Source organism: Pieris brassicae, chromosome 14, assembly GCF_905147105.1.
Source record: "Pieris brassicae chromosome 14, ilPieBrab1.1, whole genome shotgun sequence".
Taxonomy (NCBI): domain Eukaryota; kingdom Metazoa; phylum Arthropoda; class Insecta; order Lepidoptera; family Pieridae; genus Pieris; species Pieris brassicae.
The window spans coordinates 3,054,441-3,126,529 of NC_059678.1; the positions used below are offsets into that span (position 1 = coordinate 3,054,441).

At 35.7% G+C, this 72,089-nt stretch overlaps 3 protein-coding genes across 5 annotated transcripts in view; all 3 read right to left on the bottom strand.

Moving 5' to 3' along the window:
• Positions 1–1,386: 1,386 nt before the first annotated feature.
• Positions 1,387–43,901, bottom strand: LOC123717999 (ATP-citrate synthase). 2 transcript variants are annotated; one of them, XM_045674335.1, is made up of 24 exons: positions 43,759–43,901; positions 26,181–26,287; positions 25,453–25,558; positions 24,632–24,817; positions 24,279–24,392; positions 23,237–23,316; positions 22,508–22,766; positions 22,061–22,273; positions 21,310–21,467; positions 20,531–20,693; positions 20,289–20,456; positions 18,028–18,151; positions 14,344–14,441; positions 13,483–13,581; positions 12,558–12,673; positions 11,870–12,010; positions 9,511–9,650; positions 8,649–8,797; positions 7,721–7,810; positions 6,107–6,249; positions 5,727–5,889; positions 5,031–5,164; positions 3,425–3,631; positions 1,387–1,652 (listed from the first exon to the last, which is right to left on the bottom strand). In XM_045674335.1, the coding sequence occupies exons 2-24, from the start codon at positions 26,228–26,230 to the stop codon at positions 1,490–1,492; spliced, it is 3,264 nt and encodes a 1,087-aa protein (XP_045530291.1). In that variant the 5' UTR covers positions 26,231–26,287; positions 43,759–43,901; the 3' UTR covers positions 1,387–1,489. The 2 variants fall into 2 exon arrangements, with proteins under 2 accessions (XP_045530291.1, XP_045530289.1); XM_045674333.1 differs by lacking the exon at positions 43,759–43,901 and adding an exon at positions 35,777–35,879.
• Positions 43,902–47,016: 3,115 nt separating this feature from the next.
• Positions 47,017–60,739, bottom strand: LOC123718006. The gene is made up of 10 exons (XM_045674343.1): positions 60,534–60,739; positions 58,000–58,059; positions 57,067–57,132; positions 55,372–55,491; positions 53,518–53,586; positions 51,673–51,813; positions 51,295–51,410; positions 49,411–49,592; positions 47,931–48,114; positions 47,017–47,237 (listed from the first exon to the last, which is right to left on the bottom strand). Exons 1-10 carry the CDS (start codon positions 60,549–60,551, stop codon positions 47,102–47,104), a joined length of 1,092 nt encoding a protein of 363 aa, XP_045530299.1. The 5' UTR covers positions 60,552–60,739; the 3' UTR covers positions 47,017–47,101.
• A 418-nt stretch (positions 60,740–61,157) lies between these two features.
• The window catches only part of LOC123718002 (phenoloxidase-activating factor 2-like), a 16,095-nt gene continuing 5,163 nt past the window's right edge, over positions 61,158–72,089 (bottom strand). The window contains exons 2-9 of one of the 2 annotated variants that reach the window (XM_045674339.1): positions 69,868–70,030; positions 69,332–69,455; positions 68,933–69,038; positions 67,344–67,453; positions 65,098–65,327; positions 62,975–63,159; positions 62,092–62,256; positions 61,158–61,351 (exon numbers count right to left, since the gene is read on the bottom strand). In XM_045674339.1, the coding sequence (XP_045530295.1) occupies positions 61,190–61,351; positions 62,092–62,256; positions 62,975–63,159; positions 65,098–65,327; positions 67,344–67,453; positions 68,933–69,038; positions 69,332–69,455; positions 69,868–70,030 (1,245 nt within the window). In that variant the 3' untranslated portion in view covers positions 61,158–61,189. Of the gene's footprint in view, positions 61,352–62,091; positions 62,257–62,974; positions 63,160–65,097; positions 65,349–67,343; positions 67,454–68,932; positions 69,039–69,331; positions 69,456–69,867; positions 70,031–72,089 lie in introns of both variants that reach the window. The other variant, XM_045674338.1, reaches the window with a different exon arrangement.

Sequence of the window (72,089 nt, forward strand, 5' to 3'; positions counted from 1 at the left end):
TTAAATATTATGTCAAATTTCCACTTCAAACATTTGAAATATTACAAATTAAAAGAGTACATCTTCCATCTGTTTCAAAACTTCCTCAAAACGAGAAATGTCACTGTCAAACCTATGCTTTAAACGCAGGGAATGTTTCAGGCCTTGTGTGAAACGTCGAGGTTTTATCAAAAGTCTCATGACAAGGAATGCTTAAGAGTTTTACAAAATACAACAGATGGCGCTGTTGGGAAAAATAGATTGGAAAACTTGAAACACAGAAACAGAATAGAATGACAGAACAAGGATTTCAAGCGCCATTTTTGTACCGACAACAGTCGAACTGTCCAGCTATAAAAAAATGACGTCATTATTACCAAAATATTATTTAAATAATGATAGCGCCTCTCACGTTGTATTTGATTTATGAAATAACAAATGGTTAACTGTCCAACATTTACACAACTGTGGATAAATTTGTGACAAACTATAATCACCACAGCATCTACATTAATATGAAGGTAAAATTTGAAGTTTTTGTAAATTAATTAACAGTTAGTCAAAATATAGATAAAGAAAAAAATATGAATGATCGAAAACAATTTCCTATTTTCAATTCGAAGTTTACTTAACTAAATTTAAAAAATATATTGTTTATATCCTTCGTATTTTACTTACATTAACAATGAGTATAGAACATTATCTGTGACATTTTTAAATTATTTCTGTGACAGTTGGCTTGCCATGTCATATATCTGTCACCATAAAATTGTAAATACCGTTAGCTTGTATTTTTTCTTGCAAGATTGTGAACCTTGACAGTTATTCGAAAGATTGTAATCTATCGAAGTGAAACCGTCAAATTACAATCTTAAAATTGACAAATTGTAATCGACTCGAGCGTTCAATATATGAGCATTCGAGCGAATGCTAAAAATAACTGGAAACAATTTTTTATCAATATACGTTTGTATCTTGTCAATTATTCATGTCAATTATTGTATCTAATTCAAAATAAACACGTTGTATAAAAAAATCAAACTGATGCCAACAATATTTTATTTATATTTGTGCAAATTTATAAAATTAACAATTATTTTATATAAAGTTTATTATTTGCACGTGTGAAACGGAACGTACCTTCGCGCTGATTGGTTGAACGACATATGCCCTGCGTCACCCTATTTGTTTGTTCTACTGTCTACTACAAAGCCGACCAATCAAAGACAGCCTACAGACAGTTGACAATTTTTAATATTGTAATTTGACAGTTTCACTTCGATAGATTACAATCTTCCGAATAATACGTTAAATTGTAAGCAGTTGAGGTTGACAATTTTACGGTGACATATCAAACAAAACCCAATAATAATTGTACCTATTAAAATATCTGAATTAAAAAAATAGTTACAAAAAATATCGCGTAACGACAATGAGAGAATTTGTGACCAAAATTTCGACAACGTATATTTATTTTCACAGACCTGTATTTTACTAAAGAAAGACACATTTAGTTAAGTGGGGACATGTAAGTGATGTCGTCCCACGGGTGCCTGTACAGCGGCTGCTTCATCCTCTTCTGGTCGAGATAATGGCCAATGTGTCCGATCGTTCTGCCGAGGACGAACAACGCGTTGATTGAACCCATTTGTATGTAATTGTTACCTTCCTCCCTGGAAAGAAAAGAAAATTCATTTAGGGTAAAATCTATCGCGAGCGTGTTGCAATCTAATTGCGTGTTGTTTCTACGAGAATGTAACTGCTTGCTCCTATTTCACCATGCCTCGTGCTTATGTCATGTGAAACATGGTGTCGATGTCGATGTCGTCTCCTTGCAAACATTATAAAATGAAAAAGTTGGCGATTAAAAGTGGCGGAGAGTTTATTGCCAGTTCTTCTCGTCCGTACACCCTTGATTTAAGAACTGTCAGTAAATGTTAAATTGGAAGCATTTAGTATATTTCTTTATTTACGTTCATAACTTTCTGCTTTTAATAAGTTTGAATAAAACATTAAATTTGAGTTTGCCCTATGATTGGGGGGTCGATAGCTGACCATGCGTTGTGCTCGCAAACGGGAGCTACGATTTGCCCTCTCATCCCGAATTGACTCCTGGGTTTGGCCAAATTATTCGAGCGTACCCCGAAACAAGGGTTTTAAAGAAAACACTTTATTAACGGATTGCAGCTATGTATTATTATAAACTTATAATTATTTTACATAATTTTCCGACGTTTCGCGTGCTTTACGGCGTGCGTGGTCACGGTAGCTGAAGACAAAAGGTGTTAAATGTCAAAAAGTATCACAGCTGTAGAGAAAGTTGTGTTATCTGTATTTATTTCCCTGGAGTTGATATCGAAATTTAAAATTATGTAAATAATTATTAGTTTATAATAATAAATAGCTTCAATCCGTTGAAAAAGTGTTTTCTTTAAATGTGTAAAAGTTATGTTGATAAAAGACAATACCAAAGTATTCTTAGTCTAGTACTGAATATGCAAAAAAAAAATCATAAACAGTTCCGCGTTATAAGGTCCTCCCATATCGAGCGTGTATGACTCCATATAACGCGCTATGTACAAATGTTTCACGTTTAACTTTCCTAGTTAAAGTGGATTTAAATCGATTAAGAAACTGAACGAAATAAATTCGTACAATAATAAATGTCACAGATCAGAAATATAACGTGTAAAATCCCCGCGCTATATGGGGGAAAAACCGTGTTATACAAGCGAATGAAATCGCGTTATACGATGTTATAAGGTGGATTTACGTTTCACGAGTGTACAAGAAATTATGTGATATTATGTTGTGTACCTATATATATATATATATATACACTAGCGGAACCGACAAAGGTTCAAGCGATTAGGATATTAAACAAAGTACACGACTGCAGCGCCATCTGCCGGGCTGATATGTGAATCTAAACCATGCAGGGCTCCACCGAAACACACGAAAATCCATTCAAATAGGTCCAGCCGTTTAAGAGAAGTTCAGTGACTTATATATCGACTCATAGTCGAATATATATAATACATAAAGATGTATAATATCTTAAGAAAATTCAAAAGTACTGATTTAAGCGTTTAAATTGGAATCCAATGTCTGGATTATCCATTTCAATAGAATACTATATGCATTAATAAAATAAATAATACACACTTTTGAGGTCTGGGCCTCAGATTTTTCCTCAGATCGGCGGCCCTTGCCTGACACACGCCGTCGTTTGTGTCTAAGGCAAGACGGTTTCCTCACGATGTTTTCTTTCACCGTTCGAGCTAATGTTAAATGCGCACATAGAAAGAAAATTCATTGGTGCACAGCCGGGGATCGAACCTACGGCCTCAGGTACGAGGGTCTCACACTGAAGCCCTAGTCCACTTTACAATATAGATTATAATTCCCACAATTTTTACCACAATTTATCTGTTATAATACTCACTGAGTGAAAAGCTGACAGTGCCTGAACATATCAACCATGGCTGCAGCGATGATCCCGTCCACGTTGAGGATCAAATTGGGCTTCTTCCGAGTGGTGATGGCCTCCACGTCCAACGCGTACCGCGTGACGGGCCAGGCTGGCCAGCGTGACGTCACGTACGCCTTGAGTTCGCGCACGCGAGAGTCAGGGTTGTTGATGGATTTAACCCTGGATTTAAAAGGAACCAACCAAGTTAACAAAACGTACGAGGCCTTTCCAACAACAACAAATGGGCCGCGTTTGTGATGGGTCATAGGACTCACTTGGAATGGCCCAGAGAGGACGTCCAGCAGAAGCCCGAGAAGATGGAGTGAAAGGGATAACGGGAAATGATTGGAAAGTGTTGACGAGGGGGGAAATTTAGAAGCCTTCACTCCGCCGAAGGTCGTGTGATGTCAGACATAATGTAATCCTGACTTTGCATTCCTTTAATGTATCTCATTTGCTACTTTGAATGGTCCAGTGAATAGGCTATTTCGCTCTAACAACGTAATCACTAACATTGATATATTTTACAACAATCTACCGAACTTATCGTAACTTTGTTTATCTTGCTAGACGAGCTTTAAGTTTTCATTTGGTTTAGTTATTATTTTATTATCATTTAGTTATTGTTTTATTATCATTTTGTTATTTTTTTATTATCATTTAGTTATTTTTTTATTATCATTTAGATGTTACTTTATTACCATTTAGTAATTATTTAGTTATTATTTTATTACCATTTAGTTATTTTTTTATTATAATTTAGTAACTTTTTACTATCATTTACTTATTATTTTATTACCATTTAGTTATTTTTTAATTATCATTCAGTTATTTTTTATTACCACTTAGTTATTATTTTATTACCATTTAGTTATTATTTTATTATCATTTAGATGTTATTTTATTACCCTTTAGTAATTATTTTATTATTTAGTTATTATTTTTTATTATAGTTATTGTTTTGTTATCATTTAGTTGTTACTTTATTATTTATTTATTATTTTATCATAATTTAGTTATTATATTATTATCATTTAGTTCTTGTCATTAGAGGCTTTCAGAGCCTAATTTACGAGCTGAAGATTCTTCGAAATATCTTTGGTCCTGTTTGGAACGACGTTGTTTGGCGTATTCGCTACAATGAGGAACTTTATAACATCCTAGTCGACGCCAACATCGTCCAATTCATACAGTGCAACAGGCTATAATTGTTGGGACATGTGCACCGAATAGCGAACGACAGAACCCCAAGGTCCTCACAGCCCGGCAAGAGTAAACCCGGTAGACCGTGGCTGCGTTGGTGGGATGAAGTTGTGAAGGACCTCGAAACAATAGGGGTTCGCAATTGGAAAGGGGAAGCTCTGGATAGCGATGGCGAAGTGTATTTGAGGAGGCTAACCCACAAGGGGCTGTAAAACCATTGATGATGATTAGAGGCTTTTACTTTTGGCACTCAACTCTAATTTGTTTCCAAACTCGGGTTGCCTGGAAGAAATCGCTTTTCATATGACCGCCCGTTGCCAATTAACCTTTTTTTGTATAATTAAAATGTTTGGTAATAAATAAAATGTTAAAATACCTATGGCCAATGCCCATGATGAGCTCCCCCTTCGCCCTCTTCTCGTTGACGAACTCCTGCGGATGCTGACCGCGGTCGTAGGCCGAGCAGAAGTCAATCGCGGCACGGTCCAAAGCCCCACCGAAGCGGTCTCCCTAAAATATAATAAAAAAAAGTGTTCGTGTAAAAGTGTGATCTACTTTAGGCAACTTTACAGAAATTGGTTAAATAAAGTTAAATTAGATAAAGCTTAACAAAAGGCTTTTATTGTCATAGACACGAATACGAATAATACAATTATTTCATTTTACCTTATTACTACTAAGATTTATTTTTGTTATTAATAACTTCGAATCAACGGTGGTAGGGACAAGACAAAGATGGCGCGTAACGGAAAAATGTGATACGTAACCGAAAAATGTGACGGTATTTTTTTTCCATCGCCGATAAAGTTTCACTTCAAATAAAATTGTGTTAGACTAGCGTACTGTCCTAGCTGGATAATACATGATAATAATCTAGTTGGATAATTAGACATGATATTTTTGCATCTGGATTTTATTGTATCCCATTTTTTTAATATACGTTATAAAATCTTTGCTGAGACACCAGTCATAAACATTTTAGTAAATCAACAAACAAGACAGACAAACAGGCATTCAAAAACTCAATTTGACAACTGACATTTGACAAATGACATTTCAACATATTACTTACAATTGTCAAAAGTCCAGAGACAATGGACGATATCAAGTCCTTTCCGGCCCTCGCTGTGACCATAGTGTTATGGGCCCCAGAGACTGCGGGGCCATGGTCCGCTGTCACAATCAACACGAGCTCGAAGAACTTGCAAGCCCACTCCGGAAGCTCTCTTTGGAACCTGAAATTATTTAGTATTGTCTTTTGCTAACATAGCTTTTACATATTGAAAGAAAACACTTTTTTACCGGATTGAAGCTATGTATGATTATAAACTTATAATAATTTTTTAAAAAATCCGACGTTTCGCGTGCTTTACAGCGTGCATGGTCATTATTTAACTATAAATATGGACGACATTTCGATATCCAGTAAAAGCCTGTCAACTTAACACTCACCACAACAAACTGATAGTTCCACCAACACCAAGCTGCCTCTCCAGGACCTGACTGATGGGCACACCGCAGTAGTTCAGCTCCTGGCCTCTCTCGTCACAAATCGTGCTTATAAAGGCCGCCGGTTTCCGGATGATACCAAGTTTCTGTAACATACATTTATTTTACACACAATAAATAAATAAAAAATGATCGCTTTCTTTCTGTACCAGGAAAACATATTTCCGAAGAATTTCCGAAATAAAAATGATTGTATAAAATAACAATAATATAGAAATAATAATTCACGAATTTTCGAATCCCCCATAAACGCTTGTTATTTTGGTTATTTAATATTTATATCTGGTCCCTTGAGTTAAATTATGGAGAGTTGTATATCCATTTAAGAAAAAAGTGTCGAAGAACAATAGTTCTTGTCCGTTCGACGCCAAGGGCGTTTAAGAACTGGCTGTATTTTTACAGCTTTTTTAAAGTTCATATGTGTACATTTTGTTACCTATATGAATACACATGACACACAATCGAAAATTTAATCGATATTGACAAACGGTTTGAGAAATAATGGTTCAAATAATCAACGCTATTAATTCAGAAATAATTAATTGTAATGATAATCTATGATATAAAAATGAATCGCAAAATGTGTTGGTAAGCGCTTAACTCTACAACGCCTGGACCAATTGTACCAATTCTTTTTTTTAAATATTCGTTGAAGTCTAAGAATGGATTGCTATTCAATAAAGTTCAAATTAAATTACAAGCACTCACTCAAACAAATTGCGTTAAAAAGGATTTAATTTTTGAATTATTAATTTAATATCCCTATCGGAGCAAAATTATTTGAATACATACTAATAGGAAAATATATCAATGAGGCACACAATTTTTAAATATTTGTCACTTTTAGGTTCCCACTATCCCTTTAGATTATTTTCCAATCAGGTTTGAACCCTAAGTTCGCCTCTTAGTTTGAAGCCCAGTCGGGGTTTTTTAGTGGGTCACAGAAGAGTGGCCAAAGTTCGTGGAAGCGAAGATACTTTGGTCACCCGAGCTGAACCTCACACATCGGCCTATAATCAGGGTGATGGCATAACCATCACTCTCATGAGAATTTTTTGCGCCGACTATAAAATTGGTAGGAACAAAAAACTGCCACATTTCAAATCTTTTTGACAGAACGAAGTCTGTGGGGTCCGCTAGTTATTAATAAAAACACACTATTGTTAGACAAAACTAGACCACTAATTAATCGCCGAGACTATAATCATTTTTTTTTATCAACGTGTTTTTCTCGTTCCACAAAGCGGTGATGCCTGATAGAACTAGTGACTTAAGCGTTGTGTTGTGGAACGCAAAGCGTCGAGAGATGGAGAGGATGGAATAAAGATATACAAAGCGACTCTTTTTTTTATCAAAAAGAAAGTTATTTACACAAAACAATTGAAAAAAAAATTCATACTAGAGCATAATTAATTATAATTTGCACACAAGTATCTTAAAGAGAATCACAAAAGTTCCAAGCCATTATTAGTTACATAGCGAGTCAAACTTAGCAATTCGATTAATGATAAAATTGATTATAATAATGATATTTTTCATTAGCTAACGATTACTCACCCTCGCCCAGTCATAGTCCATTGGTACTTTGGGAGGTTCCACTTCTTCCTTCTTGATGATTTTACCTTCTTTAACCAGATTCAAGTAAACCTATAAACAGAAAAAAATGAAATGCGTAAAAATTTGAAGACACAAAAGAGGAAAGAGTGAACTCGAAGTTGACTAGTTTCCTGAAATGGAAATGGGGCAGCCCATATTGCAAGGAGAACAGATAAAAGATGGACCGCCGAAGCCAACAGTTGGAGTGAATCTCCAGGAAAAAGAACCGTGGGAAGACCTCCAAAGCGATGGGCTGACGTTAGTTAAGTTTTCTAGTGAGATATGGATGGAGGAAGCAATCCAAATGGAAAGTTCAGGAGGAGGATTTTACCCAAAAGGGGTACTGCAGAACACAAAGTATCGGAAATATCACTAAATAAGAAAATTAAAGACACTCCCCCCCCCCCCCCCCCTCCCTCCTATAGTGCTTACGTAATACTTGAACTGCACCTTATACAATTTTATCAACTGTCAAATTTATTAAAACTTCCTTACTGATAAAAAAACCCAACCTTATCGCTAACAAGCTATATCTAACAGGCAACCCTAGTTAGGAAAGAACTAAACAGAATTGTCAAGATTGTCTGTAAAGCGTTGTAAACCGCTTTAACAAAGAGTGGAAGAGAAATAGATCCGGCGCAAGCGTACTATGACCGTCACGGGACAATGCGCGTAACGGGACAATGAGCGTAACAGGACAATCAGTCATGCGTTTTGAGGGCACCCTGGATGGTTCAGATTTACAAATCAGCCCGGCAGATGGCGCTGCAGCTGGTTTTTCCGTATGTTTTATTTTTCGTTTTGTTTCATATTATAATCGCTTGAAACATGCAGAACAACGTCTGTCGGGTCCGCTAGTAAAATTATATAATCAATGAACTGCCAATACCTTGTTCACAGCATCACCGAGGGTATCAAACGATCCCGGTACAGTGACTCCATACTTCTGTAGCGACGCATTCTTCGCAACTGCCTTTTCCAACGCGGAACCAGCGAGCGAACCCGCGTGCCCAAACTGCACCTCCGATGTGAACATGTCTGAAAAAATATACCACCTTAGCCTTTTTCTTACCCCCCCCCCCCTTCAACATACATAAATATTAGGAAACTTAAATGATAGGTTTTAGGAAGAAATTATTAAACCAGTTACTAAATTTACAAAACAAATAAATGTATGAATAGTCAATATCCCCCCACATTATCAACATAATTACCCCCCCCCCCCCCTTGGGTTCCGGGGACGTCGGGAAACACTGGTATATTAAAGTTGAAATTAGGATGTCATTTGAGAGAGTTCTAGGCATTTCCATGTCCTGTTTATCCATGACTCTAAATACAAAAAATCCAGCAGTTCATCACCTCAAAGGCTAATCACACAGGTAACACAACGACGTCTATACAATGAAACAGACCAAATTTGGAGGTTTGGCGTCTCGTCTCGAAATTAGGGGCAATTACGGGCCCCCATCCTTTAATAAATATCTTTTGTCACACAGACCTATGTGGAATCAGCACAGAGGAATCAGCCACCCACGTAATCCTGGAATGCGTGGCTGTGGCTAACCAGAGTACAGAAGCCCACAGAGCAGTGATGTCGCTCTGTGAAGCCAATTGCCGATGACTTCCGTACGTCTGGAAGGAGGCTGGCTTAGTTTGATTCTACACACCTGAGGGTCTAAGTCCATTTGTCTCCAATGAGACAAATGTGGTTACGGGATTGGGAACCTAGATTTTAATTTTCATGGCAATACCTGAACAGGTTCCAATACACCAGGCGACCATGGGTTTGGTGATCAGTCCGTCGCGGATGGCACGACACACGTGGTACTCTTCGACTCCGCCCACTTCACCCAGGAGAACTAGCATTTTGACATTCGGATCCGCTTCGAATCTGAAATATATTAGTTATTCACTCCACTAGGATATAGTAATATAAGTGTTCGGCGAACAAATCAATTTTTTCAACCGGATTAAAGCTATTTGTATTAATATAAACTTATAATTAATTACATAATTTAAAATTTTCCGACGTTTCACGTGCTTTACAGCGATACCAAGTCCGGGAAAATAAATACAGATAACACAACTTTCTCTGCAGCTGTGATACTTTTGGCATTCAATACCTTTTGTCTTCAGTCACCGTGACCACGCACGCTGCTTTAATCCGATTAAAAAATTGTATACTTTCAATGTGTAAAAGCTATTGTTAACCAAAGACAATACTAAAGCCTATGTCGCCTGCTAAGGCTAGCCTACGCAAGAGTTTATTGCTTGTACCTAGGTAACACTGAAAATGTTTAGAAAATGAAAAACGTCTTCATGTAAAAAGTTGCCAATACTTTTATTGTTATTCGAAGTAATCTCCGTTCCTCTCTATACATCGTCGCATTAGATGGAACCACTGAGAAAAGCAGTGGGCCCATTCTTCCTTAGGGTCTCTTCTATGGCATTTTCGTACGCTTTCGCCGCATCTTAAGGGCTCGTAAAGAGAATACCTCGAATTTTATCTTTAGTTCTTGAGTATAAATGAAAGTCACAGGGCGCCAGGTCATTGCCTCATTATCTCGACACCTGCCATAGTCAAATATTAACCAGTCCATGTGAAGGTGTTTCTGGTCGGCGGTTAAAGTATAGGGAATCAATTTGGTCCTAACGCCTAAATTTTCGTGTAATATTTTTTCAACTTGACTCATACCAATGCCTCGGCTTGCCCGTATCTGCTGATAAATCACTCTCTTATCTTCCTCTATCATGCGTCGCACAGCACTGATGTTATCATCAGTAGTCGCTGTTAAAGGATCCTCACGCGGATCATCATTGACATCTCAAGTTAATAAAGTTATTGCTCAAGTTGATAAAGTTTATATATCAAGTTAATAAAGCTCCGTACTGTACAGTGTGATTGCTACGTCTACGCTTAAACTCGTTAAACCAATTGTAAATAATGGCACGAGATGGCTGGATCGATGGGATGGATGGCTGTGAAGCCCTCATTAAGAAATGCTAATCGCAGCCTATCATAGCTTTGTTGTTCAGTAAGCCAACAACGAAAGTCATAATAAATCATTGACCGAAAATTTTCTCGCGTTAGGTTCATTTTCACGTGTAACAACACGAGTTTTAGATTTGCCGCCAATTCACAAAAACAAATGACATCTGTATGCAATATACTACATCAGGTTACCAAAGAGTTCTAAATTTGAAATTCAAAAAAGTTTTCATTAGCAATGTTTCTAACTGGCCAGTTTCAGTGTTACCCACGTATTTTCCAAGATTCGGCCCCCACAGCTTTGTTAGCATAAATCACTACGTTTTTTTAATCGTACGTGTGAAAATGACACGAGAACGTAAGAGACGCGGACGTCCTCACAATCGATAAGCCCGCAATATCGCAGCACACAACTCACGAGGGGGCTCTTTGTATTAAAGTCATAAAGTCAGAAGAATAAAATTGTGGACCTTCATCGAAATTTAGAACACCTTGAAAGTCGTTTTTTATATAGGTTTTCCGTTTGACACGTCTTACTTAGGACTTAGTGTTGGCCTACTATCTGCATAAAGCCTTGCGGGGGTTAGTGAGCAAACCAAGTGCTCTCCAAGACCTCGGGTGCACTTGGATTGAAGTACATAGGGAATATGTGTGAAGGCCAAGGACCCCAAGGCCCAGAACATGTCTGTTGCGGATCCCCGTTAAGAAAGACGTTGCTACTGAATGCTGTCTGTGACTATCGCCATCTACATATGTTCGCAGAGAGTGTGTGTGTCTTAGACGTAATAAACTAACGAAACACACAATACTAATAAATATAAAAAAACGAATTTTTATTGTGTAATGTGTTATTGGCTTAGTACTTGTAGGCCGTTCAAGTACTACGTAAGCAGTTTTACTGCGATTTAACCCCCCCCCCCCCCCTCATCCTCTTGTTAGCAAAAGTAAGCAAAGCTCCCAAAAATAATTGTCCCAAACCAAACCCCCAAACCCCCCCCCCCCGTGCTTACGTCATACTTGAACTATCCCAGTATTCCAAGTTACGTCCGTTCGCAAAATCACCATATCCTATTCGAAGAAAAACTGCAATCATTTTTTGAAATCGATAAAGAAATATGTACCTCAACAAATGATCAATAAAAGTGGTCCCCGGGTATCTGTCTCCACCAATGGCCACGCCCTCACAGACGCCGTCAGCGTGCTTTGACAGTATGTTGTTTAGTTCGTTACTCATACCGCCTGAACGGGAAACGTAGGCGACACTGGAAAGATAATATTATATTTATATAAAAATAGTGTTTCCGAATCGTTTGTAAAAGCCTTGTGTGTCTTACACCACTTTTGGGTCTAAGGTATGCCTTTCCTCACACTGTGTGTATGTTAAATGCGCACATAGAAAACTACATTGGTTAACAACCGGGGTTCGAACTTACGACCTCGGGAATGAGAGTCACGCACGAGAGAGACTGCTTTAAATTTGCCAAATATATTGTGTTTTCTTAATCATTAGAAAGAGGGTAGTCTGATTGTGTTTTTAAATAATTAAGAGGGCAATTGAAGAACGTTAAATACCCTTTTTTAGAATAATAAAGTAGAGGGTAGTCTAACCAAAAGAATAAGAATAATGTAAAGAAAATAGTGTTTTTTTGCCAATTAAAAAGCGGGTAGTCACAACATTACAGTTTTTTTTTATAATGAAGACGGTTGTCTAAAAAAATAAGTGTTTTTAAAAATAATTAAAAAGAGTACAGTCTCACAAAATTTAAGTAATTTTTAATTAATTAAAAAGAGGGTACTGTCACAACTTACCTTCCAGGCCTATACAGCTTGCTCTCAATAATATTGTCGATCATACCAGCTGTGTTGCCAATTTTGAAGCATCCAGGTTTGATGCCGCCCACTGTCGCCGGACCAATAATATTTACCTTAACAAAACGAACCAATCATTTTGGGAATTTTATTTATTTACTTATCCTAATGGAAGACATGGAATAAATAGGATATGACCATCTTTCACCTCCCATGTAGTGTTCATCAGAGGTTTCTGTGCAAGATTTTTTTTTGGAAATGGAATCTCGCTGTTGGCCTTAAGGGCCTTTTGTCAGCTCACATCGAGCTGTAGGGGAATCTTTTTTTACACAGAATGGCTAATGCATTGGCGTCTCTTGCGAGACTTAGACCTCGGCTTGGGCCGTTGCGGGGTGGTCAAATGAACGGCAGGACGGAAGCAGGAAGTATTCGCCTTTCCTGGTGAAGGCGGTTTTTTTGCCCTAATTGTTTTTATTATTGGAGGCTTGTCAATTGTCATTGTAACGCGGTTTTGTAGGAACTACTCGAGGTAGTTTTAGTGGGTATTTTTCACCCAGTCTCTGAATACACACCACCACATACCCCTGCAATTTGTGAAGACATTTCCACCTCGGATATAGAAGTGTTCGTTTAAGCTGGTGACATTTCCTGCTGTCGGTCACCACCACTATCCGGAACCAGCTTTTTTTTAGAACTACCCTCTGAAGTAATTTATTTATTCCAAAGCGTACCAATGCTTAAAAAGCCGGCAACACCTTCGCGAGCATTGACAGTGTCCATGGACGGCAGTATCACCTTACATCTGGTGAGCCTCCTATTCTATAAATCCTTGTATAAAGCTTGGAGACAAAGTTTCCTATCAGTTTTTCTGCCCCCCTGATTCGGGAACTGGTAGAAGTTACTCCAGCTTGTGAAGACAGCTTACCCCTCTAGCATCGGCGAGTTTGATGATCTTCCTCGTCATATTCTCTGGAATACCTTCAGCAATTATGACGATTGTGGTGATTTGTGGATGTTGCATCGCCTGGAAATTCATTACTTACATGATTAATTGTCTAGGCGATGGTGTCCCTAAGAACGATTTCTAGGACCCTAGAAATTCGTGATTTTGAAAAAAATAAAATAAATTTAAAAAAAATCTGTTTATTCATTATAATATGTAAGAGATTTGGGAAACCTGTTATTGTAGCTCAGCTCTTCCAGGACAGATGCGGAGCGGGGATTCAATTACGCGTTATTGTTAATATTATTTTCGACTTTCCAGTACTTTACACCACATAATGGTAATTTAGGTATATAGAGTCACTGGGGTTAGTCACAAAATGTTTTACTATTGGATACAGAAAACGAGGCGTTTCAAGAATCTCCAAAAATTGCGTGACGTAATACTTGAAGGCTTCATAAGCCAGCGGTGACTGGTCGTAGTTGAATTCGTGTATGCGGTGATGTTAGTTATTTTTGTGTGTTGCATGTTGTTACCACGAGAATGTAAGTGCGTGCTCCTATTTCACCATGTCTCCTGCTGATGTCATGTCGAACATGGTGTAATGGTTGCAGCTCCCAACAAACGTTGTGTAATACAAAAAAAAGAGAGGCGGAGAGTTTATTGCCAGTTCTTCTCTTCCGTTCTACGTCCTTGATTTGAGGACTGGCAGTAAATGTAAAATTAGTTAATTTCTGTTTTGACGTTCATAAGTGTACATTGTGTTACCTATATGAATAAATGATTTGCCTTTGACATTGGTTTCAGTGAAAATAGGATTTAAAAAAAAATTGAAGAAATTACCTGCATAGTACTGTCGAATGCCGAACGCAACGATGCAAAGTTCACCAAAACAGTTGCTTCTTGATGTTTCCTCATGGCCACGTCCATATCACAGAATACTGAAAAAAAATTACCAAAATTTTATACATATTTTCAATCCTGGTCACACCTTTTCCAAGTTACGAAACGTCAATATTCAAATTTGCTGTCCATAATTTAGTTGAAGCAGGTTCAGTCAAAATGCCTTAACAGTAGTGTATGTAGGAAGTCGAAAAAGTTCTATAAAAATTTGTCGACATGAACTGTCACTGTCAAATATGCCAAACATCAAACAGACATTGACAGCTCTCTACAGTTATATATTTTAAAAAGCGTCGTGTTGATGTTTGGCGTGAATTAATTTTGGTGGCGGTTATACGTTACATGTAACGTCCCTAGATTTAAAGACGAACTCCCTAAAGCGTCGAAATCTTTGGCTTTGGTTGGTTTAGCTTGACTTCCATTCGACACACTCTACATAGCATTAACACTCTCAATAACGACAACAAATGAGTAATAAACTACTTTCTAAGCTTCTCCCAGCCCTCAGTAAACTGGACTGTCCGCATCATGCACACGAACTTTCTAAGAAATTGAAGACTGTTGTTGACCATGACTAATTAGTGGGAGTCATGCAGTTCTGTCTATTTAACGACAACAATTGAGTAATAAACTACTTTCTAAGCTTCTCCCAGCCCTCAGTAAACTGGACTTTCGGCATCATGCACACGAACTTTCTAAGAAATTGAAGACTGTTGTTGACCATGACTAATAAGTGGGAGTCATGCAGTTCTGTCTATTTAACGACAACAATTGAGTAATAAACTACTTTCTAAGCTTCTCCCAGCCCTCAGTAAACTGGACTGTCGGCATCATGCACACGAACTTTCTAAGAAATTGAAGACTGTTGTTGACCATGACTAATTAGTGGGAGTCATGCAGTTCTGTCTATTTAACGACAACAATTGAGTAATAAACTACTTTCTAAGCTTCTCCCAGCCCTCAGTAAACTGGACTGTCCGCATCATGCACACGAACTTTCTAAGAAATTGAAGACTGTTGTTGACCATGACTAATAAGTGGGAGTCATGCAGTTCTGTCTATTTAACGACAACAATTGAGTAATAAACTACTTTCTAAGCTTCTCCCAGCCCTCAGTAAACTGGACTGTCGGCATCATGCACACGAACTTTCTAAGAAATTGAAGACTGTTGTTGACCATGACTAATAAGTGGGAGTCATGCAGTTCTGTCTATTTAACGACAACAATTGAGTAATAAACTACTTTCTAAGCTTCTCCCAGCCCTCAGTAAACTGGACTGTCGGCATCATGCACACGAACTTTCTAAGAAATTGAAGACTGTTGTTGACCATGACTAATTAGTGGGAGTCATGCAGTTCTGTCTATTTAACGACAACAATTGAGTAATAAACTACTTTCTAAGCTTCTCCCAGCCCTCAGTAAACTGGACTGTCCGCATCATGCACACGAACTTTCTAAGAAATTGAAGACTGTTGTTGACCATGACTAATAAGTGGGAGTCATGCAGTTCTGTCTATTTAACGACAACAATTGAGTAATAAACTACTTTCTAAGCTTCTCCCAGCCCTCAGTAAACTGGACTGTCGGCATCATGCACACGAACTTTCTAAGAAATTGAAGACTGTTGTTGACCATGACTAATTAGTGGGAGTCATGCAGTTCTGTCTATTTAACGACAACAATTGAGTAATAAACTACTTTCTAAGCTTCTCCCAGCCCTCAGTAAACTGGACTGTCGGCATCATGCACACGAACTTTCTAAGAAATTAAAGACTGTTGTTGACCATGACTAATAAGTGGGAGTCATGCAGTTCTGTCTATTTAACGACAACAATTGAGTAATAAAATACTTTCTAAGCTTCTCCCAGCCCTCAGTAAACTGGACTGTCGGCATCATGCACACGAACTTTCTAAGAAATTAAAGACTGTTGTTGACCATGACTAATAAGTGGGAGTCATGCAGTTCTGTCTATTTAACGACAACAATTGAGTAATAAAATACTTTCTAAGCTTCTCCCAGCCCTCAGTAAACTGGACTGTCGGCATCATGCACACGAACTTTCTAAGAAATTGAAGACTGTTGTTGACCATGACTAATTAGTGGGAGTCATGCAGTTCTGTCTATTTAACGACAACAATTGAGTAATAAAATACTTTCTAAGCTTCTCCCAGCCCTCAGTAAACTGGACTGTCGGCATCATGCACACGAACTTTCTAAGAAATTAAAGACTGTTGTTGACCATGACTAATAAGTGGGAGTCATGCAGTTCTGTCTATTTAACGACAACAATTGAGTAATAAAATACTTTCTAAGCTTCTCCCAGCCCTCAGTAAACTGGACTGTCGGCATCATGCACACGAACTTTCTAAGAAATTAAAGACTGTTGTTGACCATGACTAATAAGTGGGAGTCATGCAGTTCTGTCTATTTAACGACAACAATTGAGTAATAAAATACTTTCTAAGCTTCTCCCAGCCCTCAGTAAACTGGACTGTCGGCATCATGCACACGAACTTTCTAAGAAATTAAAGACTGTTGTTGACCATGACTAATAAGTGGGAGTCATGCAGTTCTGTCTATTTAACGACAACAATTGAGTAATAAAATACTTTCTAAGCTTCTCCCAGCCCTCAGTAAACTGGACTGTCGGCATCATGCACACGAACTTTCTAAGAAATTGAAGACTGTTGTTGACCATGACTAATTAGTGGGAGTCATGCAGTTCTGTCTATTTAACGACAACAATTGAGTAATAAACTACTTTCTAAGCTTCTCCCAGCCCTCAGTAAACTGGACTGTCGGCATCATGCACACGAACTTTCTAAGAAATTGAAGACTGTTGTTGACCATGACTAATAAGTGGGAGTCATGCAGTTCTGTCTATTTAACGACAACAATTGAGTAATAAACTACTTTCTAAGCTTCTCCCAGCCCTCAGTAAACTGGACTGTCGGCATCATGCACACGAACTTTCTAAGAAATTGAAGACTGTTGTTGACCATGACTAATTAGTGGGAGTCATGCAGTTCTGTCTATTTAACGACAACAATTGAGTAATAAACTACTTTCTAAGCTTCTCCCAGCCCTCAGTAAACTGGACTGTCGGCATCATGCACACGAACTTTCTAAGAAATTGAAGACTGTTGTTGACCATGACTAATTAGTGGGAGTCATGCAGTTCTCTCTATTTAACGACAACTCTCTATTACGCCATAAACTGCACAGTCCTCTCAGTGTCGTTACATAGAGTATATGAAGTCTTCTATAGAGCTGTCAAGAAAACACTTTTTAAACGGATTGAAGCTATGTATTATTATTATAACATAATATTAAATTTCGATATCAACTCCGGGGAAATAAATACAGATAACACAACTTTCTCTACAGCTGTGATACTTTTTGACATTTAACACCTTTTGTCTTCAGCCACCGTGACCACGCACGCCGTAAAGCACGCGAAACGTCGGAAAAAAATAATTATAAGTCTATAATAATAATACATAGCTTTAATCCGTTCAAAAAGTGTTTTTCGTAATGTGTAAAAGCTATGTTAACAAAAGACAATACTAGAGCTGTGAAGGCAAAACGTCTCGACTCTGAGGCTCGTATGTTTATGACTTACCTGGTATGAACACCTCCTTGTTACCAAAATAGTATTTTTGCTTATGGTCAGCCGTGAAGGGGTACACAATGGCCACGACGGACGGCTCCGAGCGTCGAGATATGTAGTCAAAGTCTAACATTCCCTGTAAAATTGAAATTATTCAGTTAAAATCCTGTACGTTGATACGACGAACAAACATTGCGTGACAACGTTCAACCAATCACGTTTTGCGCTCCAGAACTGAGATATTTGTTGTGTCAGTAAGGAATAAATGTACGGAACGAAATATTATGACACTGTCTGGTCAATTTATTCTTGACTTTATATATATATATATATATATATATATAATGTGTGCGTGTACTAGTGTACACACGTAAGTGAAACTTTATGATTTCATTTTTCTAAAAATGATCTACTATATGCATCTTAACAGAAATTGGTTAAACAAAGTTAAATTAGATATAGTTTAACTCAAGGCTTTTATTATCATAGACATGAATACAAATAATACAATTATTTCATTTTACCTTATCACTACTAAGATTATTACAGAATTAATTGTAATAGAATTATTACTATCATTGTTATCGTTATTATTTTTTTGTTATTAATGTCTTCGAATCAACCGTGGACAAGAAAAAGATGGCGCGTAACAGAAAAATGTGACGGTAAATAGTTTTCCAACGCCGATAAAGAAGTTTCACTGTACAATGTTAACTTGTACCAGTATGATACCGAAACAAAACAAGTGCGTATACGAGTAAAGTTATTTTGAGTTTGATGTACGTTCCGTTGCACGCTTTAGACGATTTCACATCACCAAAAATCATTTACTTTTATAATAGTCATAATATTTTAGTTAAATTTTGACGATACATAAGATTTATATAAAGAAATAAATCATTATTATATATTACATTTAAAATTGCATCAATATTTAAAAAAATCTATAGGAAATTATCTTAATTTAAAATTTGCTAAAGTCTTGAATGTAAGAATCCTCACACCAACATCGGCATATCTATTTATTAAAGTTTATCTATCTCTCTATATATAAAATTTTCGTGTCACAATGTTCGTTCCCTTACTCCTTAGCCCGATACCGTATATACATTGTTACAAAGACGGGTCGACTGCAATGTTTCTAGATTTTTCCACTACCCAGAGAACTTTTCAGCAGGCTGTAATATGATTTCTGACCGTTTCAGGAGAGGGTCAATCACATATTAGAAAATTGTAATTTCCATAATGTTACCCTAGTTTTCAGGAAGCTGAAACATTTTTTCAATCAGTTTCAGAACATGTGTAGTAGAGTGGTGCAGTTTTCAAGAGACCCGTTTTCAGGCCTAGTTATACCCCTTTGATGAAGGAATATTCTAGATCAAACTTTCTAGGTATGAGACAAGGACGAAATGATACGAGAGAGAGAGAGAGATCAGAACTTTCTCGAAACAAGACTGAGCACTCTAGAACGCCGTACGACAAGGACGGAACAATGTGCGAAAGAGACAAAGAGTGCGGACGTTCTAGAATTGTGCAATCGCTACTCAGTAGCAAGCCCGCCTAGAAAGTTCTCGAATATTGTTTAGAATTATTCCCAGGGATATATAAGCGAGCCGAAATTCGACCAGTTACTTTAGTTTCGAATGCGATATCAATAGATAAACACCGTTAATTAGTGATTGTTTTTGTGTGCTATAAGTGCATTTCTGCAATTAATTTTTCAAGAAATAAACCCTTGAAGAAATCTACGGGATTTTCTATCCGATCCCCTAGCTCGTAACAATATGTATACTAGCTGACCGGGCAAATGTTGATTTGTCATGTAAGTAATTTGTAGTGCATAAAAAAATAATTGGTGATTGAAGAGTGAAAATTTAGGGTTGTATGTTTTTCTTAATGCCAAAATATATTTTTTTTTTTGGGAGGGACACCCCATATCATTTACGGGTATGAAATATAGATAGTAGCCAATTCTCAGACTTACTGAATATGCATAATTTCATAACAATCGGTCGAGCCGTTTCGAAGGAGTATGGGAACGAACATTGTGACACGAGAATTTTATATATAGAGATGTATCTTCAGAATAAAAAACCTTTAGATAGTTTCTGATCCCGGATTCGAATCCTAGGTAAAATGCCATTTAGATTTTTCTTAGAAATAAATATAACAATGTAAAGGCGGTGTTTGAACACCCCCGATATTTGGATACACAAATGATGGATGGGTCCGTCGGATATCTATCTAACACTCGAAAAATAGAAATCACATACCTGTATAGCTCTATTCTGCATGCCCCAAACGATGGCCTTAGTACGATCGCTGAAGAGGGGCCTAGCGGTGGAGACTTGCTGTCCAAGGTCCATCCTGGTTGGGGCTTGGGAGCAAACTAGATCCAACAACGAGTTCGTCAATTCTGGCAACTCGATTTTTGGTGCCGGCTGGAAAAAGATCATTTTAAAAATCAATACAAAAATTATTTTACTGCGCACGCGCATCTTAGATTTTCACTTACAGCTGGTTGAGGTTTGGGCAGTTGCTTGGGCGCGTAATCCAACTGGTGGTCAGGCGGTATCGGCGCTTGGCCCAAGGCCAAACCGACGATGGACGTCATGTTCGCTTCCGGTCCAAACACGTACATTGGTATACGGAGACGATGTCCTACTTCACGCATTTGGCTGAAAATAATTTTTTAAATAATAATAATGTAATTTTATATAAAAATTTAATAAAAAAATTACGTCATTGAGATTTTATAAACAAATTATTAAAATTTTAAAGACAAATTATTAAAATTTTATAGAAAAATTATTAAATTTTTTAAGACAATTTATTAAAATTTTATAGATGATTTATTAAAATGTTAAAGACAATTTACTAAAATGTTAAAGACAAATTATTAAAATTTTAAAGACAAGTAACTAAAATGTTAAATACAAATTATTAAAATTTTAAAGACAAATTATTAAAATTTTATAGAAAAATTATTAAAATTTTTAAGACAATTTATTAACATTTTATAGATGATTTATTAAAATGTTAAAGACAAATTACTAAAATGTTAAAGACAAATTATTAAAATTTTAAAGACAAGTAACTAAAATGTTAAATACAAATTATTAAAATTTTAAAGACAAATTATTACCGTTCACCGTACGAGCGTGATTTTAAATATTTCCTTTCGTAAATGTTTAAACCTTTATCTGTCATGTTTTTAATCTTTGTATATATTTTTAGTATAATTGTTTTGTTATATATTATTTTAACTGTAAACAATATTTATTAAGTTCATACCGAAGTCCCTCCTGATAATTGGGACCGCCCCGTCTTACGAATAATGTGACATTGTATTGTATTAACGCGTCCTTGTACGTCTCTATAGCTGTGATGATTCCACGGAATGTGTCAGCCACATTCGTGAAGTTCGCGATTCCACCTCCAATTATCAAAACCTGTAAAAATGGATAGCTTTAGGCGATGATATATTGTCTATGTTCTCTCTGTGTTGTCTATGGTTTATTATTAAAAATTAAAAATCAATTTCGCTACAATCTTTTTAAGTTTAAGGTTCAGATTTCTATATGTTTCATTATTTGTTATTCTAATAGGCAAGTATGTCAGCCTTCTGTGCCTGACACACCTTCGCCTCTGTGTCTAAGGCAAGCAGGTTTACTCACGATGTTTTCCTTCACCGTTCGAGTGAATGTTAAATGCGCACATATACGATGACATAGTTGTAAATATGTCTTCATCTGTCAAATCCTAATACTGTTGATACGAAATATATGTATCGTATACTTCAAGAATAACAAAAACTAAACATTTGTTTACAAGCATGCTACGTCACTCGTGTGACGCCATCTTGCAGAGCGTTTCTTGCGGGTTCTAGAAATTATGAATGTTTATTACTTTTATGAATTTACTCGTTTGCTGAGATTGTGTAGCCTATTAGATAATTTCTATTTATTGTATTATTCGTGTGTACTAGTATAGTCGAGTAGTTAGTACGTATTCAGGTATACGCGTACGCGTACTAGGTGCGTACCTTGCCGTTCGGATGCTTGTCCCTGCACATCAAGCTGAATATTGTCTTCGCGTAGTCAGCGGTTTGACTCTCGGTGGGTGCACCTGAATATTCACCATAATTTGCCAACTCGGCAGCACCACCCAAGGCGCACACTGTGTCCGTGTAGACCACGGAAGCCCCACCACCGGCCACCATAGTCCATATACGACCGGATTTGTTGAGGACAGTTAGCTGAAATTGCATAACATACATAAAATTAGTCCTAATATTTTGCATTAACCTATATATATATATATACACATATATGTCTCTAGAAATGCGTATACAGCATATGTTTAAAACTTACAAAAAGATCGCATTTCTATTCTGGTCTAACGTACATATCCCAACGCATACGCTGTTAAACTGCGGGTTTTAACCGCAGGTAAAATACCTTTGAAAATATCGAATATAACAGCAAGCTACCTTCAAACTGGCCCCACTCTTGGCATCCAAGTCGGCTATATGGGCCTCCTCCGGGTAAGCATCCCTTCCAAAAGGCGGTGGGAAGGTAACTTCACCCCAATTCTTAGCGCACTGGAAGTCAGCGGTCTGGTCCAGCTTGGCAGCCAAGTCCAGCAGATATATACGCTCATTTGTCACCACTATCGGGTTGATCTCCATGTATGTGAAGCATAGATCCACGAACACTCGGTAGAGCGATAAAATAAATGTCGTAAGTATCCTGAAAGATCCATACAAGTCAGTACAGCACTGGTACTCTGTAAACTCCCGTATTACATTAGTGGTACCACAGTCACAGTGACCAGAAACCCTTCCTCACGAATCATTCTAGATACCGAGGTCGTAGGTTCAATCCCCGGTTCGCACCAATGGACTTTCTATGTGGGCAACGCTCGAACGGCGAAGGTAATTGTGGGGAAATCGGCTAGATCCAAAAAAAGATAGGCAAAGAATGCTGATCACCTACTTGCCCATCAGAAATGATGATAGAAACATGAGGAACAGACCTAAAAACTCTGATTCTGGTTCTTAGAACACCAGAACGCCCAGGTTGGTTCGTGCAGATGGGATTCGGAAAAATCCGCTGGATTTGTGGTTTCGCACGACAATGACCTTGTGACAGCTCAAGGTTTGTCAGTAAATTTTGGAGGTTTCTGGAATCTAGATTTTCTATATGTTCGTATGTCTTACCGCCTAACAGTCGGTGATTTGACGTTCTTCATGAGAACGCTGTCAATCTCTTCACCAGTCGGGAACGTGTCAACGGGGACCTAAAATATTATGAAACGATTATTAATTTCTGATACAACGATACTTTTTTTCTCGCTTTAAATAATGTGAACGCGCATCATGTTTAATCTAGTTCGTTGCGAGGCACGGACTATCTATGCCCGGGGAATCCCCGCGATTTATTCACTTTGTTGTCTTTGTCCGCGTATTACATTTTGCGGGTAGTATGTTTTCGATACCAAATAAAATAAAATACAGAATTACAAAAATCTTATTAATGTTAATTTTAATTATGGACAGTTATTTAATTTATTTTAATTAATTATTACTCTTGATTCTTCATTTTAATCACTTAATATTTAATCTTATTCAACGTTTGAGACTTTATATTTTATTTTATTTTACCAAGCATTGGTATCGTATCGATGCACCAATAATTATAAGCATTCACAAATCTTCTCACAATAACATAGTTATTTGATTGTTTTATTATTTGTCACTCAATGCCAGAGGGCTCGCGAGTGCGTTGCCGGCCTATTAAGAATTGTTACCTTCTTGAAGTACAATTATTTCATTTTACATATTTAAGATTATTACAGAATTTCATTAATTGTATTTCATAGAATTATTACTATCATCGATATCGTTATTATATATTTTTGTTATTAATGGCTTCGAATCTCTTCGAATCAACCGCGGTAGGGACAAGAAAAAGATGGCGCGTAACGGAAAAATGTGACGCGTAACCGAAAAATGTGACGGTATTTTTTTTAGAACGATAAAGAAGTTTCAGTTTAAAAAAATGATGTGCACAAGTTAGTGCAATTAAGCTGCTCCCCTGATGAGCCATCAGCTAAAGAAAGTGGAATGGGCCATTGGGAAGCGATTCCAATCCAAGGCTCACTATGGACTTCTTCTGTCACATCAAGGGATCATAAGACATTAAGCCAGGGGAAACTATCAAATCTGCAAAAGAATAAAACTATGAAGCACTTAAACTTACTTCAAGTCTTATAGCCACTGCATCAACGTCTCCAACATCCACTCCACCCTGATGGTGGAACATGATGGTGTCAGATCTACGGCCAGATTGGATGCACAGGTACATCTCTTCGCTCTGAAAATACAAATATTTTTTTGGAGATTTTTCAGATACATCTTCATCTGCCCTAAATAGTTTTTGAGAATTTTCGCCGTACACATTTTTCTGTCAGTTATAGTTTTTCTTGCTGACATACGGAAGTCATACTTAACATTACAAAATGATTCGAGACTTCAATAGAAGATTTATGGAACAGTGTCTCCAAAAATCCAATTGAAGTAGTGGTCTCTGAGAAGTACTCTTTGGAAACTTACCGGATCATGTTTGACGAATGGTTCAACGACAAACCGTCGAAGTTTACCCACAGCAGCCCCAATTTTCTGCTCCTTGCCGCAATGCTCGCTGATCCATTTCCGAATCTCTGCGGCATTCTTGTTAACACCAACTAGTCCCAATTTACCACGACGCTTGATCAACTGATCTGGCTTCACCACGAGTTGCTGGAAATATAGATGTTATGCTTATTGTCAAGTAGAAAAACAGAAACTACAATATGTTTAAAAACTATACTGATAAGATTTAATAATGGTAGATTATTTGAAGAACTGATGCAGATGGATGCATTTGGAACCGAAGCAAACACTTATAATAACTAAGTTACATAAAAAATGTTTATAAAGGTAAAATGATTAACAAAAAAATGAGAAAAAATCTAATTAAAAAGGTACAATTATTAAAATATCAAATTACAAAGGTAAAACTATTAAAAATCAAATGACAAAGGTAAAACTATTCAAAAACCAAATGACAAATGTAAAACTATTAAAATATACAATTATGTATGTCAAATAAAAACACACAATGTCTCATAATATAAAAAAAACATTACATAGCTAAAACATGAGACACAAAAACTATCCATTTAGTGACGGAATTCGGCGACTTGAGCCTAATCGAGTTTGCCGCCATCGAACGGACACTATATAATTACTGTATTAAAAATACAGATAATAAATGATGTAATGTTTAATTATGAAACTTTAAAACACTTCTATATGCTTAATAAAGAAATGTATATATTTCTTGATACAGATGATGCTGGACTAAATCTAGTACAGACAATCTTAAAACCTACCTCTTTGCTGAGCCACGGATTCTTTCCAAGTTCATCCTCCCAAATCGTGCCTTTTTCGAAGACAGCGTACCGACATGGCACCAACGCTGTGCCGGTGGGTATATGCCTGAAAATTTGCAAATACCCTCTTAATTCTATTTATTCACTTAAATTATTTACTACCCTCAATTTAAGTTAAATTAATGAAGGGCTCTTACTAGTGGGATGTAACCTACAAATGTAACTACTACACGTAATTTTATAAATTTTCCCGATATGTCATATATGTATGCCTTGGTGTTAAATTCAATTAGATTTAACTCTAACTACCCCCTCACCTAAATTTCATCAAAATGAGCTTGAATGATTTTCCTTTAAACAATTTCAACTACCCTCAATTTTCTGAAAATTTCTAAATAAGCAGAAATCTTTACGAATAGGTTAAGAATGGTTTTTCCGATATAATTGAATTAAAAACCGATTCAACACTTGAATGATATCCAATTTCTGATATATATATAAAGTTTATTCAATAACATTACTTCGTTTGACAATTCGTATAAACAGTCTTTAATAGTTAAACATATTTTCAATTTTTACTGAACAAAAATGGCCTCTATCGAGTTATATATTTCTACTATGTACAGAATAAGAGTTAGACGTGTCAAATAAGCTAGTAGTCATAATTTAAAAAAAGTGTACTTAATCACAAACATAACTGTATATTACTCGTTTAAGCCCGTTTTTACCTGTTAATCAGGTCCTTTCCCTGAGCTTCGTAAATGGCCTTCGAAGACATCGTATTACAAAAACTTATTCAAAATAGATGATGCGTCATATGGTCGATGGAGTCGTTCTGAAACAAGAATACATATATGTTACTAGCGGATCCGACAGACGTTGTCATGTACATACAAAAAAAAATCTCGACTCCAGTTGAACACACAAAAAATTACATCAAAATCTGTCCAGCCGTTTTGGAGTTCAATTACGAAGATATTTATTATATCTGGATGGCTTAGATTTGTGAACCCAGGGCCAGCGACACGCGTATAAAATCGTTGAAAACACGTACAGTAGGTATATATATATATATAAAGATATTTCCACACAAAAACACTTGACCGTATTAGGCCTTGGAGTGACCTCAGGCATCATACAACATATTAAATAAAAACGAGCTCCCCACCATGAAAAGGCAACGGGATCAGGCACAGAAGACCGATGATCTATGACAGAAAAGTTCAAAGAAACAGATACTTATAATCTTATGACCAAGCGTGACCATTTATAAACCTTGAATGACATATTCTTAGAAAAATCTCTCGTGATAATCTCTTTAATTAATTAAAACTTTAAATTAAATTTTAATTACGATTATGATAGACTTAGATAGAACGGAGAACTAATTTTTTTAATGAAACTATTTTCTATAATACTCCATAAGTCAAAAAAATTAAAATTATTTATAAACTGTGGCCATAAACTGTTTCTATTCTGTAATATGTGTTTGTTTCTCAATTCTAAATTCAAAATAATGTTTAGTTCTAAATTCAAAAATTCACATTGTAGTCTTTCGGAAATGTTCGTTTGACTGGCCATCCACAAAAAAATAAGCTGTTAGCTAAACAACTGCTTATTCAAATATTCACAAGCCATTCGCGTGTTCATATGAACTTGAATTGAGGTGTGATTTTTTTCTAAATTAAAATAATCAAATACTGATTGAGTACTTATGCCGTTGGCGACAAAAACGTTGAATTTTTAAACTTAATTTAAATGACCACGAGCAGACCTCATGTCCTAAGCATAATATAAAACAATTATTTTTAAACCTTATTGCTAATACACATTATCTATACACGAGATCATAAAAATACTATTTTTATTTTCAAATAATCACCTTGGCTTATCTGGGCCTTTACAACGTAATACATTTCGATTTTTAAACTCAATTCCAAATTTAAATTAAACTTCTACCGCGTGTTAAATTCAACGACAAAAATTCGATAAAGTTAATTTTAAATCAGATAATGACACGTCATTGGGGCGTGTTGTCTTAATAATCCTAATTGCAACAAAAAAAACTTGAAATTCAAACCAAATTCCAATAATCAAACTATTCATTTAAAGTTGAAAACAAAAATTCGAAATTTAAATAATCAAACAATTCGCGCATTCGTTTAATATGTTGACAACAAAAAATTCGAAATTCGAACTAAATTCCAAATTCAAATAATCACAAGCCACTCGCGTGGTCATCTCGCCTCTGATTGGTCGAGCGCCATGGTGTGGCATCGCACGAGAGCCGCGTCAGCTCAACTTGTTTTTAATACCGTTGTACCGCGCTCATCGCATAGAATACTATTACGACTAATAATATTAAGTATGAATATTTTTCCACAGTAACGCGTAGTTTAGGTTCGATTCGTGGCGAAACAACAAATTCGGGTGGATTAACAGTTAGTCAATACATTTTGCACATAAACTTCAAGGTCAAAAGGACAAGGACATCGCGTTCATGTTTATTACTTCCATTATAATTCCGCGACTTTCAAACATTGCTCAGAAAAGAAGTGTTTTGGATCACTTATATTATTCCAGTTAGCTATTTAACTATGTATATCTTTAGTGTGTAATAATTATTTTACAATAGAGAAAGAAGAAGATTGATTAATTTATTTATAGATTTAATCGATTTTAATAGGATCAGCTTTAAGAAATATTCAATTTTTTAAGTTATAGGACGTAAAAGAACTCGGCTCATATAATGTTAAGTGATACCGATGCCAGTGGACACTGACATTGCCGAGCCTTCTCGCAGGTGATCAATATATTTATTGATTGATTTTTATGGGGCAGAAGACAATGGGCAAACATGATCAAGCTGGTCACTTGGAACAAAGGTGACGGTCCGTGGGCCGTTGTTGTTGCCGACTTTGCAGAATCTCTTCTTTGAGGCCCTAAGTCGTATCGGTACGGAAATGACAATGACAGCTGGTTCCACAGAGTTGTGTAACCTAACATTAGTTAAGAATTAAGATAATATATATATTATCTTGTGCAAAAGGTCGACTACAATTATATTCTTTATAGGTGGCAGAAGTGTTACTTAGATGGAAAACCCCTTCAATAAGTCAAGTTAGTTTATGAAGTTATACTTCTTTTGGCGCGTTTGGGAAAAGTGATGAGAGTAAATATTTACGATGCGCGCGCACAACGTTACAGAAAACCGACACCCTAAAGTTAGCTATGGACAATATTTTAATTTTTTTATTTTATACTTCTTTTGGCGCGTTTGGGAAAAGTGATGAGACCAATCTTTACGATGCGCGCGCACAACGTTACAAAAAACCGACACCCTAAAGTTAGCTATAGACAACATTTTTTTTTTTTATTTTATACTTCTTTTGGCGCGTTTGGGAAAAGTGATGAGAGCAAATCTTTACGATGCGCGCGCACAACGTTACAAAAAACCGACACCCTAAACTTAGCTATAGACAACATTTTTTATTTTATTTTATACTTCTTTTGGCGCGTTTGGGAAAAGTGATGAGAGCAAATCTTTACGATGCGCGCGCACAACGTTACAAAAAACCGACACCCTAAACTTAGCTATAGACAACATTTTTTATTTTATTTTATACTTCTTTTGGCGCGTTTGGGAAAAGTGATGAGAGCAAATCTTTACGATGCGCGCGCACAACGTTACAAAAAACCGACACCCTAAAGTTAGCTATGGACAATATTTTAATTTTTTTATTTTATACTTCTTTTGGCGCGTTTGGGAAAAGTGATGAGACCAATCTTTACGATGCGCGCGCACAACGTTAGAAAAAACCGACACCCTAAAGTTAGCTATAGACAACATTTAATTTTTTTTATTTTATACTTCTTTTGGCGCGTTTGGGAAAAGTGATGAGAGCAAATCTTTACGATGCGCGCGCACAACGTTACAAAAAACCGACACCCTAAAGTTAGCTATAGACAACATTTAAATTTTTTTATTTTATACTTCTTTTGGCGCGTTTGGGAAAAGTGATGAGAGCAAATCTTTACGATGCGCGCGCACAACGTTACAAAAAACCGACACCCTAAACTTAGCTATAGACAACATTTTTTTTTATTTTATACTTCTTTTGGCGAGTTTGGGAAAAGTGATGAGAATATATTTTACCGGCACAAAAAACTGACACCCTGAAGTTTATGTCATATTATTAAAACGTAGAGTAAAATTTTTTAAAAGCTTTTTATCTTTAGGCCAAGAGTTACTTACGCCACACAGATTCTGTTAACGAATATTTGAACAAAACAAGCGGCCTTTGCGGCAAAGTTAAACATACCAATTTAATTTCTTATTTATAGCAAAAACGTGTTAGACACATTATAAAAATTAATATTATTTCAATATAAGATTGTCATATGAAGATTATTACAGTACTAATATCGTTAAGCAACATTAACCAATTTTATTATAGTATTGTCTTTTGTTAACATTGAAAGAAAACAATTTCAATAGAGAAGCCGTCTACAATTATCAAACACCTGGGATCCAATAATATCCCAATTCAAACCCCAAGACAAACAATCTGCGAAAATAGGACACCGTGAGTAATTTCTGCAAAACCCCTTCATCTTTTAGTCGATATCAACTCGGGGGAAATAAATACAGATAACACAACTTTCTCTACAGCTGTGATACTTTTGACATTCAACACCTTTTATCTTCAGCCACCGTGATCACGCACGCCGTAAAGCACGCGAAACGTCGAAAAATTTTAAATTATGTAAATAATTATAAGTTTATAATAATACATAGCTTCAATCAACAAACAAACAAATACATACTAAGATTTTTTTTACAACAGGCAGAGCAAACGACACCTCTATCACCTGATATGTGATACCGTGGCCAGTCAATGTCAGAGGGCTGTGCGTTGCCGACCTTTTAGGAATCAGTACACTCTTGAAGGTCACTAGGTCATAATTCGGAACTATCTCGACGGGCAGCTAAAACCACATAGCGGTAGTGCGCGGCTTAATGCCATAGAAAACGGTCAGTTAAGAACGACGAACGCCTCAACGTTGGATGCTGAAACCCATATTAGAACATAGAAAATAATATATTAATGTGTACAAACGTAAGTAAAATTTCTTTATGACCTTATTTTTCGAAAAATGATCTACTTTAGGCAACTTTACAGAAATTGGTTAAATTAGATAAAGTTTAACAAAAGGCTTTTACTATCATAGACATGAATATAATTAATACAATTATTTCATTTTACCTTATTTATAAGAAGATTATTACAGAATTTCATTAAGTGTAATTGATTTATTACTATCATTGTTATCGTTTTTAATATATTTTTGCTATTAATGGCTTCGAATCTCTTCGAATCAACCGTGGTAGGGACAAGAAAAAGATGGCGCGTAACGGAAAAATGTGACGGTATTTTTTTTACAACGCTGTTAAAGTTTCACTTCAACTAGTATATATGTTCAGCATGAAGTTAATTTATAGAACACCTATATCTCCCCTGTCTCAAGCAACATCCGCGATCCCTGTCTTGTTCCAGAGCCACAGAAACCCAGAAAATAACCCTCAAAACAGCAGTATACGTTTCAAGATCACAGTGAATAGGAAGCGATCAAACGCTATGTAGGTCACAAATGGACAAGTGAAAGGTACGCTATGAGGTCACATTGTCACCGCACCAGCCTTGGAGCTAATTAATTGTATTTTTATCAACAGGTGTCCTGCATGAGAAACAAATTTCATAGTCAATTTCTGGAAGTCCAACAACTGCTGATGATGTGTGGTCACAAAAGGGAAACATTTTCATTGATGCTTCTAGCCTATGTTAATTCCTCTTCAATCGGCACCTCATGTCCGAGCGTCATGGGCTGCATCTGAAGCGGACAGTATGTTTCCACCTTTCTCTGTCCAGCGCCTCTTATAACAGTTTTGAGGACGAAGAGTCATTCACTTGGGGGACGTTATACGTAGGCAGATTTAAACAACAAGTAAGCAAAGCTCTCAAAAATAATAGGACATAAAATAGGAAATAATTATTGTTGACGTAATCACCAAATAAGAAAATCAAAGACCAAGTATATACAGACTCAGACACAAAAATTGTTCACGGAAAATTCTCTGTTTTGTTCTCGAAGGTGACTAGTACCCAGAAAGAGAAGGTGACTAGTACCCAGAAAGAGAAGGTGACTAGTACCCAGAAAGAGAAAGTGACTAGTTTCCTGAAATGGAAATAGGGCGGGCAAGGAGCAAAGATAAAAGATGGACCGCCGAAGCCACCATTTGGAGCGGATCCCCAGGGAAAAAAACCGTGGGAAGACCCCCAAAGCGATGGGCTGACGTTAGTCAAGGTTTCTGGTGATAAATGGATGGAGGAAGCAATCCAAATGGAAAGTTTAGGAGGAGGATTTTACCCAAAAGGGTTTACTGTACCAATACTGCAGAACACTAAGAAACGGAAATAACAATAACGTAGAAAAGAGCTTGAACTGTGGGGCTGGATCAAAGTCTTCTGGTATGCAGAACAGTTGGGTTTCAACCCACTAAACCTCAGCCCTCACAGGCCTTTAAGATGGACCCCTCAGGGTTCGGCAAGGCATTCAATCCATGTGACCCGCTTTTATCCTGCTCCAGAGCTAGGCCCCAATACGCAATCAAGCAAACCAGCCCTGCAATTGTGCGCTGGATGAAAATGCACTAGAAACCAAAAATGATACCGATTTTTTATCGACGCGACAGACAAATCGCCTGACATTTTTATTGAAATTTCATTCCCAATTCACTCTATTAACCTATGTGTACACGATATGTCTAATTTAAAATTTAAAACAGCAAATAACTATGACGTCGGTACTATTATAATTATCATACATTTTCGTCATTAATTCATTCGCAACATACATTTGAAATTGGCGTTTTGTACTGGAGGCATCTCTCGTTGTAACGCACAGATAAAAGAGAAATCTTGCTCAGATTTTACTGACGCCAAAACACCAGCTGCCAAGAAGCAGTATACACAGGTGTACTTCTATTTTGACTGATTATAACTCGGAACACCTTGATCTTGATCAAGACATCGGAAAGCCGTGAAAGATCCATTCCCATATATCAGCGTTTCCCATCTTTTTTTGGGCATTACCTTTCTAAAATCCTTTCCTTTCATACGTAACTTTTAATATTAAAAATGGAATCTTTCACTTGAGAAACTTAAACGAAAGGTTTGAGAACGAAATCAATCAACAACAGACGAAACGAAACACGGTAAAAAGTTTAAAGTCTTTCACCCCATAGGGTGTGGGTCCCGAGTTGAGAAACACTCTAAGGGTCAGAAATGAATATCAAAAATATTGGATTTGGACATACATCGAGTAATAGTCATCAAAACTTTCACAAATTACACGCCAGTTTAAATTTTGAACTTTTCTCCCAGAATCTCTATTTTAATGGACTTGTGACGGTTTCAAGAGCAGTTCCTGACCTTGACTTCAGCATCTGACTCTTACCTGGCGTAGGTTCGATTTCCGTCTGTGCACCAACTTTCTTTCTACGTACACATTTCAACATTTGCTCGAACGGTGCAGGAAAACATCGTAAGAAAACCGGCTTGCCATAAGGCAATTTTTGGGTATAAACCCAAAAATGTCGACGGCGTGTGTCAGGCACAGGAGGCGGATCACCTACTTGCCTATGACCATAAAACAGATCTCTTACAGACCTACAGAAATCTGGTAGGTGAGGTGAAGTATTATTACGGAATTTAGAAAAACAATGGATGGTCCTCATCTCCCCATCTACACTGAAATTTTTAATTAAATTTATAATGTAATTACGATAATAAATGATATTATAGTTATGCAATAGATTTGTTCATGTCAATTCGTAATTATAGTAAAAAATATTAATAATGGTTAAACGTTATAATTATGGAAAATTTGCCTTTTAAATGACCTCTAAAACTGGAAATTCCTTGGAGAAATAAATCCGTAGTTATATTTATAGTAGTCTAGAGCCGTGTTGGCCTAGGCTTCAGCGTGCGACTCTCATCCCTAAGGTCGTAGGTTCGATCCCTGGCTGTGCACCAATGGATTTTCTTTCTATGTGCGCATTTAACATTAGCTCGAACGGTGAAGGAAAACATCGTGAGCAAACCGGCTTGCCTTAGTCCCAAAAAGTCGACGGTGTGTGTCAGGCACAGAAGGCTGATCACCTACTTGCCTATTCAATTCACAAACGATCATGAAACAGATACAGAAATCCGAGGCTCAGACCTAAAAAGGTTGTAGCGCCATTGATTTTTTTATATTTATAGTAGTATGCGTAAACACATACACCAAACCCTCTGTATTTCTATAGATACATGGAACTTATGATATTTTACTACAAAAGGTTTTGGTAAATGACAGTTGCTTAGAGTAAGGAATGACTATTATAAATAGGAAAATATGTCAGGTAATGGATGCATGATGGGCTGATACTGATGATGGCCAGAGGGCTGAAATATGAAAATGGTGCCTGTCCTTGCAATAATACAGTTGAACGCTTAATGTATATTTTTTCTATTAGTTTAACGTGCCGATATTTTCATTGACTACAACCAAAACGATCGAATTCCCGTTAATAGCCGTAATAAAATAAATGGCTGGAACAATTTTGATATTTATTTACTGATATCTGCACTCATGCAAGTTACTTAACCTGACGACACTATAGTCAGGGAATTGGCCAAAGAAAAAATAATATATATATATAAGTACCAGAGGGCTGTGGACTAGAGTTGCCTTAAATAGATAGAAGTGACAATTTGGTGGATAAATATAGATGAGCCACCTCCTCGCAAAGGTAACCCACCAGTTCAGGCAACTCATTCGCGAATATAACACACGCTGCTTATCCAGGGCTTGTCATATTCGGGGCTGAACCATTTAAAAATAGTTTAGTTACGCCTAAATGGTACTTAATCCCCATTAACAAAAAAATTACTAGTTGAAAACTAAACTTGGAAGTTTAATATTTTCATTCTCAAAATATATGCAAAATATTTTATGTAATATATATGTGAAATTTATGAATAGATGTTGTTAACATCTCTTATATATGTAAAATTCTCGTGTCACAATGTTCGTTCCCATACTCCTTCGAAACGGCTAGACCGAATCTTATGAAATTTTGTACGCATATTCAGTAAGTCTGAGAATCGGCTACTATCTATATTTCAAACCCCTAAGTTATAAGGGGTGTCCACCCCAAAATTTTATTTTTTAAACATTTTTTTATGATAAAACATACAAAAATACATACAGCCCTTAATTGTCACCCCATCTACGACCAATCCCTATTTTATATTATAGTAGATTGTTTTATATATAGATATATAGGTTATTTTCATTAAAGTAAAAAAAATGGTTCCTGGAAACAATATACAAGGCAAAACGACATTTGCCAGGTCAGCTAGTACACTATAAAAATTCATTAAATATGATGGTAACAAAACGGTTGAAAATTCGATTCCCGATAAATTTGACCTTAAAACACAACATAGCACCTTCAAAATCGCAAAAGCGTTGCCGGCCTATATGGACATTCATTTGCGCTGCGCCGATAAAACATAAGTAGAACTTTTAATTGAATTATACCATTTAATTCAAGCGATAATCATTCAAAACCACGGTCCTCCACTTGCTACGGCCCTCTGCCTCTCTCGCTTCATCCAATTTCATGTAATTTCCACTTAAATCGAGGACACTAAATCCTACCCAGAATCATAATTCCATACATTGACATAGGATTCAGAATATTAATAAAAAACAAGTGGCGCTACGACCTTTTTGGGTGCCTCAGATTTCTGTATGTTTCATTGCTTGCCTTAGACCCCAAAAGTCGATGGCACAGTAGACGGATCTACCTGCTATTAGATTGGCAAATGATATTTTAAATACGCAATATCATTAATCAGTTCCAAATTCGAAAAAAAAACAGTTTTAATTTAACATTAAAATTATATTTGTAATCGACCTTATCCTTTGACCTCTAATTCAACAATGTGTTAATTTAAATATAAAATCTAACATTCACAACGTTACTTTTACTTTATAAAGTTATAATTTACGTAAATACCATTAAATTAAACTAATTCGTAAATTTATAAATAGCCGCCTATTATATTTACATTAATAATACAGTTAATGCTATCACTAGCGAGTACTGGTCCGTTAATTTATTTAACTACAAGTTAAAAAAAACTAGTTACAATTTAAACGTCACCGTGTTTTATTATTCAAATATTACATAGTAATTCTGCAATCGACTTACATGGAATTTGCTCAGACCAAATCCTAATACACGATAATCACACACAACACAACGCGACCGCACCCAGCGGACTCCGGCAATCGACTGACGCGATGTGACACGCAAAACTGCGCGCGCGCATAAATTTGTAAGGCTACGCGGGCACGGGTTACTTTTGTCACCGTTACATCAACGTTTTTGTCAATGTCACGTCATGCTGTCATTGTAGAATGGAGCGTGCTCACGAAGGGTGACAAAACCTTTTTGAAATCGAAGCGTCATTTCCGAATGTGTGTCAGAAGTTTTGATGAATTACTTCGCAGTTTAGGAACTGCATTAACATACAAAAATATGAACAGGAGATTGTCTATGCTAGCTGAAGAAAGACGTGCTGTAACTTTGAGGTAAGTAAAAAAATATACTAGGTAATTTTAGATGAAATTTATTTTAAATTAAAAATTATTTTTAATGTAAAAGCAAATGTGGAAATCTTAAATAAATAAATAAATAATAAATCTTAAATAAAAAGGCTGAGGGCTCTTCAAAGACACGGGTTTTTAATTAGGAGGTAAGGTTTATTTATTTTATTTATTAACACTTCGTTACATTACAATATAAAAACATTGAACATAATTAAATCAAAAGGAGGGCAACTGGCGGCCTTATCGCTTTCGAGCGATCTCTTCCAGGCAACCACTGAAGGTTTGTGGAGGTGAATTCGGCAGCGTCTTTGTAGCTATCAATATCTGTCTTCACGGATATTCACTGTTTGTGTAAATACTGACGACATTATGTGTCACAAACGAGAATCGAAATACAACTGCCAACGACACTGAGAGTGACAATATTGTAACTGCACGAACTGCTTTGAAAACCCAACGGCTCGATGCAGTTCAGTCATGGTCTTGTTCGCCGGTCAGCGTACATAAATTTCACCCAGTTGTCACGTCGTAACACAGCCACAGACTTCATCCATCCACTGACATGTTATGAGTGAGGAAAACCGTGACAAAAGTAGCCTGTGCGCGGTTGCTCTAATACAGTCGTTCGATTTTCGAATTCCCCCCACACGGCAGGTGGAATACGATGTCAACGTACGATTTTAACAATCAGACAACGCCCGCGGCTTTGTGTGCATGGACTTTAAAACCATTTCAATACTATAAATTTTCAGCACTTTTTCATGTGCTAATGTTATTTATTACCAATACATAACATAGTGTCATAAATATTTTTTTGTATTATTGAATGTTATTAACTAATTTATATTATTTCTTATATATACTTTTCTTTAATGTGTAAAATAAAATAATAACTGTTTATTACGAAATTTAAATTAAATTCCACGTAATTAAATTTGTATGGCGGACGTCCCTACTCATCAGAACAGAAGACAGAGGGTCTAGACCTGCGTAAACCAGCTCTTGGTACTCTTTTGAAACAGCAAAACGTCCGCCCAGCTCAATATTAAATAATGTGTTGGCATTGGCTGGAGCCAAGAAGAGAGAAGAGAGAGTCTCGCGCTGGAGCGCGAGACTCTCTTCTCATGAGGTCGTTGGTTAGATACCGGGCTGTGCACCAATGGACTATCTTTCTATGTGCGAATTTAAACAAAAAATGTCGTGAGGAATCCGGCTTGCCTTAGACTCAAAAAGGCGTGGGCAGGCACAGGAGGCCGATCACCTACTTGCCTATTAGATTGACATATCACGAAACTGATACAGAAATCTGAGGCCCAGACCTAAAAAGGTTATAGCATTGGACTTATTTCAACAAAAAATCATACAGATTGAGACAAATGTCAAAGATCATTGCATCACTGTCCTGTCAGCTGTTCGACATCCATGCCTGATAACTAGTGATAAGATATAACTGTTTCGATTTTATAACTTAACACGAATTTATTTATTCGTTAATGAAGTTTTATATAACCCCGCGTAATAAATGTCAACTTTACTCATTTATTTCAGGACTACCCTCTTATTGTATTGTAAATCTTCAATTACGGAACAGGAACTTGGAGTTTGAATTTAAAAAATGTGTGTACAACATCTTTGTGACCAGTCTTTTAAAGGCGAACTTTAAAAGGCTTTAAAACGATATGACTGAATTGGCACCAAACAGTAGCTTGGTGACCTCAGATTTCTGTATATATATCAAGAAAAAAATTCTAATTGTGTAGTACGCGATCAGCTGTGCCTGGCACACGTCGCTTTCGACTTTTATGGTCTATAATGTTTTCCTTTACCATGCGCATACCGAATCTACACGTATAATGGTCAGGCGGGAGAACCTCTGACTTCAGAGTCGCATCCCTAAGCCACAACTTACTAACGTTAATATAAAAAAATGTGTGCGTGTACTAGTGTACACACGTAAGAAGTGAAACTTCTTTATGACTTTATTTTTCGAAAAATGATCTACTATATATACAACTTTACAGAAATTAGTTAGATAAAGTTTAACAAATGGCATTTATTATCATAGACATGAATACAAATAATACAATAATTTCATTTTACCTTTTTACAACTAAGATGATTACACAATTTCATTAATTGTTCTAGATTTATACTATCATTGTTATCGTTATTCTATATTTTTATTAAGGGCTTCGAATCTCTTCGAATCAACCGTGTAGGGAAAAGAAAAACACGGCGCGTAACGGAAAAATGTGACGCGTAACCGAAAAATGTGACGGTATTTTGTCCAACGCCATTAAAGTTTCACTTCAAAAACGGATTTCAAGCTATTTTATATATGACAGCGGTAAATAGACGGGGCATCATCTGATGTTAAGTGATACCACCACCCATGGATCCAACCTTTTAAGAACTGGTACGCTCTTAAGGACCTCAACTCGAATTGGTTCGAGTCTCACAGGAGACGCCCTTGCGCTAGACGCGGGATAAAACGTCATTCTGGCCGAGCTACGCTCGCCAAAACAGCCCGAGCTGAGCTGTAAAGGCCCTTAAGGCCAACAGCGAGATTCCTTCTAAAAAAAAAAAAAACTTTTGGTACTCGGCAGCTGGCAGGTATTCCTTTCAACAACTCTGAACAGTCTCCATATCTTATCGAAACGATAATTTATGATATCGAATTAAAATCCCATGGTTTAAAATAAAACTTAAAAACATTTTGAATGGAATTCAAGCTTTGAAATATGCATTTATTTAGTTAATTTTGGAATCAATCTTCATAACAGACCCTTGACACATGCCAAATGTCCAGTGTAAACGAAATGAAACTATGAGCATGCTTGAACATAGATGACCTATATTTTTCAAGACGAAAGCTATTCTAGTGGGTAACTATTGATTTATACTTGAAACTACCCTCAAAGTTGTTTCTAGGTCATTTGTTAAGACCTCTTTGTGTCTTGATTTTATCAGACTACAAAATAGATTTGTATATATGTCTCTCTAGATGTATATATAATGAATTGCTGTACGTTTCTCTCGCGGAAACTCGAGAAAGACATCTGGAGCTAATTATGATTTTTAAATAATTGAATTTTAACTGTCATTTTAGAAATATATATATATATATATATATGAATGATTCCCTATTTCCCGCGCAAAGCAAAATCGGTCTAGTCGCGCATCACGCGATTTTGCTTATTCTTTTTTCGTTGTGTTTGTTATTGTCTGGAGAAGGTTCGTATGAAAGCAAAAACTAAGAAAAGTGTGCGGAAAATTGGAAAACTTAAGAATACTTAACCATATTAAGTAATCATGACTTTTGTTACAATAGCAATTCTTTTTCAGTGCATAGCGCTTTTACAATTCAAACTTTTTTCATGTAACCTTATGACGTTTGACATAACATTGACATTGAATGCGTGCTGCAAATATCGTCAAAGAGGATGTACGAAAACTGAATATCGTTTAAAGCAAATGCTTCGATCGGAGTTATTATATTGATAAAATACATATAAAATAATTACAGTCGCTAATTGTTTGTGGCATTAATCTTGGAAATCAATGTTTTTCACATGGCCAGTTGTGTCGGAATACCAACAAAACTATTTATATACGCGCCAGAAAAACAAACAAAGATTGTTGTATATCATAAAGCATTTTTAGTTAATTATAGCAATTCAAAATCAATATTCATAGTTAACACAGGACAAGGTCTGTCAGATATTTTGCATTCCACTTCTGTTACATAGTATATGTACAGTGTGAGGTCCAATCAATTTGGTCTGTTATAAGTTTGTATTGAATTTTGACACGAGGTGATACGAAATTCACCTGGTCATCTAATTAATGTAATATATGTAATTCCAGGCACGTGTTTTAGTATGTTAATGTATGTTTGTTAATACATTCTTATGAAACTTAATCAATAATTTAAATCTTTATCCATACGATTCAAAATTGTTTTTGAATGTTTCTGACATATGGGACCTAAACAGGACTCAATGCGTCCCTCTGGAGTACAAAGATAAATGATTATATATTCTAGATGTTGGTTTGGTAACAGGTATTAGGTTTCAGACGTGCTGGTGTCCTCACAATGTAAGTGGAAGGAACACTCCTGGATCCTCTATGAACAAAAACATAATGTAAGTAATGTAATGTAAACAAATTAATAAAAGTAGGTACAAATTTTTGGCTTTAACCTAACCTAATGTAATTCACTGGGAACTGAGTCAATATAATTTACATCATGTTTATATTATTTCTTTTTAATGTTCTTTAAGTGGTCCAAAGCCATCCTCGATTCTACATGGCGTACTACATACAAAGCGTTGAGAACAATAGAAAAAAATAACGACTAATTTACCGAACCTTTTTTGCATGTTTCTTTGGCTATATGTTACGTATAATTGTATTTTGTTGTATATAATGTAAGTATGGACTATTCAACCCAAGTTTTTTTTATTGTCTTAGCACGCGTTCTAGTATTACGTTACGCATTTTCCCTCTTGTAAAACGTTACGATGCGGGGCGGGGATTGAATGACGCGTTATTGTTAATATTATTTTCGACTTTCCAGTACTTTACACCACATAATGGTAATTTAGGTATAAAGTGTCGCTGGGGGTGGTCACAAAACGTTTTACTATTGGATATAGAACACGTTACGGAGCGTTTCATGGAAGGGTCAAGACTCTCCAAAACGTAACCTAACCAAACGTCCTAAATCCGCCCCGTCCCAAATATACATTCGATAGTCATACTTATGAACTGCTAATAAATCTGCTTAACACACAAATAAAAATAAATTTTGATCTTTGTAAAAAAAAAACCACACGTATGAATAATGGTTTCAATGTTTTACGAAGATAAAAATTCCAAGTGATTATGTCGTGGTCAGCGACGTGAACGTTTGACCCCTCATTACCGTATCACTTATATAACTTGGGGAATAGGCTTTGAAATGTCAATTAACATTGGTACATGGCTATCGGCCGGGGCACATACATTCCAACATATAAAATTAATGTAACGTCTATATGAAAAATATAGACGATAAACTACCAAAAGTATTATACAACAATTGTTACAAAAATATGCTAATGGACTAAATTAATTATTAGAGTCGGAAAATATCCAAAAACAGGTGACGCACGCAGGCGATACTAAGCACGGATTGCATTAGAAGTGGAGTTTGCCAATCAGCAACACTAGTAAATTTGTTTCGCGAAAAATCTACAAATTCTGTATATATTTCGTAATTCCGCGAGCAGGTGATCAGCCGTACGTGTCTTTCACACCTAAATCTTAGAGTTTACAGCAGGTTTCCTCACGATGTTTTCTTTCAACTCCCGGCTCTAGTTGCACTTAAAATGTTCATATTTACTAGAAACATTGGACATTGTATGCTTCAATTATCAAATACCTTCTCTTGAATAACTAATTGTTTTCGGTTGTAACTTTCCTATACATAATTGCAAAGATTGCCAACCTGTGACCCAGAGATAAAGCCGCCAATGTCATACCAATGACGCGGCGTCCTCTAGGATGCACCTAACCTATAATAACCTCTGTTTATTCTAATACGGTCAGCTATAGTCAAAGTCAAATAATTACAATAAAATTTAATATGTTATATGAACAACAACTGCTCGAAAGCATTCCAAACATTCTTTATATAATTTGCACACATTGAATTAGTTTTATTTAAAATTTTATATACTATTGAGAACAATACACAATAGTTCTCAATACCTTTTATTCCTGTTTTATAGACAAGTATATGATACAATTTCTATACCCGACAGTTGTCGGTTTATGAGTTTTCTCAATTAATTTTATTAGAAAGGAAATTGTGCAAGACCGGGATTCAAACCCACAGATTTGATAATCAATACACACCCTAACACTATTCTGAAAATGACCTGAAGGCTATAAGGAAACCACATTAACAAGAATTTTATCCTTAATATTAATATTGTTATGAACAAAACACCCATGTATTTGCTTTCCTTCCCTAAATGACAATAACAATACTTATCTTTAAACATGTTAGTCAATATTAATATCCTAATTAATATGAAAAAACTTCTTCAATGGGACAAATTGATTAACGAATTGATGTATCAAGATCATAACGGGGAAACATGTTGGCCCCAGTGCAAGTCTAAGTAGGTTTCGCAATTGTAGTCAGTGAACAATGTATGTAATAAAATTGCATTAATATCTGATAAAGAATCTTAATTTAACTCACAAAATACAATATACAGACACTATTTTTATTTTTATAGTAACTCGTTTGTAAAATTCGTTCAAAATAACGCCTTATTAAAATTTAAAGTTATGTAAATCTCAATAATATGCACATACTATGTATGGACCTAACAAATTGAGTCTAAAACAAAACTGCGTGTGCAAAATTTTGGAAGGGCATTGATAACATTTCGCACTTTGGAGCAAAGTAAGAGGTAAAATGCAAAGCTCAAAATAAATGTGATGCGAGTCTAATTGCAAACATCCTCAGCCACATTCAGAAAAAGACAGGACCAAGAGAGTTTTCTGACTCCGGCCCGAAATGTGATGTGATTAGAAATTGGGTGCTTTTTTTCATAAATATTACATCAGTAAAAGAATGACAAATTGACTATATGGGTAATATGACTATAAAACAAACACTAGTGTACAATTAAATATTGAGCCATGTTGGCATAGCGGCTTCAGTATGCGACTCTCATCCCTGAAGTTGTAGGTTGGCATAGGAGGCTGATAATCTACTTGCCCAGTAAATTAAAAAAATCTCGTGAAACAGATTCAGAAAACTGAGACCCAGACCTAAAAAGGTGATAGCACCATTGATTATTTTTTAATTTTATTTATAGAATCTATCTCACTTGATAACGCCGAACGACTTGGATTTATTTCATTCAATTTTATTGTGATGTATTCATGAAATCTATAAATTGAAGTACAATTACAGCGGGTAAAAACTTTGTTACAATGTTAGTAGAAATGATCAATCGGGGTCATAATAAACCAAAATAACAACTAAGCCTCGACATTTGTAATATAACAATGAAATCTAACATCATATCACAATCCTGTATTATAGATAATGCCAATAAAGACTAGTTTAATTCTTTTTTAAAAATTGATTAAATGGTTTTACTCTCAATTCTTATATGAAAGAGAAAGTTTACGAGAAATTGTGTTGTATCCTTCAGTTTATTATTTTGAACCATATACATATATAAAGTAATTCATTTCAGTCATATCTAAAAATAATAGAGTAATAAGAAATAATACATCTTAGTGTAAAAAATATAGTAGTGATTAGTACGAGTTGCATCACATACGCTAATAAGTAGGTATATTAAAATCTGGTCACGAAATGTACTTTCACTAATCAGCAAAAGCCGGCTTAATTATCACTGTCACTATCTAACTACAAGGTAAAATATTGAATAATATAGATAATCAATGAATGTAATCAATCAATCGCAGCAATAGTACTAACAAATTTGATAATGTATCAAAAAAGACCCGCTCCGATAAACATAACCTAAAAGTATATTTAAGTCTTACCTGCAAAACGCCTTGTCCTGATATCGGTTGTTATTCCTCAATGCACTATCTCTAAAATAAATAAAACTTTACGATATCACAACACGCAAGATAATTGGAAATTCTGCAACTTTCACAAAATATTTCCGACTGAACGTGACAAATGACAATTGACTATTCTTGAATCAAACGTCTGTATAAATTTGATGTTTGACTTAATGTAGCACAGGTAACACAGATCACAAAACTACATTCATCCTCAATTTGTGTGTTATTATTTTGAAATAATAAACACACACAAATTGTCTACATTTATACATGAAGATAATCATGGATAATCTTTTAAACAAAATATGGTTATTTAATATTCAATTAAAAGGTAAAAAGGAGTCTAACGAAGCTAGGATTATTATTTGTCACTAGGTAGAGCGTCAAGGTTCAGACTGCCTCGTATAAATTATTTAGGTAATAGCCGTTTTTATTCAAACATAAATGTAATTTTGATACGTAATATTATCAGAAAAATTATTGATAACAGCTGACACGTTGCTTGCAACCTTTTTGCTATAAATCTTCATTGCTAAAAAAATGTTCTTAACATTGTCTTATTAGAAATAAAAGATTGAGACGATTATTTATTATGGTACGTGGGTAACACTGAAAATGTTTAAAACGGGCGAGTTAGAAACATTGCAAATGAAAACTTTTTTTTTATTTCAATTTTAGAACTCTTTGGTAACCTAAAGTAGTATATTTCATTAATTTGTAATTTGTTTTTGTCCATTGGCGGCAAATCTAAGACTCTTGTTACAAGTGAAAAAGAAACTAACGCGAGAAAATTTTCGGTCAATGATTTATCATGACTTTCGTTGTGGGCTTACTCAACAACAAAGCTATGATAGGCTGCGATTAGCATTTCTTAATGAAGCCCCATCTCATGCCATTATTTACAATTGGTTTAACGAGTTTCAGCGTGGACGTAGCAATCTCAATGATGATCCGCGTCCGCGAAGACGACCTTTAACAGCGACTCCTGAAGATAACATCAGTGCTGTGCGACGCATGATAGAGGAAGATAAGAGAGTGATTTATCAGCAGATACGGGCAAGCCGAGGCATTGGTATGAGTCAAGTTGAAAAAATATTACACGAAAATTTAGGCGTTAGGACCAAATTGATTCCCTATACTTTAACCGCCGACCAGAAACACCTTCACATGGACTGGTTAATATTTGACTATGGCAGGTGTCGAGATAATGAGGCAATGACCTGGCGCCCTGTGACTTTCATTTATACTCAAGAACTAAAGATAAAATTCGAGGTATTCTCTTTACGAGCCCTTAAGATGCGGCGAAAGCGTACGAAAATGCCATAGAAGAGACCCTAAGGAAGAATGGGCCCACTGCTTTTCTCAGTGGTTCCATCTAATGCGACGATGTATAGAGAGGAACGGAGATTACTTCGAATAACAATAAAAGTATTGGCAACTTTCTACATGAAGACGTTTTTCATTTTCTAAACATTTTCAGTGTTACCTAGGTTAGAAATAAGTACGAAGAGTTAGAATATAATATAATGTGGAAATGTTGAAGCGTCGTAAGCGGTCGCAATGGCTTGCAGTGCCTCGGACGCGTACGAACTTACTCAGAGAAGCACCATTTACGCGTGTCTTGCGCATCCTAAATATTATTGTTTGTAAGACAGATATATTCAGTAACACACTGGCCGAATTCACATGAATTGCATTATTTTTAATTAATAAAAAGGTTTAGGTTTTAAGTTTTTACTTGTTTTGTTTATATTTATTTTAGTTTGATTTTTATATCAATAAGTTTTCTATTGTATTAGTATTAAGTTACTGTAGTAATAGGAAATAAGCATATAAATAAATATTTTTTTACTAATTTGTTTCAAATTCTATTTATCCAATAGTGACATAAATAAATTGATGGCGCTACAACCTTTTTAGGTCTGGGCCTCAGATTTCTGTATCTGTTTCATGATCATTTGTTAATTTAATAGGCAAGTAGGTGATCAGCCTTCTCTGCTTGACGCTCGCCGATTTTTTGGGTCTAAGGCAAGCCGGTTTCCTCACGATGGTGCAAAGTCGGGGATCCCACTTACGACCTCAGGAATGAGAGTCGCTGCATAAATAAATAATTTCAACTATCTGTTCCACTTTTGACGAAAAATTAATTTTTCTACTAAAAATAATTTATTTGCAAGAATATGGTACAAAAATATTATGATGGTACAATCTAAAGTTCGCTTATTCTGCCACACATAATGACGTGCAAATTTGTCCTTAAAGGTAGAATGGAAGTTATAATTACATTATGAGTCACATCATTATAGTCAATTCTTACATTATTTTATCACTACATCATCACATTATTAAAATATATTATTACGTTATCAAATTAATAATATTGTTTTACGCAAATAATCATTTTTAGAATAATACATTTGTTCCAAAGGTCACTACCATAAGGTCTTTTAATGTTATTTGTAAATTATTATAAACCTTGATTTCCATACAAAGAGTGATTTTCCTATAAAATTCCATTTTTGGCATAACCTGTACATCGACAGTGGTCTATTCCATTAACTTAAAAATACAGTGACGTTCCGCGATTTAACGACAAACTCCCTAAAGCGTTGAAATCAATTAGCTTTGGTTGGTTTAGCTTGGTTTCCATAGGATACTCTCTTCATAGCGTTACACCCACTCTCGATAACAATAACATTTTAGTAATGTTAAAGTTGATAAAATTTGTAAAAACTGCGCTGTGGATAATTTGTTTAAATTAAAAAAAAATATCTATTTATGTTATACTCAAAAACATGTACTCGTTTTTATATTGTAGATCTATTTATGTATTTGAGTTATATGTCTGAAAATGCTTTTTATAAATTTGACGATAATTTGTGTGATCCTAATCCTTGCGATTGATTTTCTCAAGTTCAAACAATTTGTATGAATCAAAACTTGGCTATTTATAAGAGTGGCCGACGTACCTGACGTAGGCAAGACTATTACACATTATATTACAATATTAAGACAAAACTAACCAGAAATAAACTAAACTAAAAAAGGATACCTGAAACATAAAAAGTTTCACTTGTTAAAACAAATTTATCGCTAACATTAAACTCATATTTACCAAAAATCTCAGCGTCAACCTGTCCTATACTGATACAGAAAATATTTTTATCGTACAACTTTGTATAATGTAGAAATGAGCTAAATGGTCTCTAACAATCAAGATAAAAAAAACGATTATTGGGATGAATTTTTATTATTTAAATGAACTAAAAGCGTTCAAAATGTTTCGAGACAATGAAAGAAGTATATTAGCGAATTTTTATTCAGCACGCATACAGCGGTCGGAGCAGCGTTTCAGACAGTCCGGATCGTTCCTACAGTGGGCACGACAGCTGGCTTGACAACGTGTAACAGTACGGACATTGCTCCTTGGATATCGCTCGTCGAACATTATACTAGAAAAATTAAAAGGTTACGACATAATTGAGCAATGACGGAAGTGCTGTTCCTTATATAGGACAGGCATGTGAACCGTTGACTGCCCCGAAGGACCAGAGCTGAGTTCCAGAGAATGATAAGTTTCAGGGTACGTCACCGCTCGTAGGAAAAATAAATTTGCCATTTATCTATTTGATGATTTTTTTTAACGTTCACCGCGATGTTTTTCTTCACCATAGATCTGGAGATATGCTCCACGAAACATCAGGGGCTAATAAATCATTGCAGAAGGGAATGGTTTCCTCAAAACGTGAATAAAACATCGTGAAACGATTCTAGCATGATTTTGGCGAGAAGTCACACTCGTTATTTAGATTTTTACATTTGTACATTTTATTAATTTGAAAAAAATTATCTTTATTGCCGACCACTTCTTATTGTTTCTCTGTGTTAATTTTAAAGAATGTTAAAAAAAATACCAGATTTCACTTTAAGCGTTATATACATTTATAAGTAGATTGCGCCAGCCAATTTCATTTACTGTTTCGGTGACGGCAAAGTGTTTAGAAAAGCTTAGTTGTGGTACTACGGATGTCGAGGTGATACGGATACATTTTGTATCCCTGGACGTCCAATTATGATTTTAGATTTAGTTCTGGGTCGTCTAAGAAACGCTTCAAGATTCCTCATGTTTTGTAAATAAAGTATACCTGTCAATAAAAGGCACAGATGTGCAAGTCGCGGCGTCACAATGCAGAACGGGTGGGGCGACACTGGCCAGGAGGGATCCATCTTCTCCGATCACGTACGGTATGTGGTCGATATACACGTTGTCAAACAGACACAGCCTTTTCATATATTCCTCGGAGTGTGTGAACATCGTTGGCGGTACACCTATAGAAATTCTAACGTTACACACGTATCAAGAATTCAGATTTTTTTTTTGGACACGTTAGGCGAAAATTACTGGACAATGTTCCTATACCATATACTCAATGAACATGTGTGCGTGTACCAGTGTACACACGTAAGAAGTGAAACTTCTTTATGACCTTATTTTTCGAAAAATTATCTACTATATGCAACTTTACAGAAATTGGTTAAATAAAGTTTAACAAAAGGCTTTTAAGATTATTACAGAATTTCATTAACTGTAATAGAGTTATTACTATCACTGTTATCGTTATTTTATATTTTTGTTATTAATGGCTACGAATTAGTGTACAACAAAAAGATGGCGCGTAACCGAATAATGTGACGGTTTTTTTTACAACGTCAATAAAGAACTTTCACTTCGAAAGAAAACAATTTTTTAACCGGATTAAAGCTATATGTATTATTATAAAGTTAAAATTATTTTTCATAATTTTAAATTTAATTTTTTCCGACGTTTCGCTTGCGTTACAGCGTGCGTGGTCACGGTGACTGAAGACAAAAGGTGTTGAATGTCAAAAGTATCACAGCTGTAGGGAAAGTTGTGTTAACTGCATTTATTTCCCCGGAGTTGGTATTGACTATAATATATATATATATATATATATATTATAATAATACAAATAGCTTTAATCCGGTTAAAACATTGTTTTCTTTCGAAGTGCAAAAGCTATGTTAACCAAAGACAATACTAAGTTTCACTTCAATAAATCCGTTTGTCCTCAGCCTTTATGACTCGGACAATGAAGAAGTTAGGTCGGGCATTTCCTCCTACAATTCATAACTACAGTAAACAACGATCTCTTTCTTCTTCTCCTCGCATCTATTTCAAAAAAGATTTCCTTTCAGACATTCGATGTCACTTAATCAAGCCGATTCTCACACACAGAGACAAATACATATCCACGTCACACATTAAGTTTATAAATTCTTAACTTAACGATTTAAAAATTATTTTGTATTTTATTTTTGCTCTGAATGGAGGATGTTATTAGGGCCGTCAAAAATTCGGATCGAAAGGAAAACTGGAAGGCTTCCACGGTCCGCTACACAAGCTATATTCTTTTGGAAACTGGCGAACTATGGAATTTACTCCAGGTGAGGCTGCCCCGGGGGAATCGAGCTCCAACAGCTTAGAAAAAATCATCCTCCCTTTTGAGGGAGGCCTTTGGGCCATGGGCTGACGACTGTTCTTTGTGGGCGTCCCGTAATTGCTGTGCTTAAAAAAAACTGTTTTTTTGGAAAATATTTACGCACCCACAGCAAAATATCTAGTATTACACATATGTTCCTGTATCAGCTCTGAACGATTGTTGAACCATCCGATGAGCCACTTCAGGTCTTCGAACTTGGTAATCTCATCATTAATCACTTTGCGCGTGAGTCTAAGGTATTCCACATCAGCTTCTATCACTGATTCATCCTTGTCCTCACCATAACTGAAAAAAAAAATTAACTGGTTGTTAGATACTACCAACCAACAAACAAACTATTCCGCCAACGCACTCGCGAGCCCTGTAGTAATGTCTATGGTTTTCTCTTAACATCAGGTTCTGGCCTTCTGTCTGTTTGCCCCCTGGTACGTCTTAGGTTTCACTCTGTGTCCTACGTCGCAAAGCCTAAGTAATTTTTTTTTATATTTACGTATGTAGGTGTTCATATTTAAGAGCAGTGTTGGCCTAGTGGCTTCAGCGTGCGACTCTCATCTCTGAGGTCGTAGGTTTGATCCCCGGCTGTCCACCACTGGACTTTCTTTCCATGTGCGTATTTAACATTAGCTCGAACGGTGAAGGAAAACATCGTGAGGTAACCGGCTTGCCTTAGACCCAAAAAGTCGATGGCGTGCGTCAGGCACAGAAGGCTGATCACCTACTTGGCTATACAATTTACAAACGATGATGAAACAGATATAGAAATCTGAAGCCCAAATCTAAAAAGCTTGTAGCGCCATTGATTTACTTTTATTTAAATAAATATAAGCGCGAAGTATATATCGTATTTAACCAATCAGATTTAAATATTGCTCTGTTCTATTCTTTTCTTCCATCCTCTGAAGACTCCTTTAAGCTCCTTTAATTGTGTTGAAGACTTTAGTTTTGCGAAAATCCCACTAACTTGAACCTCTAATCCTCTTCTGTTACCTTAGGTTTTTTTTTATAAAATAGGAGGCAAACGGGCAGGAGGCTCACCTGATGTTAAGTGATACCGCCGCCCATGGACACTCTCAATGCCAGAGGGCTCGCGAGTGCGTTGCCGGCCTTTTAAGAATTTGTTCGCTCTTTTCTTGTCTTCTTGTTTACCCTAAGTCGAATTGGTTCGAAATACTTCAGATATCTTCGTGCTGACATCTCTCTCTCTCTCTCTCCAGTCGGTAGGTCATGTCTGAGCGTCGAGTTCACCAAGGAGACATCTAGAGAGGACAATCTTTTACCACCGGTTCCTGTCCAGCGCTTCTCTATAGTGTATAGTTTTGAGAACAATGAGTCTTTCAGTGGATTGGTCCATCTGGTTGGGGAACCCATGTGATGCAGCCATGTGATCTTTTGACTTCTGTGTCACCAACCACGATCAGTTTTTTCAGGTTCTTATCTTCTGGCGCATATGGCGAAAATGTGATAGAATGCGTTGGATATCCCGTAATTATTTATATATTCAAGTGTACCCTACATGTGTAGGGCTTAGCGTTATGTAGGATTGTTCGGTTCTTAGTTTTCACCCTTTCTAATATTTAGTTACTTATTACATATAAAATTAAATACACATTTCATAGTCCACTGGCTAAGCTGTACAAATAGCTACAGACTGCACATTATACATGAAGGATAATATATTGTCTATGTCGTTTTATGTTGTTATAACCTAACTCGTCCGTGATTTTGGGTGCGGGTGAAGCCTGCTGCCAGTCGCAACGCGAGCAGCAGACACAGCAAAATCATCAACCAAACGCGAAAGCTGTGCGTAGGAATATCATTCGATAATTTCAATATACGAGTTTAAGGCCTCAAGAAGTCTCTTTTTCCTATGATGACAGTTCCATGAAACGTCCTCACAATCGAGTAGACCGCAGCACACACTCGAGGGGATTCTTTGTATGGAAAACGTCCAATGTGGAAGTTTGGGTCTTGAATCAATTATACATACTTCCTATATTGCATCTTCAGGATGGCTTCAGACATGTGAATTCGGAATATCACGCCGGGTCTCAGGTGGGCCTGGTAGAGATCTTTTGGCATCTCGATAAAGGTCGACTCATATTCCTGAAATATTTTAAACCGATATAAAATAAGATTCCCTGGATCTTGTCACCAAACAGCTGATTAATAGAAGACATATTGTGTCGCCCACCACCGCTGTGGAAGCTGCCCACAGAAGTATCTCCGAACCGATTCGAGTTCATGAAAGTCCGGCAACGCTTGCGAGCCTTCTTGAAATGTGATTGCCATGGGCGGCGGTATCAGGCGTGCCCGTTTGTCTCCTGCTACATTAAAAAAAAATTAAATTCTGATAGAAACAATATACCTTAGCTGGTGGTTCATAAGTGTCGTAGTTTGGTTTCGGTTGCTGCTTCCTTTTCTTCTTTTTCTTTTTCAGCTGCTGCGAGTCCCAGTCATTACTAGCACGTCGGGCTATTGGTATATCTGTGGTAGTTCCGTTACTCATCTGTCAAAAATACAGTCAAAAATTATAAGCTATATTTTTCTCCTGTAAGTTTATTTTTTCTTAATAAAGTAGGCGATCACCCGTCTGCGCCTGACACATTTCTTCACATTGTCATTACGCGCAAATATTGATTGCGTATAAAGAAAATGTTATCACAGACATAACTTGTAAGAAAAGTCTCGGAACTCAGTTCTTCATCCGTAAAAACTAAGATCCATGTATTCAGTCTTTCAGGGACTTTCTGTCTAAGTTATTACGTAATTAGTCAAGTCATTTTATACCGACATATTAAAGTCTTCTATGCTTAGACTTGACCATCGCATGGAAACACAATAGTTGCGACACTTTTTTACAAGTTATGATTTTGATAGCATCTCATTTGTTTTTGTAGATAGACCTACTTTTCCTTTCCTGTACTTACCGGTACGGTCAAATTATTATGTACGTACTAACCTAACAACACTTTATAATGGTGTGAATAAATAGATGGACGTCATCGAATGAAAACAATGTATCACAAGTAATTGATATTGAAATAAACATAAAATAATTTTAATATTGATATGGTCACGTTAACACAAAACTCTGCTTCGGCCAGTGGGTATGGTTCTGAAAACTGGTCCCTTAGCAAGAAAAAGGAGATATCTATCCTTATTTTCGAAAGATTTTTGACGGTGTTTGGTGTATAATGAAGAACTTTATAGCATCCCACGACGCCAACATCGTCCATAAAGTGCAACAGTGCAAGGGCTGGGCACCGAATGGTGAACGTGAAGGTCCTTACTTAACTCACTACCCGGTGGCGTGGGAAAACGCGGTAAACCGAGGCTGCGTTGGTGAGATGGAGCACTGGATAGCGATGGCGAAGTGTACTTGAGGAGGCAAACCCACAAGGGGCTGTATAACCATTGATGATGATGACGATTGTCACGTTAAGATGTTAGGTTCGCTACGTACATAATAACGTGAGGTTTCTAGTTTTTCCACAAAGAAGTTGGAACGTTAAAAAAGCCTGAATTGTTTCTAGAAAATGCTGGCAAAGGCGCTTTTTTGCTTTTTTGCTCAATATGCCAACAGATTCCACCACACAAACTTAGAGATGAGAGTCCCATCCCTAGGCCAACACTGCTTTTAGGAAACGAAAGCATTACAATTTTCTCAACTCACTCCAGCAAGCAATTGGCGGGAGGTAGGACAGAACAGGGAGTTAATTATTATTAGTTAGTTATTTTAAGTTATTTATATATATCGTCATACCATTCTTTAGGGCACGTTTCATACTATTATCACTCTGTTAATTTACTAGTAATTTTTAACTGGTTCTTTTTTTATTACAGATTGTCTTAACGCTTTTTTGGATTTTCAATTTAGATCGCTTGTCAAGTCTACATAATCCTTCCCTATCTTCCTTTAAATCACTACTATGCATCACCTGTACACATCACACACATCTTTGACATAATTAAGAAATTATAGCGATTCATGAGGCTTTTTCATATATTGGCCTACTTCTTTATGGTGGTTGCCTGGAAGAGATCTCTCGAAAGCGAAAAGGGCGTTGCCTTTCTTATTATTAAATTAGCTTAACTAATTAATAAAAGGGATTTCATTGTAACCGAATGCTATAATTCAACATGTGTTGGTTGTTTTGTTCTTGCTTTTGGTCCTGTCAGAGTAATAATAATAAACCTCTAAAGTACTTACATCATGATCTTCTGTGACAGCTGGAGTGCTTCTTACCCTGTTCTTTCTTCTGCTGTGACCACGTCGTCGCTTAAATAAATAGATTATTTAATTTTTTTATTTGAATTTGGTCCTTCGTGGAATTCAGCTTTTTAAAACTTTTTCAAGCGCTTAAAAAACGAGCGAAAGAGCTCCTTTGACGAAGAGTAATAGTTACCAAACTAACAATTTATGTAATAATCATACACACTGATGCAACGAGGGCAGTTGACAGCAAGTGCCGTCATTATTTATTTCAACACCAAAAAATAAAACAACATGTAACATCCGACATTTATTCCTCAACATCCTTTGGCTCTGTCACAGAGTCGACAAAAACAATGGAGTTGCATTCCGACGCATCACACTGCAACACAGGCGGCACTTCCACAGGCGTCACGGAGTACTCATCGCCGATGACATAAGGATTGCCATCAATCCACAGAGCATCGAACAAGCAGTAAATGTGTACTTTTATAGTCATGTAGCTTATGAACTTGTAGATTCTCCCGCCGCACTCACCCAAATGCTCCTTAATGCTTTTATCTGTTTTGTACATAAGCAATAGATTGTGGAACTTCGTGATCTCATCCATGACCACCTTTTTAATCAGATTCGTGTATATAATATCAGCTTCGATGTGCCGTTCGGGATCTTCGTACATTCTTTGCTTGATTCGGAGGATTGCGTCCGACATGCGCACGCGGAATATGACGCCCGGGTTCATTGTTTCCGGGAGTATGCCAGGCTTTTTCGTTGATGTTGTGAATTCCAGAATTCTGTCTTTAACTGGCTCGGGGTATACGTAATGGTTGGGACGCTCGCGGAGTTGTGGCCCGCTGAGTGTGTTAAATCTTCGGGTGTTCTGAAAATTGTTAGCATTTCATTGATGGCATTCAAGCAGGTCCAAGTTTTCCTCGTGTTTTTTGCTGATTTCAATTAAGCCTGGGCAAATCCTATAATAGATTGATTTAGTCTTGGGCTTTTCAATGATGCCTTCCATTTACTCATATTTTATCTTTATCCTTATTATAAATCCTATAATTCTGGTAAAACTGTAGTTTTAGAAAATTTTGTTGCACTCACAAATTCCCGTAAAAAATAAATCAATGGCGCTACAACCTTTTTAGGTCTTGGCCTCAGATTTTTATATCTGTTTCATGATCATTTGTAAATCGAATAGGCAAGTAGGTGATTAGCCTTCTGTGTCTGACACACGCCTTCGACTTTTTGGGTCTAAGGCAAGCCGGTTTCCTCACGACGTTTTCCTTCACCGTTCGAGCGAATGTTAAATGCGCACATAGAAAATTTTCTATGTCCACCAATTTCCGTATGATCGCGAAAATGGGTTTGTTCATGCACCAAATGAAGTTACTACTATTACTATTTTCCAGTGCGTCGCCAGTTTTTTTTATTGGCGCGTCCTTCTCTTATAACTTTAGTAAAACTCTGGCAATCTTAAACCATTTATATATACGAAGTTTCATAACACGAGTGTGTGACGAGGCACTTCTTCTTCTTCTGGTACTGTGTATTGCAGTACCAGAAGAACGCCCTTTTCTTCTTCCTTAATAAAATATCTACAAAATAACCTTAAATTCAGACCATTTTATTAGCGCGTTCAAATTCCTCAGACATATGTGTCAGAATGTTTGTAATCAAACGCAACGGGTTTTATGAAATGCTTGTTTATATTTAGTAGGACTGAGCATCGTCTTATAGCCCAGTAGTTATCATTCTAATGATTTGGCATTAAGATCCCTTTTTCCTTTATTTACGATATTTTTACTATTTATATGGGATAAGGTTGCCGAGTTAGTATGTATAGACTTTTACCTTAGCTCGTCTTTTGACTCTATTGCTGTCACCTTCTCCGGTCTTCGCCAAGTATTCGTCAAACTTCGAGAAGTCGTAAGGTGCCCAAGGGTCTGCTGTGGTAGAACTGCCTGAACCGACCTGAAATGTTTATTTATTATTTATTTAGTACAATTGTAACATATAATAGTGGACTGTACGTAATCCGAAGCCGTGATGTCGAAGCATTGGTAACCACCCAAAAAAGATTTTGCAATTGACTTCAAAAATAACCGATGGGAAAAGTTCGGCAACGCACCTCCAAACCTCCTGGTGTTACGGGTGCACATAGAAAAAAAGTTCCATGTCATTTTTTTACTCCAGTGTCGAAATCAAATGATAAAAAATTGCAGCGAAAGGATTTTGTCATCAGATGGAGTTTGTATCGTAACATTAGCGCTATGGGCATTCTTTTATTTATTTTATTAAAGTATTCCTACAGCTACTCATTAAACAATATTCAAACAATTACATTATACACAAAAGCCAAAAACGGAATACACATTCATGTATTCATGTATTTATTTGCATTCCATAACGTTACAAAATATGTTTATGAGGCTTAAAGCTAGGTACAATATTATGGACCCTGTTAGGGCACAACAAAAGAAGGCATTACAAAACCTATATAGCATAGCTAATAGCAACACAATAAAAAATAGCACATAAAACTTCACACTCCAGGCTAGTACCAATTACATAGAATAACATTTTTTTATTTTTTTTATTTATTTAATTTTGTATATTTAGGGATTAATAATCATGAAATTAAGCTATATTTTTATCTTCTAGGTACTCATTAACGCTATAATAACATTTACGTATAAGAAGTTTTTTTAGTTTGTTTGTAAATATATGTATCTTTTTTTCATTTCTTAGTGTCTCCGGTAGTTTATTATAAATTTTGATTGACATGACTAACCATAAACATAAAGCACAGTTTTACCTATTCATACAAAAAATATAACAAAGTACAAATTCATACTAAATTCTAGATTATGAGTTCTAAGATTCATTGATCATTTTAATAAATATTTAATATAAAGGAAGAATAACCATTATTAATAAAATATACCAGAGCTTTTTAAATATTTTTTAAGCATTCTTTAGTCATATTAAATATATATATTTGCTGGTCATTTGTGTTATAATCTAAAGGCATATAAATATGTAATATATATGTAATACGATACATGGCTGAGTTACGTAAATAGTTTTTATTAGACCGAGGAATCTGGAATAGTTGGTTTGCCTTGAATTGTATGACGACCGTTCATCAAAGTCAATTAAGAGAACTATTTATATTTTTTTATTTATTTCGTAATACTTAACATAAATTATATACAAAATATTAGGACAAAGAAGGAATACATAATATTTACAAAATGGTTGGATCATTTACAAAAGGAAAAATACAATTAAAATTATTAATACATTTAACTAATTTATTTCGCTGTGTTCATAATGGTGATTTAGCATTTAAGCATATTTAGCTTAAACAAGTCAAGGCTTAGATATTGGTCGTTGTATGATATTGATAATTGTGTGTGAGGAGACGAGATCAGGAAGACAAAAAAATACTTATTATAATATGTCTTAGAGAGAACGTTACAACAAAGATTCTTTTAGCATACTTTAGCGTACCTTCAATACATCGATATAATGAAAGAAACTAACCTTTTCATGTGGTACCTTTTTAGCGGACATCATATTGACGGGTTGGTCGAATATATCCTCTTTTACCTGTAATATCAAATTGATATGATTAGGTGTGGTTCGATTAGTAAGATAATACAAATTATGAAGATGTTGACATTTTTAACCTAACCAAAGATGTGAGGAAATATTTTTGTTGTAATATTTTAATTTCGCGCCTTTTGCTCCACAGACTTGAGTTGTCTTTTATGTTAAGTCTGTTTCTCGTTTGTCTTTGACCTTCTCTCTACTCTGTGAACATTACTAGCTGATGTATTGTTTTTTAAGCTAAATAAAGTATAAGTTATTTACCACATATACAACAAATTGTTTCCATTTAATCTTAACAATTTTGAGAGTCGGGAAGGCTTTTTCTTTATTTAGCAGTATTAAGTTTTTGTCTTTTATTTAACATACTTAATTGGTTTATGTTTTCCGTTTCATTTTTCTTTTATATAATAGGTGGGCACCCGAGCCTGCGAGATGCCCAAAAGGGGCGTCATCACATCCCATAAACACCCACTTTTATTGGGGCGTTGCCGGCCTTTAAGGGAGGAGTACACTCGAATTTAAAAGAGTTTGAGAAAACCCTCACCGGGAGTCGATTCCACAGTTCACTAGTTAACATAAGAAAATGCCTTGTGAAGCGGACCGAGGAAGACTTCCAGCCATCAAGGTAATGTTGATGAACTTTTGAATTTATACGGCTCGTACGGTGATGAAATGTTCATATATTTTAACAATATGACGTTTTAAAAAAGGTTTTTGTCTTTTATATGGATATAGTAGTTGTAAGATTACTTATACATAAATAAATAAGGCTGTCGGCTGTAGCCAGTCTGATTACGTCAAAAATGACAGGATTTTGACATCTCGACTTTGTTGTCACATGTTGATACATGACTTGGCACTTACGTCTGGATAATTGAAATCGAAGCTCAATCCTGGATCGCCATCGGTTGTAGCCAGGAAAAGCTGTTAAAATAGTAACTGTTATTAAACTTTTATTATTGGCCAGGTAGAGATCGCAGCGTAACCGTTTAAAGGATTTTTTATCTGTATTTTACACAGTTTGTTTACATTCTATCTTGTGTACAATAAAGTACAGTGCAACATACTTTTCTTGGCCGGCGGCTGAAATTGGTACTACCGTCGCCATTTTGAAATGTCATAATGACATTGTCAGTTAGCAAATAAAACTATGTACAGAAAACCTTGACAAATAGACAATTTTTGTAATAAACAGTTGTACAGATACCGGCAAACTTCTTGAGCATTAAACAAGGGAGTGGGGGAAAGTTTGCGCATCGTACACAGCGCGGGACACAAACGTCAACTGACTTACCAAACACGCGATCGACACGTCACTTTCCCGCCACTCCACCCGGTGATACCTAAAAATCGCTTCTGCGCAGGCAAAGACGTTTGTTCAAGATGGTTGCTGTTATCTGTACCAACATCTAATAAAAATCCAACTAAGATCTATTTATTTTTATTCCTTGCATTATTAATTGCAATGGCAAAGTTGTAATTATCAAACGGTTTTGATTGCTACATATCTTAAAAGATAGTATATTAGACGTAACAACGTAACAACGTACACGTAACAAAACATCATATCAGTTATTCCTAAGTATGTGTCACATTTGTTAAAGTCTAGTACTGTATTGTCAAGATTCTAGTATACATTGCGTTATTAAGACATTTAAATGAATTATTAAGTTAGCCTGCATAATTTTTTCCCCTGGAATATTCCTATTCATCCTTGTTTACCGGAATAAAACCCTAAGTACAGATATCGGCAAATTTCTCGAGCATTAAACAACTTAAATATCGCTTTTGTGCAGGCAAGGTATCTATATTAAATAGAACACGTTAAGTTTTTTCCAATTTTTCTCTCCATAAAAACTTTCCTCCGAGATAAAATAATCATGAATATCATTTTTTAACCAGATTAAAGCTATTTGTGTTATTATAAACTTATAATTATTTTACATAATTTTAAATTTAAAATTTTGTGCGTGACCACGCCTCCTTTCCGCCGTCACCTTTAATCCGGTTAAAAAATGTTAACCAAAGACAGAACTATAATCATGAATATATAAACTAGTTTTAAGTATTGCGCGTATATATTTTGCGACTCATTTTTATTTATATACGAATACTAGAGGATCCGAAAGACGTTGTCCTGTACACACGTTTTACGCACAAAAATAAAACCAATAATGTAAATCATTGACACCTAGATACCGACTGCAGCGCCATCTGCCGGGCTGATTTGTGAATCCAAACGAATCTTAGATAACTATTTCTTGCCTAGTAGATTAATTCTGTTTGTCAGTGTTATTTCTTCCAGTGTATGGTGACTCTCCAGTAGTTTGTTTTTGTTTTCTAACGCCATCTGACGCACTGTCAGATACGCATAGAATACTTCTTCATATGGACGCATTCATATTGAAAAAATATAAAAATTGCTATACATTAGTATAATAACGATTTTAAAACAGATGGTGACTTTCACCAGTATAATACGCGAAATAGAACTATACTAGTGAGTGAGTGAGAGTGAAATGACGACCAACCAGGCACCAGAAGATAGACCACTCCTTATATGGAAATTGTGTTCGTTTTTTTCGTACAACTCCCAAGGGAAATTCGAGAAAGCTTAAGTCGTAAATTAATTAATAAATAAATTTGACGAATACTTAAATAATCCTAATCCTTGGGAGTGATTTTCTCCTGTTCAAACAATTTGTATGACTCAAAACATAACGATTAAAAAGAGTGACGAAAATTTTCTTGCCAGTTCTTGCCCGCTCTACACCTTTGACTTGCGAACTGGTAGTAAATGTAAATTAACAATTCAACACATACAATCTATACACTACTTGTTTACCTATATAAAGTTATTTTGAGTTTGAATATTACACCCATATGCTTCAGTAGAGCTAAAAAGAGTTGAGAAAACTCTTCAGTTACGGAGGAAGCGGGTAATGGGACCTGACAGGTGCTGGACTGCGCAAGTAGAAAAAATATATCCAGAACGCACAAGTGAATTTTGAGGCCATAGTTTAAAAAAGCCGAGTTTTTAAATATGTTTTGTTTCCGTTTTCGGCAGAAGTTGCCGTTAATAATAGTAAATAGAAAATTAAAATAAATTTATTGTTTGTTCTATATAAATTTCCAAATATCCCCGACTTTTGTGATGGTTTTGTACAAATAAGTTTTAAGAAATTGCCAATATATATATTACTATTAAAAGCCCGCCGTGCAGTTGCTATCAGTTGCGCCAGATCGTTGGAGGCTCCAGCAGTGTATCAGTCATTTCATTTCTCATCTCCCTTAACTGTACCCGAACCGGAACCTATCTATTCTATAAGAACAGCCAAGCATTGCGAAAGTTTATCGGAGATTTAATCTTTTTAAGTTTCAAATTTTTTTATACTTACCAGGAAAATGAAAAACATGACGACCAGTATACAGTCGAACGCTTACTTGCTATTTTTTTAATTGGTGGCAGTTTATCAAACTATAACAATTATTTTGATGTTAGTCGATAAAAATTAATTGTGGAAAATAATAACTGGTTCAAATCGGCCAAGCGGTCTATCTACGTGCGTGTTGTTCCAACGAGAATGTAAGTGCGTGCTCCTATTTCCTCCTGCTGATGCCATGTGGAACATGGTGTTATGGTTGCAGCACCTTACAAACGTTGTGTAATACAAAAAACAAACTTGGCGATTAAAACGGGTGGCGGAGAGTTTATTGCCAGTTCTTCTCTTCCGTTCTACGCACTTGATTTGAGAACTGGCAATAAATGTAAAATTAGAAGCATTTAATGTATATTTCTTTTTTTGACGTTCATAAGTGTACATTGTGTTACCTATATGAATAAATGATTTTTGACTTTGACTTTGATTTCGTATTTTCATTTATGTATCTAATAAATGTTTATTTTTTTAAAATCTAATTGTTTGTTTTTATTATAATATGTTACATATATCTATTTAGAATTTTAACCAATAGCATCTGTTACGGTTGGCAGTCTTAACAGCATAAAAGAAAGCGTGGTATAAAAATAATATAAAACTTGATTTATTTAATCTCAATATGTATATATCTTGGGGTCGATGCCCTTGCCGGCCATTTTGTCGTCGATCCAGTCGCGAAGGTTGGCTACATCCACATAGACACCTGGAGTCCCATCCTGACCACACCCAATACCCCACGCGACAATACCGCTCTGCATGTATCTGTCTTTCTCGTACTGGAACAAATTAAATATGCAGTCTATAAAAACAAAAACAGTGAAGACATGACAGCTACTTGGGAACTTCTACTAATATTGATTTCTGTATACAGTACGCTCCTGCCACGGTCATTTAAATGGGATATTTAATAGTATTGCAGCTGACAATTAAGACAGGATTAAAAAAACCACATGCCTATCTGACAAAAGATTGTATGTCTGATATCTTTCCGAAATACAGAGCTGCATTGTTCATAAACGTTTCTTTAAGACGGTACTTTGAATTTAATTGATTTTTTTTCACTTTGTCATAAATTAAATAAAGATGCGGGAATGAAATGAAATGTCAAATTAACACAAAACGAGCCAACTGTGTGCGGCCACAGATTAGTAGAATTGTAATATAGACTATCGCATATTTCGTAACCTTGTATAGAAAAGGAAAAATGTAACGTATGAATAACGCCATAAGCGCAAAAAGATTACAGATGAGTCATAGATAAAAAATTACATGGAAAATGCATGTAACAATTTAACTGTTTCACAAAATATATTCATATATTTATTATTTTTACAGTACCCTCGTTTTTTAAAACCAATTGTGTTGGTTACCCTTGATGAAACTTTGTAAATTTAAAGAAAAGCGAAGTTTCTGACTTACTGGGGAGGCCTCAATCTGAATTCTATTCTTCATATAGCTAATAAAGAATTTTGTTTTTTTTTTTGTTTATTATAAAAATTAAATGACATTTCCTTACCGGTATAGGGCAAACAAGCGGCGAACCACCGTCTCCTTTACATGTATCCTGTCCGTTCGATCCACCAGCGCACATAAAAGAAGAGTGAAGCTCAAAGAAATGGCCCAGGCGCGTATTGCGTAGTGCAGTTTGACATTGACGTCTTTCTACAACTGGAACTTCCACCTACGAAATTGGAATATATTTATTTATTTATTTATTTACACTTCGTTACACTACAATATAAAAATAATTGAACATAATTAAATCAAAAGGAGGGCAACTGGCGGCTTTATCGCTTACGAGCGATCTCTTCCAGGCAACCACTGTGAGTAAAGAAAAAATAAAAATGTATTAAATTACATAAGATAGGCAAGTAGTGCAAAAATACATGTAATACACATTTATTAAGACAAAACTAAACAGGAACAAAAAAAACAAACTAAACTAAAAAGATGATACTTTAAAAATAGAAAGTAAAAACACACATAATTCAAGTAAATAAATCAATATATAAATAAAATAAATCAATGGCGCTACAACCTTTTTTAGGTCTTGGCCTCAGATTTCTGTATCTGTTTCATGATCATTTGTTAAACTAATAAGCAAGTAGGTGATCAGCCTTCTGTGCCTGACGCACGCCGTAAACTTTTTGGGTTTAAGGCAGGCCGGTTTCTTCACGATATTTTCCTTCACCGTTCGAGCTAATGTTTAATGCGCACATCGAAAGGAAGGCTATTGGTGCACAGCCGGCGATTGAACCTACGACCTCAGGGACGCACTCTGCAGCCACTAGGCCAACACTGCTCTAAAATTGCAATATATCTTCATTTACGTCCGCAAACTTGGGTACAAAATTGGCAGAAGACTTGATGATGCAGTTAACATTAGGGAATAAACTTACCTTTTTCAGAATAACTTGGTATCGGCCCTCTTTACCGAATTTGTCTTTTCCCCAACCAGATGCTAGACATTGAGCTCCCGCCGGAGTACGTTCTCTTGGTGGTGGTAGGCACACAACGCCGACGTTAAGCGCATACTCCATTGGAGATGAGAGAAACAGAAGAGCAATGTCGTAGAAGAGATTGTCTAAAAAGCAAGTGATGACATTAATTTAACATATGGTGACGTCCAATATAACCTGGAGTCAGTTCAGAATAAGAAAAACAATACTCAAAAAATAACAATATACAATACAGCAGTGTCATTATTTGGCAGCCCCAGTCACTACAACATTTCCGCATTATATACGTCGCAGTAAAGTAGTTAAATCGGAGAGTTAATTGTATCTCTAGACAGTTATTTAAGAACGATATTCAATCAAGTCGCTAGCATTTTGATTTAAATAAAGCAGCGTCGAAAACGTTTAACTATCTGTCTGAGCGAAAGCCAGCGTGTTGATTAACAAAGTAAAACAAGACTCTGCCATGATTATTTCATTTATTAATGTTATTTCGGTGTGATCCTGAAGAACTGAGAGCTTGGAAATTCCATGTTTTGCTTTATTGTAAATGGTTAGGTTAGGTTAGTCTTGTTGCCTAGTAACGTTTTGGAAACTCGTTAAACTTTTCGTTCACTCACTTCGTTTGTCTGACGGAACTTTAGCGACTTGATTGAATATCGATTTTTAATTAACTGTCTAGAGATTCAATTAACTCTCTGATTTAACTATTTTACTGCGTATATACTACCTCTTAGGACCTCAAAAAATATAACGTTATAGTAAAAGGTATCTTATCTCTAACTTATTGTATCCTACAATACCCAAGACCAAGTTGGATACATAACTGTGTAAAATGGATACACTTTATTAAAGAATATTTCTTGTGGGGCACATAAATGTTACTATTTTGAAATAAATAAAAATAGAATAGTTATAATTTCGTTTTAAATTGACACTTTCAAACTGTTTGACTCATAAGGTAATCTTGAGATTGAACTAATGAAATTTATTTTTAACAGAAAGCCACGTGAATATTCTTGAACGACATCCTTTCTCACGAACGCTCCATTAACGTAAAGGGAAATGTTGTTATGATCTAGAGAAAAGTTGATAATATTTCCGAAAAATCACAACAGCATTTGTCTTTGTCATATTGTTTATATTGAAACGGATATATTAATTCGGCCTATTTTTTATAAAACGGGCAGGAGGCTCACCTGATGTTAAGTGATACCCATGGATCTCAATGCCAGAGTGCTCGCGAGTGCGTTGCTGGCCTTTTAACAATTTTTTTTCTCACCAACCAAATGGATCGAACATGTGAATGATTCATCGTACTCCAAACAGACAGAAACCAGTGGAAACAGATAGTTCGTGGCTGACCACGTCGCTCCGATATGAGCTACCAATTAAAGATATTGTTAATAATTAATATCCCGTCTTGGCGATTCCTTTAGGGTCTCTGCAGTTAGGCTATGGAATTCACTTCCCGTCCCTATTCGCTTAGCTCCTTCTCTATCTTCCTTTAAATTTCTTCTGTACAAACATTACCTGTCCACATCGTATCCCTAACTTTCTTACTAACTACTAACTGACGTGAGACTTATCTTAAATTATCGTGATTTATGTGTTTTTTTTTAATTTTTACTTTCTATTTTTAATGAATCATCTTTTTAGTTTAGTTTTTTTTTGTTCCTGTTTAGATATGTCTCATTAACTGTGTATTACATGTATTTTTGCACTACTTGCATATCTTATGTAATTTAATACATTTTTATTTATTTAATTTTTTTACTCACAGTGGTTGCCTGACAGAGATCGCTCGAAAGCGATAAGTCCGCCAGTTGCCCTCCTTTTGATTTAGTATGTTAATTTTTTTTTAAATTGTAGTGTAACGAAGTGTAAAAAATAAAATAAATAAATCTCTAATACAAGTCAATTTCAATTACTGCAGATATCACCAATATTTATTAAGAATATTTATGTGTTAATGTTTCATGGCTGACGGGTCACGGTTGCCTGTTCAAGGTCACTAAGACTCTGTATAGCTTATTGCGTAAATAAATAACAAACATAACACTCACTCTTATTAAAGTCCTTGTGAATAACGATGTCAGTGACATCTCTGTCTTGGTAAGGATAAATCTCCTTTGTGGTCTGGGTGTCCCATTCACCAGCCCTCACTCTAAACGCTCTAGAGGCGGCTACATAGTGCGCTGCAGTCAAAACGACACCTGGGTGGATGAGAGAACCTCCGCCAACGTAGACGTTCAGCTTCCTTCCGTCTGGATCCTCTGCATTCACTGGCTCGATCCTAGGATCAATATATTCAGAGCTGGGTGTAAGATTATGTTGTGCTCTTGTAATTGATTGCAAGGATGGATAACGTCATGCTACTTATTATGATTTACACTTAATTCAACTTAAAAGAGAAAATATTATAGTTTTATGTTTGCGCCTGCTAGATAATAACGGTGACAAGTGCAGTGCCGGACTTTCTTTCTGGACATTCACTGGAACGGTGAAGGAAAACATCGTGAGAAAACCGGATTGTTTTAGACCCAAAAAGTCAGCGTGTGTCAGGCACAGGAGGCTGATCACCTACTTGCCTATTAGATTGACAAATGATAGTGTAATAGATACACAAATATTAGGCCTATATAGGTTGTAGCGCCACTTATTTATTTATTTAATGAATTGATGTATGTCACAGACAACCGAGAAATAATGTTTAGAATATAATTTTTAAATTAAAAAAGTTGTTTCGCAGATATGGCAATGTTGTTCATGTTGACGCATTTTAGTTTGAAATAACTCTAGTCGTGTACTTTTAGCCGTAGAATAAGAATTAGCTAGCTTTAATCTATGGCCTATAATGATAATGTTTATTCCAATATCTGTGTTATAAAGTCATACTAATCATTTTCTATCAATAATAGAAAATGATTAATTATAATAATCATTTGAGAGAAAACAATTTTTTTACCGGATTGTAGCTATTTGTATTATTATAAACTTATAATTATTTACATAATTATAAAATTTTCCGACGTTTCGCGTGCTTTATCGCGTGATTAATTTAATAATTATTTGTTTTAAATTATTATTAATTTAGTTTTACATTATGATTATTATAATGTGTAAGTTTTGCGGGGTGGTCAATCGCCTGAATCGCTTGAGGGAAACTATTAGCCTGAGTGACAAGTGACAAAATGACAAAAACACAGTTTGCCTTGAGGAGACATTTGGCGTGCTTTGACTGATAATAAATTATGATTTTGTTCGTTATTTATTATAAAACTTCTATTTATAATTGTTGTCGATCCTTTGTATCGTTTTTGTATTGTTTAACTGTTAAAAATCGGGTTTGTTATATCTATAAAAATATAAAAATGTAACATAAATAAACATTCTTCTAAATCTAAACGTTTAAGTACGTAACACCTTTATTTCTCAATCTCTTATACCGTACGTATGTTTAATTTAAACATATAACTTTAACATATAAACTAGTCAAACAAACTTAACATCTATGTTGGCCTGGTAGCTTCAGCGACACACATCCCTGTTTTCTTCCAATTGGAAGAAAACAAGCTTGCTTTGAACCCAAAATGTCAAAGGTGTATGTCAGGCACAGAAGGTTGATCACATACTTGCCTATTAGACAATCACGAAACTGAATCCGAGGCCCAGACTAGAGTACTTTTATTTTATTAAAAAGCAATCACTATATTATTGTCTTTTGTTAACATAGCTTTTACACATTAAGAAAACACTTTTTAAACGGATTGAAGCTTTGTATTATTATTATAAACATAATTATTTACATAATTTTAATTTTCCGAAGTTTCGCGTTGTTTACAACGTGCGTTGTCACGGTGACTTATGAAAATAATTATAAGTTTATAATAATAATACAAAGCTTCTAACTGTTTATAAAGTGTTTTCTTAATCACTATATCGTATGCATATTGTAAATGTCAAACTCTACACAAGCTCCACGCAGCATTGGCTAATGTCTATTGAATTTTACACATATACTAGTTTACGAACAATATTTATATGACCTTACAGCAAGTGTAATAAGAGAAAGGCGAAAATCATGAAAATATGATATTTAAACCAAAAATATAATACAATTTTTCAAGATTTTTATGATTTTTCAACTATATTTTAATACTTGTTCCATTATATGTTTTTTATATGTATAAATAATAAATAACTAGCTGCCAATAGTATAAAAATCTATTATAACTTTCACTACTCATTCCCATGCAAACATGCCCGTGCAAAGTGCAAAATCTCCCCGAAAATAGGGAAACATTCTTACTTGAGTATGGCAACCATCCATGGGAATTCCCCGAATTTCGCCTCGCCATCTTTGTCACCTGTGATTCGGAAACCAACACCATCTGGATTACGCCAACCGCAACCTTGGCGCTGTGAAAATTTCCAATTTTATTTTTAAGCCTTGGCTTGTAGTCTGTGCGTGCGAACCGTGTTTATACAAAGTCATTTCATTTATACACAAAAATTTAAAATTTATATATATCATATTAAGTATTAGCATTATTGTCGAACTGTAATTAGTCCATTGAAATGTTACATGGGTTATACATTTTACAGAAAGAGGTACAAAATTGTTCTGACAGAATTTTTTGATAAAATCAAAACAAAAAAGTTATTAAGCTTATCGATTATTCGATTTTTCTTGCTAAAATAACAACCGATGTCACATCTCTAATAACTATTAGAAAATTAGAAAACGTACGGCTTGTTTACGAATTTCCAATACATTTCACAAAATTTTAAATCATTGTTTTAATAATTAAACAAAACTCCGCCAGCAAAAATTACTTGGAGGTGTTCCAATCAAGATCTTTTGAGACACCTACATAGATTTTTGCATTTGTACTTCTTTTGGCGGGTTAGAGAAAAATGATGAGAGTAAATATTAAATCGTCACTCGCATACCGTCTCACTTTTTGTGACACCTGCGCCACCCTGAAGTTATGTCAACATTTTAACATAAAATTTCCATTTCTTTATGTAGAAATATTATTTGTGATATTTAAATAAACTTTATTTAACTAGATAATGCGTTATGATAATACTATCAATGTATTAACCTTTTTTCTAGTGTTAGTGTCGTTTTTTCTACGAACGTAAAATAAGGCGAAATATAAAAAAATCAAAAGATTTTATCTTATTACGCCAAATAAGTAGATACCTTCTAACGCGTGTACATACACACACGTATTTTTGTTTTATTTTAGATTAAGGTTCGCGATTCTAACATTTTTTTATAAGACTTGCAACATATTATTTTTCCTAACTAGGGAATCACTTGTTAGCGATAAGGCCGCTCTTATAAATTATATGTATTACGTTATTTGTTTTTCTATAAATGTAACGAAGTGTAAATAAATAAATATATTCATGTGCTGTATGTTTTATGAGTTTTACATTATGCAGATATTTTATTTGTATACACATATAATATATATCTATGTAATGATTAACACCTAGTTCTCACGTCAGCTCATCTCTATTAATAGACTGTACTCAGATATGTGGCTAATGTTTGCGCTGACATAAGTGTTTCTTTGAGATTCAAAGACACATGGAGCTAAGTATGAGTCCCGAAAGTCAAAACGTAGGATATAGATACCGGCAAACATCTTGAACAAATGTCGTTGCCTGCGCAGAAGGTATCACTGGGTTGGGTGTCGATCGCGTGATTGGTAAATCAGTTGACGTTTGTGTCCCTCGCTGTGTACGATCCGCAAACTTTTCCCCACTCCCCTGTTTAATGCTCAAGAAGTTTGCCGGTACTTTAGAAAGAAAATGCGATTTTCGTCCCAGATCTCCTGATTTGCAATTCGACTGATCGTTGTTTTTTAATGAGTTATACGATACCTGTTGTTCAACAGGCGGTGGCGGGGTTATAGGGTCTTCTGGCTTCCTTGTGTCGGGCAATGAACAGCACACGTCAAGGTATGATGGGCATGGACCGTCTTGGACACTGAAAATTAACAGTCATTGGTATTGGCTTCAAACAGTGAACACGTCTGTTTATCTATTAAGTATTCCCATACATTATGTCATGTATGCGATTTTTGAGTGGTTAGTTTTCGCTGAGTGAACGAATAGGATGAGCGATCGATGTCGACGTTACCATCAGGCACCATGAGGCACTGGAGCACTGCTGCTTTTTCCTTTATAACTACTTTATCAGATATATGTTAAGCACAACTTCCTGGCGCACTCCGAGTTCGTTGTAATACACTTTTGACAAATAGAACTGAAAAAACTCACCGGATATCGATGATGCCCACTCCATCAGTAATCACAGAGTTGTTTGCATTGCACAGGTAGTAACGTACACACTCGCCTGTTGATGAGTCGTCCATTTTACATGATAAGGGCTTGTCGGTTGTAGCTGAAATTGACAAGAAAAACTCTTAACCGAAACTTGGGTGGCGGTTGATGGATATCAAATAAATGAAACTTTGTGAACTGCCTTTTATCGTTAAAAGGGTTAAAGCGTACGATTAATGGAGTTAAAATGCTGGACTAACAAACTAATAATAATAATCATAAATCGTTTATTTGCCAAGGTGGTGGTGTTATTTACGAGCGCTTTATATACACAATCTATAATCTTAAATTATTTCCAAGATTTTCGACAATTTGGATTGAGATCGGTAGAGCCATTTCTGAGGACGATGTTGACTAATATTTACTAGTCCTTAACACATTTTTTCCCGAAGTATTTATCGTAGATCTGAATCTGGTCCTGCTAACTGGCAATATTGAGAGATAAGATAAAACATTCTTATGCTCTGACTCACCTGGCTGGGTTACGGGTGGTACAATGGTTGAAGGGGTGTTCGGGCTTGGACTGGAAGGGGGCTCGCCGAATATTTGCTTGATGACCGCGTCCAAGTCTCCAGACTTACTGTCCTGGCAATAGGCCAGGGACAGGACAGCGATAAGTACTAGTAATTTGTTCATCTGAAATTGAATAAACCTTATATTAAATGTGGACCTTTGCGGAAGTATTTTATAAATTTCAAGGAAAAAATGTCCATAAAAAGAAATAAATAATAATATAATTTTTGCCAGAAAACCGTGTTTGTTTATTTATTTCATACAGCTAACAAATATATATGATAACAAACAATTGTACTAAAGATATAGCCAAAGATTCCTTTAAATTTAACTAAGAAATATCTAATTTGGCTGTGTGATGTGTGTAAAAGTGAGTTTATGTACGTGAAGGTTTGTATGTCAGGTATATTATATAATTTTTTCTCAACTCCAGTCTTTTAATCAATGACAGCGTTAAGATGTATCTGGCCCCACCAAGGTCTGTTACCGCATACCGTCATATACCGGATGACGGCAGCCTTTCTCGGAGGGCAGCTGATTCACTCCTGTAAGTCCTGGACTTAAGGTCCAGCTCTAACTACAAAAGCGAATAGCCTGTCCGCTGTGTCATCTAACCAGTTCTCATCACAAACTATCAATTGACGTGAAGAGGCGGACGCAACCATGTTCTACTGTTACTGCATCATGCTTAGGGAAGTTGGTGGTGCCTTGGGGCTTCAGTGGGTATGCACAAAAGCGAGTCCCACATAACCCTCCTGCACTAAGGAGTCTAGCCGTGAAATGGTGTGCAAAAATCCAAGTTAAAACAGGCAGAAAGCTTAATAATAAAAATGATTAACAGCTATCTCTATTGTAACGTGAAGAGTGCCGATGCAAATTGTTGGATCTGTTCCGTTAATGATTTACGTTTAAACAACGCACAATGAAAATCGGATTATATGGTCCATCATAACAGAAGTTGTCGCTTAGTGCGCTAGCAATTTTTGAAGTGAAACTTCTTTATCGGCGTTGGAAAAAATTTACGGTCACATAATTCGGTTACGCGTCATATTTTCCCGTTACGCGCCATCTTTGTCTTGTCCCTACCACAGTGGATTCGAATCTTCTCTGTCATAGAAAAATATATAATAACGATAACAATGATTGTAATAATTCGATTACAATTAATGAAATTCTGTAATAATATTAATAAGGTAAAATGAAATAATTGTATTATTTATATTCATGTCTATGATAATAAAAGCCTTTTTTTAACTATCTAATTCAACTTTATTTAACCAATTTTTGTGATGTTGCATCGTTGTAGATCGTTTTTTCGAAAAAGAAGTTTCACTTCTAACGTGTGTACACTAGTACACGCACACATTTTTTTATACAAAACTTGACCACAATCCCACCAGATGCTAAGTAAGATGTGGTCTATTGAATGAACAGATACAGACAATGAGCAGACCGTACAATACATTTGGTTCTAGGAGTTGCGTCTTCTAGCTCTCTCGACTTATTTCTATCTTAGATAACACAGCACAGCCCTCGCTGTGATTATCAGATCATCTCCAACGCCTGATCTGTCTCCCTCTTTTTCATTTCCCATCTCGGGGCTGCTAAGATTTGTTAAGAAGTTAAGATTGTTTATTTCTCCAGTCTTGCCCAGTATCCCGAGCATCGCCATTTTAGCGTTATCTTCTGTAAAACATCTTCTATATTTGTTATCATGTCTTTGTCTCTCGTGATCTTTTCGAATCCAAACATGTTTCACTCCATTCCTGGTGTTTCGTGCTGGTAAATATTATCTGGAAGTGGTCTTGTAATATTTGATTCCAGTATAAACAAATCAATATTTTTGGCACACGACTTATTTATCCATCCTATATTGACTTGATGATATTTCTTATTATTGACATTGACATGGTTCAAGGCAAAATATGATACGCTTACGTTGCGTCAATATTAACATTAAAATTTCCTGTTACTGAGTAACTTTGTCATCCGTTTATTACCTTTAACTCTCGGGACATTCCCTAACATTTACACCGAATTACAACGCCTGACCTTCTGACTTCAAAATCCTTCAAATAATTGGAATTATTTTTGTTTGATTGATGCGGTTTTAATATCTATGACTCTTTAGAGAAGGTCATAACAAGGTCTTGATATTAACTTTGCTTTGCGAATTTTTCGT

Coding starts and splice junctions, on each gene's coding strand:
- LOC123718006 (XM_045674343.1), bottom strand. Junction 55,492..57,066: donor AAAAGGTACCACATGAAAAG/GTTAGTTTCTTT, acceptor TAAACATTTCAG/GTCGGTTCAGGCAGTTCTAC. Junction 53,587..55,371: donor GAGTCAAAAGACGAGCTAAG/GTAAAAGTCTAT, acceptor TATTTATTTAAG/CGACGACGTGGTCACAGCAG.
- LOC123717999 (XM_045674335.1), bottom strand. CDS start 26,230: ATGTCTTCGAAGGCCATTTACGAAGCTCAGGGAAAGGACCTGATTAAC. Junction 22,274..22,507: donor AGAGTGGGGCCAGTTTGAAG/GTAGCTTGCTGT, acceptor ATGCAATTTCAG/CTAACTGTCCTCAACAAATC. Junction 18,152..20,288: donor TGCAGAATAGAGCTATACAG/GTATGTGATTTC, acceptor TCAATTTTACAG/GGAATGTTAGACTTTGACTA.